The 72089-nt window shown below is 40.4% G+C and overlaps 1 protein-coding gene and 1 long non-coding RNA gene across 2 annotated transcripts; both read right to left on the reverse strand.

The window, feature by feature from the left end:
• Positions 1-9584: 9584 nt before the first annotated feature.
• On the reverse strand, positions 9585-20380 carry LOC123594209. Its single transcript, XR_006710708.1, has 4 exons — positions 20180-20380; positions 14069-14216; positions 11307-11355; positions 9585-10792 (listed from the first exon to the last, which is right to left on the reverse strand). It is a non-coding gene; the product is annotated as an uncharacterized LOC123594209 (long non-coding RNA).
• Positions 20381-30521: 10141 nt separating this feature from the next.
• On the reverse strand, positions 30522-35523 carry ESX1 (ESX homeobox 1). The gene is given in 5 exon segments (XM_045471181.1): positions 30522-30762; positions 30765-31059; positions 33849-33894; positions 34934-35186; positions 35442-35523. Coding segments are annotated over 5 exon segments (726 nt in total). The 3' UTR covers positions 30522-30712.
• Between the last annotated feature and the right edge of the window lie 36566 nt (positions 35524-72089).

Here is a 72089-nt window from a genome sequence, read left to right on the forward strand (position 1 = left end):
ATTCATCTTTTTATCTCCAAACTGAGTACAGCGCCTAGTACCACAGGCATTTAATACATATTTGTTGGAAGAATGAGTTGTAAATATCTTTTTCATTTTACACACATGGAAACCAGTACTCATAAAGGTGAAGTATTCTGCCCAAGGTCACACAGTTACTAGGTTGATGGACTAGGTTTGGACCCAGATCTATCTTATTCTAAAGCTGGTGCTTCTGTTTTCTGCACTGCCAGATCACCTGTGTTAGCTTACTTAATCTTTACCACATCCCCATGACTTCAGTACTAGTATCATCCCCATCTTATATATGAGGCAGCTGAGGCTCAGAGGGGCTCAGTAACCTGTTCAGGATCACACCCTTCAGAAGTAGTCAAGCTGTGATTCAAATTTAGGTGTCCCCAAGTTTCAAAGCCCTTGCTTTTAACACTATATCACAATACATTTGTGATGTACCTCATAATACATTTAGAGTACACAGTACTTCATAACCATGTAGATTACCTCCTGTTAGAGCAGAGTATAAATACAGCATTGTCATTTCAGGGTTTGGTGTCCAAAAACGTCTTATTCTAATATTATTCTGCTTTTTTAAGGGGTTTCTTTTCCCAATAAGTATACACATGGAATTTTTTTATCCTTAAAACCGCTATGTTACAGATGGTGGTTAATAGAACTCTGGAAAAGATCTGAGTTTCAATTTGGGCTAATTATGTAATCTCCTCTCCAAAACTGTATTTATTCATCTCTAAAAGGGGGTATTAATAGTACTTACCTTGGGGCGCCTGGGTGGCTTAGTCGGTTAGGCATCTGACTCTTGATTTTAGCTCAGGTCATGATCTCAAGGTTCATAGGTTTGAGCCCCATGTCGGGCTCTGTACTGACAGCTCAGAGCCTGGAGCCTGCTTCAGATTCTGTCTCTGCCCCTCCCCAATCATTCTCTGTCTCTCTCTCTCTCTCTCACAAGTAAATAGATAAAATTAAAAAAAATACACACCTGGTTTCAAAGAGTTAGCATGAAAGAAGAATATAAAATATCTCAATATTTCTATATTGTTACATGTTGAAATGCTAATATTTTGATATGAATTAAACTATATGATTATAATTAATTTTACTTGTGTTTTTTACTTTTTATTTTTTTAAAATTTTTTTTTCAACGTTTATTTATTTTTGGGACAGAGAGAGACAGAGCATGAACGGGGGAGGGGCAGAGAGAGAGGGAGACACAGAATCGGAAACAGGCTCCAGGCTCTGAGCCATCAGCCCAGAGCCTGACGCGGGGCTCGAACTCACGGACCGCGAGATCGTGACCTGGCTGAAGTCGGACGCTTAACCGACTGCGCCACCCAGGCGCCCCTGTTTTTTACTTTTTAAATATGGCTCTTAGAGAATAAAAATCATACATGTAGTTCACATTGTATTTTCATTGCAAAGACCTGCTCTGGTGGCTGCATGCTTAACCATGTCTTTTGCTTGAACCAGAGATTAAGCTGATGTTTAACACTGGCAAGAAGCTTGCAGTTTGAGTAAGAAGGATGTAAGAATCAAATATTTCTTTCTAAAAGTATATTGTAATTAATTGCTATGAAAGAGAATGGAGTCTTTCTAGTGTGTTCTGTAGCAAGGGGAACATTTAAACTGGTCCTGAGAAGGGTTAGTAGTGAGGTGAGAAAAAGGTAAAACATGGGTACATTTGGAAAAAGGCTAGTTGTCTAGTTTGGGGACTATGATAACAGCAAGGAGAGTAGAAGTGGCTGAATAATTAAGTGAAGACCAATTCTAATAGGCCTTGTCCTGGGCCAAGGAGTTGGGACTCTATGTTGTTAATTCTAGGGAGCCATTGACAGGTTTCAAGCAAAGATGTAATAAGATGACTTGGTTTTAGGAATGTTAGCCTTCCAGCTATATGGAATGGAGTGGAGGTTGGAGAGGGGATGAGGGTGGAGACAGAAAAACTACCAGACTTAGGAGGCTTGTGTCAATAATTCAGGTGACAGGCAATGAGCATCTGAGCTTGATTGGTGGCAGTAGGAATTAGGAAGGCATGTGTTCAGTTTGGGAAATACTGCTGAAGTAGAACTACTAGATTTGTCCGTAGGTTGGTGCAAGTGCTGGAGAATGAGTCAAGTATGATTCAGTGAATGCAAACAAGTGGAGTTCCCCAGTTTTAGGGACTGATAAAGCAGGTCAAATGGGTCGGGGTTTCGAGGTTGTAGACATAACATGACTTAAATGGCTAACCTTAGAGTCCAGGCTGGCCCAGAGGCAAGTGAAATCCAGTGGGAAGAGGAAGAGAAGGAAGAAGAAAGGCAAGGCTTGAATCTTTGGCACCTGGGGAAGCGACTGCCTTTTTGGCTTCAATTTTCCTACCTGAAAAGGGGAGATTGAACCAGATGATCCTTAAGTGTCCTTCCAAGGTCAATATTCATTCTAAGGTCTGTGTTTATAGTAGAGACACAGTATGCTCTACATCAATAGGGCATAATAAAATTACCTTAGGTACCAGTCCTATTTTGTTCTTGATATCTGTTTCTATTAGCTGCCTTTCTCCCCCTTGAACTTGTGATCAACTCTCTACAAAGTTTTCTATCATGATAAATTTATAGATTCTAAATTTGATGAAAGGGAGGGGAAGGAAGGGAGAACTTGCGGACTATTTAAAGATCATTTAAATATTTAGTTGCCTGAAAAGGTACAGTGACTAACATACAAGGGAAAAATATATAACTTAACTATAAGGAATTAATGAACCAAAAGTGGTTAGCATCAGCTTAAAGCTTTGAGGCCTTTCCTTCTTATTGATTCCAAACAGAATAAATCTATAAATGATAATAGTGCCTGATTTATTTTTTTAAACTTTTTAAATGTTTACTTATTTTTTTTAATTTTTTTAAATGTTCATTTATTTTTGAGAGAGACAGAGACAGAGTGTGAGTGGGGGAGGAGCAGAGCGAGAGGGAGACATAGAATCTGAAGCAGGCTCCAGGCTCCGAGCCATCAGCACAGAGCCTGATGCGGGGCTCGAACTCACAGAACTGTGAGACCATGACCTGAGCCTAAGTCAGACGCTCAACCAACTGAGCCACCCAGGTGCCCCTATTTTTTATTTTCTTAAAGATATTTTAAATGTTCATTTATTTTTGAGAGAGAGAGAGAGAGAGAGAGAGAGAGAGCAAGGGAGAGGCAGGGAGAGGGGGAGACACAGAATCCAAAGCAGGCTCCAGTCTCTGAGCTGTCAGCACAAAGCCCGATGCAGGGCTCGAACTCACGAACCGTGAGATCATGACCCGAGCTGAGGTCAGATGCTTAACCAACTGAACCACCCAGGTGCCCCAATAACGCTCAATTTAAATTACTTCCAGCAAGTGCCACTTTTCAGGGCCTGTCAGACATGCTGCTCTGTCAACTGCACTTTGCAGTGTACAGAGCAAATCAATGTGGATAGAAACAATTGCAATTTAGGACAATTTGCCATTGTATCTTTTCACTGCATAGAATTGCTTTTGACTGAAATGATATTAATTACATGTATAACGTGGTCTATGGTTTTCTACACAGATTGCCCTGCTGGAAAAAAAAAAAAAAGAAAGAAAGAAGATGATTCCAACAGTAGGTCCCACTCTGTCAGACTCCTTCAGAAGTTGAGGAGAGGAGGTACAGGCCAAGAAAGTGAAGCAGAAGCAAAAAAGATTTCAGCAGGGAGTGATCCACAAAATGTCTTTTCCTCTGGGAATTTCACAGGTCTCAATAGAGAACAAGTCCTTATCAAAATCATCAAGTGGACAGCCAGATAAAGGGGAGGAAGCATAGAATAGAGTGTTGTCTTTGAGGCGGGGGCAGAGACAGTTTGAACAGTGTGTCTTTGTGGCCCAGGATGTTATAAACAAATGACCCTGAAGCTGAAGCACTAGGAGACAGCATAGTCATCCAATGACCTTACAGCAAAATTAGGTTGCCACACTCATGATGTCTTATAACCCTTACTGCAGTATTTATCCAATGGAATCTAGGAACCACCAGTGTCAGTATCAGAGGTTGGGGAAAATTTTTTTCAAAACATGGATTCTCTGACTCGAAGGCTCCACTCCATATCTACTGAATTAGAATTTTTGGAGATGGGGCCTAAGGATGCACTTTAATAAGCTCCCAGGTGACTTGCATGCATACCAAAGTTTCAGAACCATTGCCTCACGACAGCAAAATCCGTAAGGTACATATCATGTTATGTGTAGTGCCTGGCACAGTGATGCTGAATGAATTATTACAGACTAAGCAATACTAATACGTGATTGGCTTTTACATTACTGGTCCAAAGCCAGGTTTTCTTTTCCTTCTTTTTTAATTCTTCAATATCCCTGAACAATATCAGAGTGATAGGCTGAGAAGACTGGGCATAGGCAGAGAACATTACCTCCTTCACAGAAAAAACTGAGACAATATGTCCAATTCCCTCAACTTCCTTCTTGCCTTGTTCCCATTCTTTTTTTTTATTTATTTAGCTTTTTTTTTTTTATTTTTAACTAATCTCTACACTCAACATGGGGCTTGAACTCACAACCCTAAGATCAAGCGTCACTTGCTTTACCAATTGAGCCAGCCAGGCACCCCACATTGTTCCCATTCTTAAGTGGAAGGCATTCAGTTTATTACCATTGTGATATTAGCTGCAGATTTTTCATGGCTATTCTTTAAAAGATTAATGAAATTTTTTTTAATGTTTATTTTTGAGAGAGAGAGATAGAGCATGAGTAGGAGAGTGGCAGAGAGAGAGGGAGACACAGAATGAGAAGCAAGCTCCAGGCTCTGAGCTGTCAGCTCAGAGTCAGACACAGGGCTCGAACCCATGGACAGCCGACCACAGAATCATGACCTGAGCTGAAGCTGAACACACAGGTGCTCCATAGATTAATTAAATTTCTATTCCTAGATTACTAAGAGTTTTTTTTTTTAATTCAGAAATGGAGGTTGAGTTTTGTCAAATGCTTTTGCTGCATCTATTGAAATGATAGAATGATTTTTCTTTTTTAGTCTGTTAATATGGTAATTACACTGATTTTTGAATGCTTAAACTTTGTGTTTCAGAAACTCTTGAAAGATTCCAAAAGAGACAATGGCCTTGCTCTGGACCTAACTTATTTGCTGAGATCATCTCAAAAGTTACAGGTTTTTTTGTTTGTTCTGTTATTGGTGGTGATTGTTTTTTCTTAAGTTTATTTAGTTTGAGAGAGAGAGAGAACTCACACAAGCAGGGAAGAGAAAGGTGGAGAGGGAGAATCCCGAGCAGACTCCTCACTGTCAGCACAGAGCCCGATGTGAGGCTCCATCCCACGAGCCTTGAGATCATGACCTGGGCTGAAATCAAGTTGGATGCTTAACTGATTGAGCCACCCAGGCACCCCTGTGGTGATTGTTTTTTAAAGAGTAACATTCCTGGTATTAATAGACTGAAAAGCTAACAGGATTTGGGGCAGTATAAAAACATAAGTGTTTTGTGGAACTGTTTATCATATATCTTGTAATGTGTGTTTATTGTACTTCTATTTTGTTAATTCTATTGCAAGAGTGATACTGTCATGCCTGTTTTGTGTTAGTCGCTTTATTTGTCTGCTACAGGAGGCAGGTGATCTTAGGACCAAAAGAAATTATTTTAGTAAATTAATCCACTAGTAAATTCTAAATACCATCTTCATTTACTATCTGAGTATCTAAGGAGATAACATTGCAATTTATTTATTTGCTCTATCCTGTGCTTGTAGGTAACATCCAGTTCTTAGCTGAAGAGGTGACAAAGTGATAGACATGTCAGATTGGCTGCTCTTAGAAAGTTTACTTTATGTAGTAGGTGTCCTGCTGTATAGTAGCTGATGTCAGTTTGCCCACTCTATTTAATGGCTCCCCTTTTTCATAGTTTGTCGGGCCTCAATTTTAGGCTAACAAGTAAAGCTAGCAGTAAAGATGGCTTTAGAGTGGCTCCTTCCACTGAAAAAGATTTCATTGGTGAACTTATTTTTTAAATTTACCTGGCTTGCATCTCTTATTATTCTCCATCCCTCTCCTCAGGTCTCCTGTTTACTCAGTGCATGTTCCAAGGGGAGGATATTTGGCAACGACTTGCTATAAATACCCAGCATTACTGGATATGAAAGTCATATTCAAATTTTTTAACTGTTTGTAGTTTCCTGGATTGGTGAAAACATCCCGGAACACTTAGTAGTAAGGAGCAAAGGAAGAAAAGTGACATTGGTCTCAGCTGGGACAATTTGTTTTTCTTTTTGGTGGAGTAGGAGTGCTCAGTCACAAGGGTGAGTGGGTATAAAGAAGACATAATTAAGTACTAACAGTATTACATGAAGATAGAATACTATTGTATATTCAGATGACTTAAAATTTTCTATGATCGAATTAGTTTTATTCTTCAGGAACTTCTTAAAAGGAAGTAGTAGCAATGTAGTAATAAGTGTGGGGTGAGATAATTTGAAAAGTACCTAGAGAGCTGTCAGAAAATATTCTAAGGGTAGAGGGTATGTACCTGTTTTATTTTTGGAGGCAGAAAGGAGGTAGGAGGTAAAGAAAGATGTTACTAAGTGTAATTAGTAATGTCACCTATTTGCTGAGTAACAATAAGCCCAAAATTTCAGTGGGGCACAATAATAAGTATTTATTTCTTATATGTCAATTAGGGGTTGTCTAATCTGGGCAGATGGGTTAGGAGGCTATGCCTCAAGCCATAGGTCTGACTGGGGTTGGCTCATTGCTGCTGGTTGACTCTTAACTGGTCCAAGTGTTTTCATTCTGGGTGTACTGGATACCCAGGGCAGGCTGTTCTCCTGGCCATGGCAGAGGCACAAGAGGTAAGTGGACAAAGAATCTATATAGACATTTCCCAAAGACGTTATACAAATCATCCATAAGAACGTGAAAAGTTGCTTAACATCATGAGTTATCAGGGAAATGCAAACCAAAACCACAGTGAGATGCCGCCTCACACACAATAGAATGGCCAAAATCAAAAAGATTATAGGAAGTGTTGGTGAAGATATGGAAAAAACAGTACATTGCTGGTGGGAATATAGAATGGTGTAGCCACTTTATAAAGCATTTGACAGCCTCCTGCGTGGCTCAGTTGGTTAAGTGTCTGACTTTGGCTCAGATCATGATCTCATGGTTTGTGAGTTTGAGCTCTGCATTGGGCTCTGTGCTGACAGCTTGGAGCCTGGAGCTTGCTTCAGATTCTGTGTCTCCCTCTTTCCCTGCCCCTACCCTGATCATGCTCTGTCTCTCTGTCTCTCAAAAATAAACATTAAAAAAATAAAGCATTTGAGGAAATTGTTAAATACAGTTACTATATGATCCAGTAATTCCATTCCAAGAATTGATATGGTGATCATTGCACAACTGTGTTTTACCAAACATCATTAAATTAATTAAACTGTATATTTTACATGGGTTAATTGTACACTATGTGAATTATTTCTCAATAAAAAGTGTATACATATACACACACACATGTAAAAACATGCATTGCCTTTTTAAAGTTATTTTTAAGTTTTATTTATTTATTTTGAGAGATACAGAGAGAGAGCAAACGTGTGTGAGCAGGGGAAGGGCAGAAAGAGAGTGAGAGAGAATTCCAAGCAGCCTTGGCACTGTCAGCGCAGAGCCTGGTGTGTGGCTCAAACTCATGAACCGTGAGATCATGACCTGAGTGAAATCAAGAGTGAAATCAACCAACTGAGCCATCCAGGTTCCAACAAGCATTGCCTTTTAAAGTTCAGGCTTTGGGGCGCCTGGGTGGCTCAGTCGGTTGAGCGTCCGACTTCAGCTCAGGTCATGATCTCACAGTTTGTGAGTTCGGTTTGTGAGTTCGAGCCCCGCGTTGGGCTCTGTGCTGACAGCTCAGAACCTGGAATCTGCTTCTGATTCTGCCTCCCTCTCTCTCTGCCCTTCCCCTGCTCATGCTCTGTCTCTCTCTGTCTCTCAAAAATAAATGTAAAAAAAAGCATTTAAAATTTAGGCTTAGAACTGGCACACTATCACTTCTATATATCTTCCATTAGCCAAGGCAAGTCATATGGCTGAGCCCAAATTCAAAGGGTAAGGAAATACACTTGGCCTTAATAGGAGGAACTGCAAATTCAAATGGCAGTGGGTATGGATGCAATGTGGAGTAAAGAATTTGTGTCAATAATTTAATACACTTCTCTGACCTTTCCTCCTTTTCTTATTATTCATATTTATTCATATTCTAGGGCTAATTCAGACTAGAACAACTGGTCATTACCCTATTGTGATATTCAATTCAGATACCTGAAAACAACACTTAGATAACTTTACATGTTTTCCCTTTCCTTTTAAAGATTGCATAAAGATCTATGTTCCTTTAAAATTTTTTAGACATTATTTTCTTATACTTGACTTTTTTCTGCAACATTTTTATTTTATAAAGAATCATGTTCTCAAGACATATCCTCTAGTACAATACCAGTTTTCAGGAAATAAAAACAGGTGGAATCTACCTGTTATACAATACTTAGGACAACTTGATTGACTGTAGTATTTCTCACTGTAATAATTCAACTGAGATTTTTAACTGATACTTCAAATAAAGAATGTAAACATTCTTGTTGGACAGCAAGAGTAGATTTCAGATAAAAGGAGCCTGGGTAGCTTGGCTGGTTAAGTGTCTGACTCTTGATTTCAGTTCAGGTCACGATCTCGTAGTACATGAGTTCAAGGCCCACGTTGGGCTCTGTGCTGGCAACATGGAGCCTGCTTGGGATTCTCTATCTCCTCTCTCTCTGCCCCTCCCACTAGTTCTCTCTCTCTCTCTCACTCTCTCCCTCTCAAAAATAAATAAATTTTAAATAATAAAAAACACCTGCTTAAAAAAGAAGAGTAGATTTCAGGGAAACGCAAACTCTTTGGTTGCAATGAGATTGATTGAAATAAGTGTATGAGACTGAAAAGCATCTCATGAAAGTTTATTTTTACTTAATAAAACATATACACTTTGTTTTTGTCATAGTTAGCTATTGTTAAAACATTAGATGAATCCATTTTATACTAGTTAATTTGTATTTTTCTCTACAATACCATCAAGAGCCTCTCGTGATAACAAAGAAGAGATGCTTCAGAAATAAAAAGTAATAAAGGTTAATTCTGAATCTGGTAATATATTGTAAGCTTTTGAAATGTGCATATCTTCCGATCCTGTAATTCTGCTTCTAGAAATTTATCCAAATGAAATAATCAGAGTTTGGCATAGACCCATTGTGTTGTATGTATTATGTTGACTAATATGAAATTGCCAATATTTGACCATTTGGACCTATAACAACAGAAATTATATATGTTTCAATGTGATATAAAGATGTTCATCACAGTATTAATTATGATGAAGATCACTTGGGGTAATTTAAATGTCCAACAATAAGATACTGGTTAAATAAATTATGGCAACAGATATACTAGAATTCTATGAAGTCTTTAAAATTATAATGATTTAAATGTATTTTTATTGTTACCAAATGAGTATGTTCATGATATATTATTAAGAAAAAAATGATATTACAAAACAGAACTTATAATATGATTCAATGTTATTAAAATTATATATATTTACATATATATCTATATTTAGATGAAGTGACTAGAATAATATACACCAAAATTTTCATAGCTATTCTCTCTAGGATTGTATTTTTAATTTTTACAGTCTTTATTTGGATTATCTGTATTTTTTAACTTTTGATTTTAGAGCATAATTTTAAGTTATGTAAAAATCAATTCTATAAGAAAATCATAAGTTATGATCATTTGTGGTAGGAAAAGACACAATTTTGTAACCTATTTGTTCAAACCCAGCTTGTTTGCTTGCTTGTTGGCTTCCATCCTTCCTTCCTTTCTTTCTTTTTTTTCCCTTCCTTTCTTTCTTTTCTAATTATAGCAACTTGATTTGAGGGTTTTGTTTTATAAAGGTCAACACAGAAGCCAACCTCAGTCACATAGGTGGTAAGGGAGGGATACACTGTGGGTGGCACACAAGACCGACATTCTGTCTTCCTGAAAGCAAATGCCATGAACACCAACTACGGAGGATGTGATGGAGAACAGGCACACCCATGAAATATGACTATGCATCCCAGGACTGGGCTCCTTCAGCCAGCAGTGCACCATGAGCACATGGCACCCTGAATAGGCCCTGGGGACAGGGAGCTGAAACCTTGCATTATTTTAAAGCATCATGTACAATAAAAAACTTGCATTTAGGAATCCCTATTTCCAGCTTGTAACACTCAAAACAAGTGATGGTGCATATACAGATTTTATGAGGTATCCCTGAGCTACTTTGCCTGATAAGGTGAAAATATATTTGCTATTATTTTTACAACTTTTGCATTATAGCATAAAGATTAGACAGCAATTCATTCACAGCATATTCCATTTTGAGGGAAAATATCACATAGATAATCGATCCAATAAATAAACTAAAACTTTCCATTTACTACCCATTATACTCACTCACACCCCTCATAATTAAAGAAAGTAACTTTCTTATCAAGAACTATTATATTTTTAATGTTTAAATTAGTTCATACATTTGGTAAGGTTTTTTTTTAACTGAATTTAATATTATGTTGGATAATGTCACAATAGAAAAAATATTTTAAACATATTAATTAGCGTTTGACTTATACTTCTTCAATTACAAAATAAAAATATTTATTAAGTTAATTGAACATTGATCTTAATACAATTTGAGCTGAATTTGACTTGTGAAATCCAAGAAGACCTGAAAAATACAAAATGGATTCATCATTATCACTAATGACATGTAACAAATTTTTAATCACAGGGGAAAGGTTTGTCAACATAAACAAGATAATAAATGCATTTGCTAATTTTTCCTATACAATCAGCATTCACCACGGTATTGGTTTTAGGTACATATGTCTGTGTGTATATGTGTGTATATAAATCTGTATGTTTATATGTGTGTAAATACCTACATTTAGATCTATCTATCTGCCTATATGTTTGTGTAGGCTGTGTGTGCATGTATACCTATGTATATGATTGCATGTAGATGTGTGTTCAAGCATGTGCATTTAATATAAAATGTCATGTTTATATGTATATGTTGCGTACATATGCATATCAGCCCAAGATGTAGAATGCTTTAGGACCATTCAAAACCAACTTAAATGTCAATATACTCAGAAAGAGTCTTATTAGTAATGGAAACATAAAGTTATTTCTGATTTTTGATAAGCAGGATAAAAAAATAATGAGCCCATTATACTTACAGTATACTTCTGAGGCATTTAAGCTTTTAAACTTGTTTTGATCACCTTGCTAGACAGAGAAAAGTAGAATTAGTTCCTGTTTAAACTGAAGTGTGTTTATTCTTCATATCTTACATTAGAACTACTAGCTCTAATAGATTTGGGGGCCCTAGGTGTTTTTCCATCTTCGTTTGGGCAGAACCAAGCCAGCCATCTACAGATGGACTTGTCAATTACAAATCAACAGGTGGATTTCATGTGTTAAGGCTGCAACATAAACATGAATGAAAATAATAATCTGACACTAAGTGGGTACATGTTGGCTGATTATCTTCCAGTACCAACAACAAATTGCCAAAAAAGAAGACCATAAGTGACCTTCCTGAAGCTTAGGGCTAACAGGAATCTGGGGATATTGTACTGCATGTTCATGGGGCTCTGGTGAGACTATACTACCTTTCAGGTTAATTTCCTCTCCCAGCTTCTTACATTGAAGGTGGTTGGGCAGGGCCCTGGAGGAATGCCCAACCTTTTATCCCAGACATTGACTTACCATAGGAGTCAACAATTACTCCAATGTAGGAAATGTTATTGTCTCTCAAGAAACAGCAAATTGTAAGGGTTTTTCAAACCTAGACTCCCAACCCTTAGGTGAGCTTAATACGTTTAGGCTAAAACTTGGAGAGAGTCAAGTTCTGTACTACAAGATGCCATCTTTGAAAGGAAAGAGAGCCAGTGGTTCTATTGTGCCTGACTGGTCTGGAGAGCTGGGAGAACAGAGTCATGGGTCTGGTGGGAGAAGCCCTCTAGGCCCGCTGGCCACATGTGAACTTGTTGGTTCCTCTCAGGTATGCTGGGTAGGATGCTCCTATCTTTGGTTCCTTTGGGAGTTGGTTTCCTCAATATCAGCTCCCTTCCCTCCTCCAGAATGACTGTGTTGGTTCAGCTGAATTGTTGGAAGAGCCTGGCTTCAGTTCCCCAGTATTTTTCTCAGCATTTGCTATACTCTGATATCATTGTACTCATTGCCCACTTTACATTCCAAGAATCCTAGAATTTGGAGAAGCCCCTCTGAGATTATCTAATCGAATCTCCCAGCCAGGGCAGATGTCCACATGAAAAGTTAGGCAGATTATTCTTTTTTGTGACACAGGGTAAAATAATATTCTCATTCTCTCTCCAGTCTTGCTGTCCTCCCTCCCCCTCCCCAGTACTGTCACTTGTACAGAACAGACTGTGTTCTCCCATTGTATTTCATTATTTGGATATTTATTTATTTTTGAGAGACAGAGCACAAGTAGGGGAGGAGGAGAGAGAGAGACAGAGAGAGAATCTGAAGCAGGCTCCAGGCTCTGAGCTGTTAGCACAGAGCCTGACGTGGGGCTCGAACTCATGAACTGCAAGATCCTGACCCAAGCCAAAGTCAGAAGCTCAACCGACGGAGCCACCCAGGCATCCTGTATTTCATTATTTGGAAACCACCACCCTCCACTTCCCCAAATTGGACCATCGTAAGCAGTCACAAAAAGCATCCTTTTCCCCCAAGGTGCCATTAGATCTAGACCTCTTTTGGGTAAGTTCTATTCCTTATTGCTAGCCAACGAGTCTAGGCACTGTTATATTGCTAGAAAAGCCCTGAGGGTGTGGCCTCCGTCCCTGACCATACTGTTGCCAGAGAGAGTTTCCAAAAACATGGGTCTCTTCTACTCAAAAGCCTTCAATAACTCTCCATTACCAACAGAATGAAGACAACACGTCTTAGCTAGGCACTCAAGGCCTCCCCAAAGTTGTTTTGTATAATAGTGTTATTTCTCAAATACTGTTCCCAACCCCAACTTTGCTCCCCTTTATTCCCACACATAATTTGAACTGACTTGCCTCTTTTTTTTTCAAGCTGCTCCCACTGCTAGAAATTCTCTGCCCACCATCTTTGTCAGTTGAAATCCCATTTATCCTTCAAGGTTCAAGTAATTGTCCCCTCTTCTCTGAAGCATCCCCCAATCTTTCCATTCAAAATAATCACTTCCTCCCCAGGACCTTCCAACAACATTCTTTAGCAACCCTGGTGGCACTTGCCTAATATCTTACTGGCTATTGTCTGCTACTGCAGGGCAAGGACTAAGTCTTCATTGTGTCTGTAGCCTCCATGGTGTCCGTCACGGTGTCATGCAACACTGGGCTCTCCATTTGGGGCTTGACAAGGCTCTACATGATCTGGCTTTTGCCTAATACCTTATCCATATCTCCAGCCACTTTCCTCCTTTCTGCAGCTTCACTGGCCTTATGTCAATGCTTCAAAAATGCTAAGTGCTTTCCTACCTTGGGGCTTTTGCCCACACAGTCCTCCCTGCCTGAAATGCTTTTCCATCTTTTCTTCATCTGGTCAACTCCTGCTCATCCTTCTCACCTCAGCTTAAAACATTAGTTCTCAAGGAAGCCCGCCAGGAACTCTCAGAAAACAAAAACAAAAACAAAAACAAAAACAAAAACAAAACAAAAAACTATACATTTATCACCCCATCAGGCATCTCATAAGCTTGTAGTCATAGAAGAAGAATTGAATGATGGAGAGTGGAAGTCTCAAAACAGACCCACCTTTTCCTTCCACCCCATGACTAGGAAATGCACAGTAACTGCCTGCCCCGTGGGCTGTCAGTCAGAAGTGACTATCTTGGATTTAAAGGATAGACAAGACCTGCTCCTTCACTAGGATGCCCAGCCCTTCCCAGACTAATTCCTTGCCCCTTTGGGCACAAATGTTTCTTAAGACTCTTCCAAGTTACCTGCTTATCATTGGGAAGAGGAGCAAAATGTGTCAGAAAGAAGGGTCTGGCCAGATGGAGCCTAAAGCTTCATTTGTTATTGCAAAGCTTCTTGTCTTGGAACTTCATGATGTCTTAGTCCTCAGTAATCACCAATTTGAGATCATAACTATGCAATAAGAGTAAAAGATAAAGTTAGAGAAACTCAGGTGGGGGCCGGATGGTGGAAAACAAAGCATATATAGGAGCAGTATCTATAATGAGGCAGATCAGGGCAGAGTTATGGCATTCTAATTTTATCGATTCTGGAAGGGCTTTCCATCACTCTCTAGTGCTTCTGAGTTGTGAAAATTGCCTAAAATTAGCCTTCTAGGCAAAGGTTACAAATTGGCAGTTGTAGGCTGAATCTGGTTCTCAGACTTGTTTTAGTTGGCCACCACAGTGTTGATAAAATATATTTGAATTAGTTTCCAACATTTAAGGATTGGAAGATTTCATATACTTTTTTTTTTTTTTTTAGTTTTGGATTCTCTTGAAAAACTGGAGAATCTGGCAGCCCAACCCCACATTTCCATCCAGCAACAGTCAGCTGGAGCTAAGTGTGGCCATCCCCTCTGGATGAGACTTATTCTTCCTTGGTTCTTCACAGTCCCCATCTGGTTTGCTTCCCTAAATTTTACCTGCCTGGCTCAGTAGGCATTTGAGTTTGCAACCCTTGATATTTTTTTAAAGTTTTATTATAGGAGGATATACAAAAGCAGAGAGAATCATATGAGGAACCCCAAGCACTCATCACCCAGTTTGAATAACTGTCATTCATAGCCAATATTACTACATCAATGCCCTCACCCATTATCCGATACTCCTATCCCCCACTGGATTATTTTGAAGCAAATCCAGACATCATATCAGACATCATACCATTTTATCACTAAATATCTCAATATATATCTCTAAAAGACAGACTTTTTTTTATAAACAGAACCATAGTTTCATTATCACAGCCAAAATATTATCAATTCTTTATTATAATCAAATATCCACTGTGCTAACTTTTAAAAACCGTTTATTTATTTGAGAGAGAGAGAGTGCAAGAGTGCGCACACATGTGTGGGGGTGGGAAGGGGCAGAGAAAGAGGGGGACTCTTGGCTTTTCATCCTAAGAGCTAACTTATCATATACTCAAAAACAAGTGCCTAGTGAGGGCAGGAAATATTTTCTGGACTTTAAGGGAGCAGCACATGTTTGAGAGTATCAAAGCAGGCTTTGTGCTGACAGCAGAGAACCCGATGCAGAGCTCAAACTCACAAAACCATGAGCTCATGGCCTGAGCCGAAGTTGGACGCTTAACCTACTGCACCACCCAGGCACCCCCACTCTGTTAACTTTTTAATTATTTTCCATGTTATTCACCTCATCTGATTTCCTTTCTCTTTGGGGAAGAAATAAGAATGGGAAGCGTTGGTCTAGGAAAGGGTGATGGGAATAGAAATATGAATATTATATTCTGATCTCTAGAAAGTAATAGATGGAATGATTCCTTATGACTTCATAACACATTTATCTCTTTATATGGGTTCTGCGGTCATAATTTTGTATGAGACAGATACAGAAGGTTAAGTAGCTTGTTCAATTACAGACATAGTAAAAGAGCTGTGACAAGAACTCAGACCACCTGACTCCCAGGTGGGAGTTGTGCCATATAGGAAAGGTGACATGACAGGTTATATTGTGATGATAGAAGACAGTATGGAGTAATAGCAGTGAAGATTTTCTGAGTGCTTACTCTGTGGCTAGGAGTTGTGCGAGGTACCTAAGTCATATTAGTATTATTTATCCTTCTTATCAGTTCTCTATTCTTCCAGTCTTATAGAGAAAGATGCTAAATACATAGACATTAAGTAACTTTCCCAGGAACAAACACTTAGAACAAACAATTGGCAGAACTAGAATTGGAAGCCAGATCACTCTAACCCTAGCATCCCAGTGCTTTACCACTGTATTAAACTTGACATGGCAAGGGCTTTGGAGTTGGACAAACGTGACTCTGAATCCTAGCTTTTATTCACTTTGTGACTGTGGGTAACAACTTCCTCATCTTCAAGTAAGGATAATAGTACCTAACTCTTAAGGTTAATGTGATGATGAAACAAAATCATCCATTTAAATTATTTAGCACATCACTTTGCACAGAGTAAAGGCTCAATAAATGAAAGCTACCAAGAGGGGGTGGTTTATAGTACTATCTCGACCAATGTGCCCAAGAAAAAAGGAAATTTTATTCCTTCTCTGACCAGCCCCTTAGGCTAGTCCCATTTTATGTAATCCCAGCAATATGTGGTTCATGATTCATGTTTTCATACATTTTTTATATGTGAAATACAATTAAATTATATTTTATACTTCAAAATGAAAGTGCATTCTCATACTAAAGATTTTAATTGTCAGAGACACAATAGGTTTGATGTGGAAATTCCAAATTCAGTCTGCCACAAGCTGGATGGACTCTTGGCTTTTCATCCTAAGAGGTAACCTATCATATGCTCAAAAACTAGTGCCTAGTGCGGCCAGAAAATATTTTCTGGATTTTAAGGGAGCAGTGCATGTTTGAGAAAGTCTTGGGATGGTGTGAAAATTTTACAGATCTGATACACCTGAAGCAAGGCTATAATGGGAGTGTGATTTCAAGCTCCCCTGTCCTCTTTCCCTCATCTCTGAGTACCTACAGGTTCCCCAGTGTTTTAAGGATGAAGGCAGAAGCACAAAAGGTGGGCAAGCAGGAATAAACAAAGTGGTACAGAATATACCAAGCAGAAACAACCCATTTCTAGAAAGATGTCTCCAATGTTCTGGGACACAGAAAAGGCAGGGGCCAAGGCTAGGCCTGCTAATGTTTGCTGGCCTCAGGAAAAGAAGGTTAAGGGCAGAGAGCACCAGGATGAGTGTAAGGGGACTCCCTTGCACAGCTTTCACTTGGCTAATGTTTTAGATTCCTATGGCTGCTGTAATGTATTATCACAAACTGGCTTAGAACACATCTTTATTATCTTATAGCTCTGTAGGTTAGAAGTCCAGTATGAGTCTCCCTAGGCTCAAGTCAAGGTGTCAGCAGAGCTGTGTGTTCCCTTGTGGAGGCTCTGGGAACTAATATGCTTCCTTGTTGTTTCCAGCCTACATTCTTTGATTCATGACCCCTTTCTTCCATCTTCAAAGCCAGTGATGGCCATTTGAGTCCTTTTCACATCTCATAGCTCTGACCTACTCTTCTGTGTTCTTCTTTTACTTTTAAGGATCCCTGTACTTACATTGGGCCCACCCGGATAAACCAGATCATCTTCCTATTTTATTTTATTTAAAATTTTTTTAATGTTTATTTATTTTTTATTTTTGAGAGAGATACAGAGCATGAGTAAGGGAGGGGCAGGGAGAGGGAGACACAGAATCCAAAGCAGGCTCCAGGCTCCAAGCTGCCAGCACAGAGCCCCATGTGGAGCTCGAATTCACCAACCATGAGGTCATGATCTGAGCTGAAGTCAGCTGCTTAACCGACTGAGCCACCCAGGCACCCCAACATCTTCCTATTTTAAAGTCAGCTGATTAACAACCTTAATTATATCTTCTACCTTAATTCTCCATTGCCATATAACATAACATATTCACTATTCTGGGGAATAAGGCATGGACATCCTTGGGAGGAGGTTATTACTCTGCTTACCACAGCTACCAAATGTCACAGAAAGAATTGGCCTCTGTTATTGAAGACAAAATAGATTAGGGGTGCCTGAGTGGCTTAGTAGGTTAAGCACCCGATTCTTGGTGTCAGCTCAGGTCATAATCTCACGGTTTGTGGGTTTGAGCCCCACATAGGGTTCTGCACTGGCAGTGCAGAGCTTGCTTGGGATTCTCTGCCTCTCTCTCTCTTGCTCTCTCTCTCTCTCTCAAAATAAGTAAATAAATGAATTAAAAAAAAACAGAATACATTAGGAGCAGGTGTGAGTTTTCAGCAATACTGACAAAATATTTAAGATTCAGGTGTTATTTATAAAATGGCCCACTATGGATCTGTTCTTAAATGGAAAGACAGCATATTTGTAAATATGACAATTTGCTCCCAATGATTTTCTAAATTTAACACAATTTCAGTTAAAAAGGAAAAATATGGGGGCGCCTGGGTGGCTCAGTCAGTCGAGCATCCGACTCTTGATTTGGGCTCAGGTCATGATCTCGCGGTTTGTGAGTTCGAGCCCCATGTTAGACTCTGTGCTGAACTTGAAGCCTGCTTAAGATTCTTTCTCTCCCTCCCACTGTCCCTCTCCCTTGCTCTCACATGCACACTCACTCTCTCTCTAAAAAAAGGAAAAATATGCAAGAAAACAAAAAGACTAGTCTAAAGAGTAAGAAATGAAGATTCATCTCATCACACATTAGAACAAGCTATAAAGCAGTAATCTTTAAGACTGTGATGTTGGCTCATAAGTGAAATATTTATCAGTGGAACAGAGGAGAGAGGTTGGAAATAGCTTTTACCATACATAACATGAACAGATGTCAAATATGCACCATAAAACAATGAGCAAAATATTGTATATTTATTTATTTATTTATTTTTTTTCAACGTTTATTTATTTTTGGGACAGAGAGAGACAGAGCATGAACGGGGGAGGGGCAGAGAGAGAGGGAGACACAGAATCGGAAACAGGCTCCAGGCTCTGAGCCATCAGCCCAGAGCCCGACGCGGGGCTCGAACTCCCGGACCGCGAGATCGTGACCTGGCTGAAGTCGGACGCTTAACCGACTGCGCCACCCAGGCGCCCCAAAATATTGTATATTTAATAAGTGCTTTGAAACAACTGGATAGTGATGGGAAAAGCTAATTTAGAATTATGCATCTTCCACTATCTGGCACAAATGATCTCATCTGGGATTTTAACTGAGGTAAAATCAGGTAAAATCATATCTAAAGAATAGAATAGACTATCCTTCATGAGCACAACTATTTGATAAAACAGAATCTTGACTATGTGGAAGAAAACAATTTGCAGAACAAAAGGCACACAGAATAAGTCAACACTTGTAAAAAATGTAAACCTCATTATGCGACAAGGAAGTATAAATACAACAAAGTACCATTTTATACACATTTAATCCACCAAAACATCGTTTTGAAAGATAAAATCCCAATATTCGTGAGGCTGTGGGTAAATACATGTGTTGGCACTGGTGATCATAGTAACACAGTAGGCAACATTTATTGTGCCCATCTTCCCCATAATATTGCTGTGCAGAAGTAATATTATTTTCCACATCTCATAATTGAGGCAACTGTGATTTAGGGAGGTGGAGTAACTAGTCTATCCCCACATAGCCAGTATAGGCAGAACCAGCCTAACAACGTTTTGTTGAAGTCCAAACCCTGTGTTCTTAACTAAAAGCCTGTGTACACTGCCTTCCATAGCAATATGTAGCTAGAGCAATGAAGAAATCCTTACCCTCTGACTATTGTATTCCCGACCCCAGAACTTTGGCCTGAGAAAAAAATTTCAAAGAAAAAAAGATTATATATGTATATATATATATATATATATATATGTATATATATATATATATATATATATATATATATATATCTGTCTCTGCCCACAAAGATGTTTAGTAATTCAACAAGTAGCTACTGATTGATCATCATCAGAAAAAAAAAAACATAAATGAATGATAGTATATGAATGCAAACATGAAAATGATCAATGTGAAGACTATGATAAAATGTGGAAAATATTTATGAAATACTGTTAAGTAAAAAATGGAGCACACAATTGGCTATCCTCCACATAGAAACAAACGGTCATAGGGTGAGATTAAGAGGTAAATTTTGTCAGATTATGAGATTTGGGATGGGAACTGGGGGGAAACTTTCAGTAGGAACGTTTGCAGTGGGGACACCTACTGCTTGACTTTTGCGAAACCAGACTGCACATTTTTGTATTGATTCTCTATAGAAGCCAACTTTGCAAAAATGGTCTGTGTGCCCCAAGGTTGGTGGGTAAACGCTTTAATCTCTGAGAGAACACCCCCTTACCGCCCCCCCCCGCTCGCCCTCCGCCCTAGAGTGGCCTTGGCCAATGCTGCTCTTACCCGGTTTCCAGGGAGCAGCCTGTGCTTCTCAATGGGAAGTTAGGAGACGAAGGGACGCGCAGGCAAGTAGGTGTTCGGGCGGTCAGTGGCTGTGCGCTTGCAAGGGCAGCTCCTGTGATCGCTCAGCTCAGCCCAACCCAGAGGAAGGAATAATTTTCAGTTTCACGTCACTACACTGATCCTTTTTATGACGGAGTTAAATCCTGTGTCATGGGCTACGGGGGCATTCATACTACATTCACTATCCACTTTTTGCAAGCAGCAACCCTCTAGTGGCCAAAGCCGGCAGGCAGAGCAGAACAGGAGTCAGGGTTCTGGAAAGGTGGGGGGGGGGGTGGGACTGGAAGAGGAGGGGGTTGGAGCGGCTGGGGTGGGGACCTTTTTTATAGTTTGTGTCCATTTGAATTTGTAGGTCCTTGCCAGTTATATCATTAATTGTTTAAGAGATTGAAAAGACTAAAATGATTTTTTAATCACTAATTTGTTTTTGAAAAGATTTAAAAAAATTAATTTCTTCCTGAATATTTCTTAGTCAATACAGAGTTGGGTCCTGACACATTCCTGGGGCACTGGCTTTGTTGGTGTAACACCTGGATCACCAGGCTTTCTTCTCTGATGATGAATTGCTCTTGCTTTTTATAGGAAGGAGTTTCATGAAACTATTAGGCCGCTAGATTAATCAAATATTTTCCTAACCCCTCAGCCAATTTTAATTCCACATTGAAAAAATTCTGCCATAAGTGGACAATTGACCTCACTGGGAGCGACTCAACAGCTGGTGGAGATGTTCTTTTTTTTCTTCCAAGATTTTATTTAAATTCAAGTTAGTTAACATATACTGTGGTATTGGTCCCAGGAGTAGAATTTAGTGATTCATCACTTACATACAACACCCAATGCTCATCACAAGTGCCTTCCTTAATGCACAATAAGCTATTTAGCGCATCTTCCCACTCCCCTCCCCTCCAACACCCCTCAATTCATTCTTTATCATTAAGAGTCCCTTATGGTTTACTTCCTTCTCTGTTTTTATCTCATTTTATTTTTCATTCCCTTCCCCTATGCTCATCTGTTTTGTTTGTTAAATTCAACATATGAGTGAAATCATATGGTATTTGTCTTTCTCTGACTTATGTCGCTTAGCACAATACGTTCTAGTTCCATCCATGTTGTTACGAATGGCAAGATTTCACTCTTCTTGATGGCTGGGTAATATTTCATTGTATAGATACACATTTCCTTGTTCATTCATCAATGGACATTTATACAATTCATAATTTGGCTATTGTTTATAGTAACATTGCCAACTGTAAACATTGGGGTGCATGTGCCCCTTCCAATAGTATTTTTTTTTCTCTTTTGGATAAATACCTAGTAGTGCAATTGCTGGATCCTAAGGTAGTTCTGTTTTTCACTTTTTGAGGAACCTCCATACTGTTTTCAGAGTGGCTGCACCAGTTTGCATTCTGGTGGGGACATTCTAATGTCCAAAAGAAGCACCCAATGAAATGGACTGATGTGACCATTTCAGGATATTTTCAATCTAAAGATCTCATGTGCACATGTGTGCAAGAGAGAAAGAGAGAGAGAGAGAAGAGCCAGTGAATGACCTGGATAAAGCATTCTGTGAGTGCTCTGCTGCATACCAGGCCCCTAATGGAAGAGGTTATTTAGGTTTTTTATCCATTCTGACATATTTTTGCATATTGTGTAAGGTGACGGTACCTTTCATTCTTTTGCATGTGGATATACAGTTTAACCAGCACCATTTGTTGAAAAGACTGCCCTTTTCTTATTGATTGGTCTTGGAACCCCCGTTGAAAACAATTTGACTATGTAGTATATGTGATGCATGGACTACTTTTATAACTATTATCAGATAAACTACACTAATAAACTTTTTTTTTTCAACGTTTATTTATTTTTGGGACAGAGACAGAGCATGAACGGGGGGAGGGGCAGAGAGAGAGGGAGACACAGAATCGGAAACAGGCTCCAGGCTCTGAGCCATCAGCCCAGAGCCCGACGCGGGGCTCGAACTCACGGACCGCGAGATCGTGACCTGGCTGAAGTCGGACGCTTAACCGACTGCGCCACCCAGGCGCCCCATACACTAATAAACTTTTAAAAACACACTAAAATAAGCACAATTTGAAAACATTGGATTGAAAGGAGGAGTTAGCCACATTCATGCTCTGATCTTGCCTTGCTTATTTAAAGTATGACACTTCCAGATTCCAATGATATTGTGTGTTCACAGACTGCTTATCATTCACCCAGAGAAAGGGAAATTCCCTTTCTCTTTTTTTTGAAGTTTATTTATTTTGAGAGAGAAAGAGAAAGAGAGAACTCAAAGGAGGCTCCGAAAGGCCACTGTGAGCCCGATGCAGGGCTTGAACTCACAAACTGTGAAATCATGACCTGAGCCAAAGTTGGACACTTAACCAACTGAGCCACCCAGGCGCTCCCCTTTCTCTTTTAAAAAGGAGAGCTTAAAACAGAGAAAAGGGAACACATTTAAATGATGAGTTGGAGAGCAAATTAAAAAAAAAACAGGTTGATACCTAATAAATTTGTCTGGTTAATATTTGTCCAGAAATATTGCATGATGATATATTGAAGTAAATCCTTAAAGCATCAGAATGCTCAAGAAATGAGATTCTTCTTCTTCTTTTTTAAAAAATTTTAATGTTTATTTTGAGAGACAGAGAGAGAGAAAGAGAGAGAGTGCAAGAGGGGGAGGGGCAGAGAGAGAGGGAAACACAGAATCCAAAGCAGGCTGTCAGCTCAGAGCCGGAGGTGGGGCTCGAACCCACAAACCCCATAAACTGTGAGATCATGACCTGAGCCGAAGTCAGACACTTAACCACTTGAGCCACCCAGGTGACCCATGGGGTTATTCTTCTTAATGGAACTTACTGATGAATTGAAATTTAATAGGAGATTCATGTTTTTTGTGTATTTCTGTTGAACAAAATGTGAAACCATTAGTTAGTCTGTTTTCCTCTCAAATTTGAACAGGAATTCAATGAATTCAATGTTCGATTCAATGATTATGTATACATCAAAATGACAAAAGACTTTTGGTTTGAAGTCTATCATAGTCACTTTTCAGCTGTGTCATTTTGGGCAGGTTATTTATTTAAAAATTTTTTAAGTTTTTTTTTTTTTTTAATTCCAGTTTGTAAACATACAGTGTAATGTCAGTTTCAGCTGTACAATATAGTGATTCAACCCTTCCATACATCACCCAGTGATCATCATAAGTGCACTCCTTAATCCCCATCACCTTTTTCACCCATTCCCCCACCCACTTGCCCTCTGGTAACCAACAGTTTGTTCTCTAGAGTTAAGAGTCTGTCTCTTGGTTTGGGGTAGGTTATTTAAACTCTTTGTGTCTTAGTTTCCTCATCTGCAGAATGCAATAGTTGTCATTCATGCATATTGCTCAACACAGTATTTGGCACATTGTAAACCCTCAGAAAATTTTAGCTGTTACCATTATCACCGTTTATTATTGTTTAAATGTAAAGCACTAGAGTGGGTGCAATGAGGCATCCAGAAAATAGAGGAGACCCAGCTGGAAGCTTCAGGCACTAGTGTGCAGGTAAAGGAATCAAGAATTGCATCCACCAATGGTTAAGTTTCAGCGGAATGCCATAAGTTATGAAGGCTCTGGTCAAATGAGTGATCCATGCCTCAGGCCTATAGAGATTCAGGGAGAGGATGTAATAGCTAGGTAGGCAGGATTGAGAAAGAGGGGAATGAAGAAAGGAGGAGTAAAAGGCAACAGAGAAGTGGTCAAGCACTGAATGACCCAGCTAGATGAGGAAGGGGCACACAGGCGTGGCACAAGCAGAGGTGTAGGGTCAGAAATGAGCATGGCATGGGGCAGTTGGTTGATTCAGTCAGTTAAACATCTGACTCTTGATTTTGCTTCAGGTTATGATCTCATGGCTCCTGGGATCGAGCCCTATGTTGGACTGACAGCACAAAGCCTGCTTGGGATTCTCTCTCTCCCTCTCTCTCTCTGCCCCTCCCCCGCTTGTGCTCCCCCCCGCAAAGTAAATAAACTTAAAAAAAGAGAAATGAGCATGACAGTTTCTGTGTTTCTGCTGTGTGAGGTTGTAGTGTCTCAGAGTTATCATTCCGGAGATCAAAATTCCTTACTTGGATGTGAGTAGGCAATTATACTGAGTGTGTGCCGATCCCTGGGACTTTCTTTAAATGGTTATACAAAGTACAACACAATGAAAACAACAGGAAAAAAAAAACCCAAAATAAAAAAAAAAAAAGACTTTAAAAATGGGAAAGAGGAGGGGCTGCTGGGTGCCTCAGTCGGTTAAGTGTCTGACTTCGGCTCAGGTCATGATCTCACAGTTCGTGGGTTTGACCCACGCCTCAGGTTCTGTGCTGACAGCTCAGAGCCTGGATCCTACTTCAGATTCTGTGTCTCCCTCTCTCTCTGTCCTTCCCTTGCTTGCGCTCTGTCTCTCTGAAAAATAAACATTTTTTAAAAATTTAAAAGAAGGGAAAGAGGAAAAAAAGACTTTCCTAGCAACCTGCTTTTTCCTGCAATAAATATACAATCCTGATAAACTGAAACTCCCTGCAGGCATGGTTTTATTTAATTGAGATATGGGTGTATAACATTATGAAACTTATCAGTTATGTGGGAGGACGAGCTACACTTATGCAGCAGTCCCTGAAGTGTTGTGGGGAAGTTATTAATAGTTATTAAAAATATCATTTGAATTTTGCCTGTGGATTGAAGCTTTCTCATGGTTCCCAGTGGAGGGGATGATAAGGAGGAGTAGGGTGAGGTAAGGGGACCTTGATTTCTGGCCTTGGCTTTGCTTGTCACTCTTGGGCAGTGACCTCATAACTTGTAAAGATGACTTCCTCATCTTCATCCCACATGTTTACTAGGATCTTGTATCCAGTCTCCTTACTTTCTGTTTGGAGTGAATGGATTAACCACTCTCTAAAACAGAGTATTAAGCAGAGTCATGAAGCTATAGAATATGTTCATCTGTGGAAGAACAGACTTGGCCATGGGATGTCTGAAGTCTAAACCTCTGTGTTAAATAAATAGAGGAATCAGTTTAGCACACTGCAGTATCTTTCTGACTCCCTGCTGGAGTTGAGGTTTTGAAATGGTATGTGAGCCCATGGAATTCCCTGGACATCCTTGAAAATTCCTTCTGGTTAAAATGAAGAAATAGAATCCTTAGTGTTTTTTGAGGTGTTGGGGCTGGGGACCTGGGTCAGAGGAAATCACATAGTAGAACCCCGTCTCTGTCCTGACATTCCCTCATGCCTCATGAATATTTCAATCCTGGTGATACCCCTTAAGGTGATCATTTAAGGGGAAGTAGAGATGAAAAGAAAAGAGAGAGAGCAGTCCCATTGCTTTACCTTGAGATGGGGACTATGGAAGGGGATTTATTTGCATATTAACCTGAGATCTGTTTTCCTTTCTTCTTTTTTGTAAAGCCCAGCTGGCCAGGGCCACCACCTTGTGCCCCACTGGCTACCTCCCAGGGACACTACCCAGTTGCCACTCACTACCTAGCTTCCTACCTCACAGCGACATCTTGGGGCCCAGCCATGGACATGAGTCTCTTTCTCCCCTGGGTACCCACAGCCTGCTTTTCCACTCCTGACTTTACAACATTTTTTGCTTCCTCTTTTTGTCTCCCTTGTTCATGGAGAACTGGTCAGAGACTATTCTTTGGTCCCTACCCCACCTCTTGTTTTTTTTTTTTTTTCCCTAAACCAAGAATCTTGGGCCAAAAATAGAAAAACTGTGCTCCAACTCTGTAGTTCTCAGAGGCCCTACTTTTGTCTGGGAGCTGTGCTTCAGAAGGATCCAGGTGTATCAATTATGCTGCCCATGCCTGTATGCCGCCTCTTCCCTCACTTGTGTCCCCTTGTTTGTGAAACACAACAGAGTGTGCTTTCAGAAGGAGTCTTTTGTATTCCTAGAGTCTAAAAATATTTGCATGTAAATGTTGGGAATCCAGACAGTCTCCTTAAGATCTACACTTTGCATGGGGAGGCATACAGACCATTGGGGTGCATTCGAAAACTAAATTTACACCATTGCACCTTGTGTCCCTGCCTCATAGCATTGTGGTGACATCTGAGAAGGAGAGAGTGTGACATTGATCAAGCCAAAGCATAAATAACCACATTTCAAAATGAATACTAATTGCATAATGACAGTTTCTAAACTATTAGCCTACTTTACAAAAAAAGTTAATTCAACACAAGCCCAGAGCTGGCTGTTTCTTATGTGTTATGCTGCCAGTTGGCAGGCACAGCTTTGCAAGGGGATTGGGGGAAATGAGGGTTATTGTAGTGGAAGCACACTCGGTCTTTTGTGAGGAGGGTACAAACTGCATCACTCTCTCAAGCCCCTGCTGTTCAGCGTTCAAGAGTGGACACCAGGATATTGCATGCCTTCAGGGGAAGTTGCTTACTTTTCCTAGAGGTAAAATGGCCCAGTGCCAAGACTTGGGAAGGGGCTTTGAGTTTGTAGCCCCTTGAAGGAAAGAGTTCTGGGGAGACGGAGGTGAACAGCATTGAGGAGCAGCCCTTAGCTGGGAAATCCTAGGCCTAGGGGAGGGCATGGCCATACAGAGCCTGGCCTTCTCCAGGATGAGCTGTGCACACTACCTCAGGCATGCCATTCCACCTCTTATGAGGGCCTGTGTTCCCTCATCTGTAGGATAAAGGGGATGGGCTGGATTACTGTGAAAGCCTCCTCCAGTTCCAGTAGAATACCAGGGTCTCTTCCTTTAAGCTGAGTGTCCCTCAGAAGAAAGGCACTTTGCTTGGAAAAGTGGCATGAAGTGATGGGACTGGTCCCCTGTCCCATCCTTTTACTGCAAGAATTAAGAATGTCTGTGTCATTTGCCAAATTGACGTGAATCTTGTGTGAAAATACTTTGAAGGAAAATGAAAAAGTGCCTGCTAAGACAGCTAAGGAGCTGTCTGAGGCAAGGGCTCATTCTCTTTGGGACATCCTATCACCTTGACTAAGTGGGAGGGAACATCAGAAAAGTTACCAATAAGAATAATTTTGATCAGCATTCTTAGAAAGAAGAGTGTGTGATAAGAGTTGTTTTATGATATCATCTGCCTCTAGCAGGTGTCCATTCAAGGTCTGAGAACCCCAGTTTATGAGCTATGGGATTCCAATTAGACAAAGTTGAATTTACCAAACAAAAGATTCAGGGAATAACTCTATTATTGTACACGATTATTTTATTTTCATATTTTCACCAATTCCTAGAGTCACACCAGCACCGAACTGGGTGGGAAAACACGTATATCCATATATTCTCAGAGCATGTCCAATTTTAGGTATAAAACCCCATGATCTGAATTCAGGCAAATGATTATTCTTTTGAAAACAACTTTGATCAAACTCTATTCCTTTATTTTTTTACTTTTTTAAAAAAAATTTTTTTTAACAATGTTTATTTATTATTGAGAGACAGAGCATGAGCATGGGAGGGGCACAGAGAGGAGGAGAGGTGGAATCTGAAGCAGGCTCCAGGCTCCTCAGCACAGAGCCCGATGCAGGGCTCGTACTCACAAATGGCGAGATCATGACCTGAGCCAAAGTCGGATGCTTAACGGACTGAGCCACCCAGGCTGCCCTATTTTTTTATGTTTTTATAGTAGTTCTTCTCTTTGTTTAAAAAGTCACTTCTCACACCCATTTCAAGGGAGAATCCTTGTATGCTCAGCTAAAGAATTATTTCTAGTCCTTTCCTTCCTTGCCTTTTTCCCCTACTTGTCTTACCAGTGATGGCTGGGATTTTGATTCTCAGGCACCTCCCAGTTAGATCTCCAAGGTTCTGACTATATTTGTTTGAAACAAGATCCAGGTTACATAAATTTAGTTTTAGTCAAAAAGGCTTTATTGCCAGGGAGCTTGGGTGGCTCAGTTGGTTGAGCAATCAACTCTTGATTTCAGCTCATGTTATGATCCTGGGGTTGTGAGATACAGCTCTGCCTCAAGCATGGAGCCTGTTTGGGATTCTCTCTCTCCCTCTGCCCCTCCCCTCCATTCATGTGCATGCTCTCTCTCAAATTAAAAAAAAAAGACTTTATTTTACCCCCAAATATTTCATATCTTGTTCTATTTGACCATGAAAGTTACTCTTGTGAAAGCTCCCTGTCATGTAGTCTTCAATACGAAACAACTTTAGAAAAAGCATATCCATAATTATTACTGTAAAATGCTGAACCTCCTGTACTCCTCCTGAAATTGTTATTTTTACAGTTCAGCCCAAATTGCAATCTATAAAGACCATCTATCTCAGATAAACCTATTTGCTAATGGCCATTTTCTAAAGATTTTTTACCAAAATAATTTCCTTATATTAGAATAAATTAATTTATCTATGCTTTAGGGATATTTGAAATGCACTTTCAAAGAGTAATGTTCTTTGTGGGATTATTTTAAAAGGCTTCTCCCTTTTAAAGCCTAGACCAGGGGAACCTATTATCTGCAGAAATGTTTTGTCTATTTCCTCTGTTCACATCCCACCTTCCTTCCTTAAACCATCTGGCATTTGAAAGAAGTAGATATAATTTTAAAAATAGTATATATTACTCTTGAATATCCCACCTACTTATGGGAAAAGATGTTCACCTTCTCAGGCAACCTGAGTCAAAAAAAAAAAAAAAAAAAAAAAAAAAAAAAAAAAAAAAAAACAGGGGCGCCTGGGTGGCGCAGTCGGTTAAGCGTCCGACTTCAGCCAGGTCACGATCTCGCGGTCCGTGAGTTCGAGCCCCGCGTCAGGCTCTGGGCTGATGGCTCAGAGCCTGGAGCCTGTTTCCGATTCTGTGTCTCCCTCTCTCTCTGCCCCTCCCCCGTTCATGCTCTGTCTCTCTCTGTCCCCAAAATAAATTAAAAAAAAAGTTGAAAAAACAAACAAACAAACAAAAAAACATTCTATGTTTGTGTGGGTCAGACTGCATATGAGAATTAACTGCAGGATTTGTGTTCTGGGTAGTGTTTGACTTTGAATCTTAGGATGGCAGGGCTGGATGGGGTCCTTGAACTTTTATTTGTATAGACCCTGTATTTCCAAGACTTACAACATTCAGGGACCTGATGTTTTAACAAGAAGGAAAGTGGTCAATGATGGGAGATAAGAATGGTTGTGTTTCAAAATTACCTGGTAAAGCATGCAGATGCATTCCTGGATGTTCTTCCTTCCTAATCACCTCCTCCTCACTGCTGAAGTCCTATATTAGATACAACTGCTTTGCTGACCTTTGCCATCTGTACGTGTGAAGGGAGGGAAGGAATGAACACTGGACAGGACAACACATGAAAATAAAGTCTCACCTCAAGCTAGGAATGTGGAACTGCTGCAAAACCTGTCTTTGGGACCTCCTCTCTCCCCACTCCACCTCCCATGAAATTCTGGTGTCACTGTGATACCCTTATCTGAAGTCACTAGAATCATTTCATGACTGGTCGTAAAATGACCATATACTGATAGGGATTGATGAAAAGCAAAAGTTCTACTGAAAAGAAAGTGATATTTTAGGAATAGTGGGCCTAGCCTCCTCCTCCCTTCCATTTTGGTTTTTATTTTCTCCCCTGGCAGTTTTGCATGAAGTAAGCATGAACAAAGCAAAGGTGTGCTTCTTTTCAGTGAGTGCTAATTCCAGAGCATTGTTCAGGGGTCCATTTCTTGGATGTTGAAGGTGACAAAATATAGTTCAAGGTGTGACTGCTTCTGAGCTGGGGAAACTATAATAGGCTCTCTTAGGCTGGGGATGGGGATAAGAAAACAGAGAACAGCCCCTTTCTGACCTTAGCCGAACTCCTTCTTGTGTCTGTGAACCAGAATGATTCATATTTCCCTATGACTTCCACAAAATGGAGAGCAGTGAACAGAATTTGGAGTTTGGCTGCCACAGTCCCTTACAGCCCTGAGTAGCCTCTTAGGAAGATTCCCTTAGAGTCCATGGCTGTTGAATTCCCTGACATGAATGGAACATGGCCCTGCCTGGAAACACACTGTTCTCTCACTAAAGACGCACCCCTTCTCATCTTGCACAGGGATGTGCTCCAAACAGGGCAGAGTGGGGCTGAGGATTGTTGGGGAGGGGACAGATGTGGAAGGAGAACATGTGGTCAGTGTAAACCAGCATGGGCACTTGGAAAATTGTGATGTGCATGGCCTATTGATGGTAACTCAGGGCTATTATGTTATGAAGGAGACCTATTTGACATTCTGTTTGAATGCTATTTCCTTATAATTTGCATGAATACCCTACTTATCTCATTTGGCACTCAAAACCAATATATTGCTTATTTGAAACTTTATTGAAAATGCTTTATTGAAAAGGTACTCTACAAGAACAACAGGCACTAACTTTGTTCAGTTATTCAATTCATTTAACATGTATTTGAAGAATTACTCAATATTGCGCTACGCATGATTTATATCTGGCAGAAAAAAAACACTTTGGAAAAATTGTCACAAAGACCATACTTTAGAAAATGGGACCTGTGAAATAACCATTGATGACATGGGCCCATGCCACCCAACGGGGGCCAGTGCAAAGGGAGGCACAGGTGGCGGGGGTGGCATAGGTATCATGGGTGGCCCGGGTGGCAGAGGTGGCCCAGGAGGCCCAGGGTGTAAGGGTGGCCCAGGAGGCATAAGGCCCCGAGGCACTAGAGGAACATATCTCCATGCCGGGTCCAGAACAGGGATTGCATGATAGGGCCCATCAAAGATTACTCCCACAGGAGGGCCCAAGGCAACAGGGGCCATATTTCTGAGCATCATTGCCCTCTGGTGTCTTCTCCACTTGGCCCTTCTGTTTTGAAACCAAACCTTCAATCAGAGGGAAAAAAAGGGATTGGTTTAGTACACTGAACAGTTAATGTCATAATAGAAAACACGACAACATGCAATGCTGCCACTGAACTTGTAAACTGCAGTGGGAGAAGCCATTTCCTTATTGCTAAAGTATCTTGGGAAAGTAAACTGCATACCTCCTCTCAGCTAACCCCATGGCTAGTCCAGACTTGGGCACCTTGATTTGTCTCTCTTCTAATTTTTAGTATTCTTTCATGTTTTCCCCCCAGGTCTCAGATGCAGATCTAACTGATAAATTGCACTGGTTCTCCAACATTAGTGCACATGCCTGGCAATGGGGTAAAGGGACATTCGACCGTCAGCTGTCTGGTTGCTTCACTCCCTCCTCACCAGGGGTAGTGTCACCCTGGTTATGGGGGAAGCTGAGCATGGTATAAAGGAGGACCTGATTAAAATTATATGGACAGGAATGACCCCCTTTTCAAAAAAACCCATCTGCAGTCTAAAGTAACTAATCCACTAGGAGGACATTGCAGTTTTAGCCAGAAAAGTTTCCTGTAGTGATATTTAAGGGATCATTCTCCTAAACCTCCTAAGAATTAAACATGTGGTATGTCAAAAGAGGCCTGATCATGGGGTCTCAGGGACTGCTGGGATAGGAGAGTTGCTGAAGCCCCGGACACTGCCTTGGTAGTTTAGCTTTTAGTGTTAAGGAAAGTTTAGCCTAATTGAATCCAAATTCACTAAACTCAAAATCCTTTTCCCCAGATAAGAGATTGGGCACCCCATTGTCACTACTGTCAACTTTGCACGCTCCCATCTGCCTTACCCTCCAGACCTTCCTGGGCTCAGGAGAAAGTTAGGTCATTCAGCCCTAGCTACAGTTTTAGGATCCTGGACAGAAGCTGCTGTTTCTCAGAGGGGTGAGGCACGTTTGGCCCTGCCAGCTCCATTCCTTAAGTAGGAGACTCCAATCCCATCACTCATTCCTAAGGCAGGAAGGTCCAATTATGCATTTTAGGAAAATGTTCAACAGCAATGTGGGGGTAGGGGCCACAAAAGAGGCTCCTCCCTGAGTGTTTGCCAAATATTAACAAACCAACAGACAAAAAAAGCTGTCACTTAGACTTTACTGTTCTCTTGGTATACTAGTTAATAGGGTTTTTATTGTATTTAATCCTTTCGGAAGTTCCCAAACTGCAATATTATTTAATTGAGACAAAGGGCCTTTTCTCTCTGTCTGCTGTCACCTTTTCTCTTTCCCATCTTAGGATTTGGGGTCCTTTTGCTGCATGAATATATAGTCTGAAGAAGGCCAGTATAGTAGAGTTCATTTTGGAGGGATTCAAATATATCAGTGGTCAAATCTCCCTAAATGTAACCAAAATCTGGCAAATTTTGGTATGGGCCAATATTAGATCCATATTCCCAATACTGGTTTCATAAAGAGGTCTACTATATTTGCAAAAGGTGAGGGGAAGCATCTATTAAGTTTCTTGGGGGAAATTCATGCTGCAGAGCTTGAAAATATATGAGAACATAGTGTTTTTCCTTTTTTGGGTTTTCTGGCTCATTTCCCCTTCAGAAATCCAAAAAGAAGGCAACCAGGGAGGGGGAAAAGCTACTTAGCAAACTTTGTTTTTCTTTTCCTCTGAGATTACCTTGAGGGGGCACATACTTCTTTGATGTAACTATGATTTTCTATGACCTCAAACAGTCACCATTTGATCCCGTGACCAACAAATTAATAATAATTTCCTGAAAAGTATTTAAATTTACACATGTAAGAATCTGGTCTGAAGTGAGAGCACCCTGAAAATCAAATTCCAGAAAACCCCACCTTTTCAAAATAATGTCACCAAAAGGAAAGAAAAATTAGCAGATGTTAAAAGTTCCTCAAGAGAATATTCATTTACACATTTGGTAGTTTCATATAGTTGAATTTGTGAGGCATCTGCAATGCATATATTTGAGTGTATACAATACTCCCCTAAACTTTCACCCCTTCTTAGGTCAGTGGAACTTTATTAAAAATTGTTGTCTTTTTTGGTTCAATTCTTTAAGACAATTTTCCAAAGTTTGCAAACCTTTCCTCATTACTAACAAAATCCCAACATTTTAGCCATGTTTTGGGGCTGATATCAAAGTCTTCCAAAAAAATTAAAATTTAAGGCTTTCATTTTCTATGCTGCTTTACAAAACACTTAAAAATGGCAGAAGGACCAGGCACTTGGAATTTTAAGCTACCCTCCCACTCCAGTTTCAGTTTAACTAAACATGCTACTCATGCACTGTGTTCTGTCTGTGAATTACTCCTTCACCCCAATGTCTGAATACTTATAAATTCACTCATTTAGCCAAGAGCTTATGCCTGGTTTTAAATATTTCAAATAATTTAGTACTGTTGAACCTTCTTATAATCTAGCTCTTCAGTGCATTAATTTGTATACTTCCCAGGTAGGATTAAGCCCCAACATGATTATACATAGAAATATTCCTTTAGGGAAGACTAACATTCTTCCTGAAAGATACCAGTGTAAAAGGAGGTGAACTTTATTGGGAAAAAAAAGTGTGTGTGGGGAGAAGTGTGCTCTTTTTTTTCCTTTAGGAAATCATATTTCCTCTGGTAATGGGCAATTTCCAGAAGCTTATCCCATTTCCCACCTCCAAGGCACTCAATGTTCAAAACTTATTTATTAAACATGGAAAGACAACTAACACACCAACTTCAGAATATCCAGGACAAAATCTCAACTATGTTTTAAATGGCTGCCCTGCCATGTGCTCTTTTAAGATTTACTGACCTGCACTTTGGCTTCAGTCAAATTCAGACGTCCTGCGATCTCTTCTCTGAGGGAGGAAAATTGCAAATGTTCAGTATTTAAAATAAATATATCACACACATTATTTCTATCTCCCCTCCCAGTGAAGTTTTCCATAACACAGCTTGAGGCTTGCTTTAGGGAGTTTTCCCACGGACAACTTACCTGTACTAAATAAGATAGAAAAAGGGAATATATATGAAAGTCCCTGGTAGTGTGTCTGTTAGTTAAATATGTCTCCACCGATTTTTCTGTTTGTGGAACAGCAGAGAATAATCCTGGAAATCTTTCCTTGGGAAAGGAATCTTTCCCTCCGTGAAAATACATAAACGCCAAAGCCTTTAAAGCGGAGTTTTGAACCAGAGTATTTCCACAGTTTATTGTAAACGCAGAGGGGAACTCTCAAGGAGGAACTCCAAACCATCGGCTCAAGGGAAATTCTTTCTGTGCTCTTTGGCGGGAGAAGGCTGAATGCAGCAGAACCAGAAGGAAGGCCCCTAAACCGCACACCGACTCATCCTGGTCCCCCATTCCTGCCGGCCCCGAATAGGCCTGCCCCTTCATACACTACCGGGATCGGGACCCACTACAAGGGCTCCCCGGAAGGCAAGTTGACGGGAAAACCTCGCTGGCTTTTAAACGCTCGAAACTGTGAAGCCTTAGCACAGCGCTCCACGTGGCAGGACCGAGACTAGGGTGAGGAAAGCGATGTGCTCGCCTGGTGCGCAAAACTTAAAGTGCTTGAAAAAAACTGAGCAATCACGATAAATATTTTAATGCAACATTTAAAATATAAAAATTAATGCAAAAGACTCATGAACAAATTATCCAAATTTTAAATAAAAGCACGATCAATCCAACCCTCTCTTACTCGCTTCACCCTAGCAAGCTCTCTGGAAGCACTGACCCAACCCCTGAGATCAAGGACGGACCCTGGCGTCCTCAACCCCCCTAAGCGGCTTTTGGCTTGGGAGAGTTAGAATAGGGTCCTGGGAAAGAGCCTAACACTCCCCGGGATGGGCCCGAGCCCCCTGGAGAACTGCGCGCTAGCGTAACAAACTACTTACCGCGTGAACACGTCGGGGTATTGAACGCGATGGAAAATGTCCTCCAGTTCCTGCAGCTGCAACTGGGTGAACGCGGTGCGGTAGCGGCGCTGCTTCCTCTCAGCGATCAGTGGCCCCACCGCAGCCGGGGGGGAGGCGGCTCCTCCAGCTGCTGCGGGGGCGCCAAGCTGCCGCCAAAGCCGCCCTCCAGGTTTTCGTCGTCGAAGGGGTTCGGCTCTCTCATGCCAACGTAGTTTACTGCAGCCGCTCCGCACTTAGGTTCGGACGCTGTATTCTCCTCTCTTCCACTTAAAAGCAACGAGGCCAAGGTAGGCTTCATCTCTGGGAAAGGACGAAAGCAAAAGAGAGACCGTAGGGTACGGGCCCACCGTACGTGAGCTGGAGGGGCCGTGGGGTCACGATGAAAGATAGTGGCGACAGCCTCGCAGCGTCCCGCGCACCCACCCCTCCCAGGGCAAGTTCCTCCCCTGGAGTTTGCCAAAGCACCTGTCCCCGTCTAGGCACTGACCATTCTGTTCTTCCTCCTCCCTACCGCCCCCCAGGCTGCGGAAGCCCACGTCGTAGTGGCTGCACCCGAAATTACTCTCCATGTCCAAAGTACTGTCGATGAAGCCCAGCGCATACATAGACTTTTTCCTGGGGTCCGCGGCGAACCCTGGGTGGCGTCAGGAGCTAGGACCAACTGCCCGGTGGGGTGTACTTCTGGCTCCCGGACCTCTTCAGGCGCCGAGTCTGAGGCTGGCGCGCCTTATATAGGGGGTTTGTTGCCCCCAGCAGGTTCAAAGTGTATACGCTCGAGTCAGTTAGAGGTCCTCTATTAGCGTTCACGTTACCTCTAGTAGCTGTCAGTGGGACCTGAAGGGGGCGCGCTCGCTGCCAGGGCGTGTTAGTAAATTAGGGCGAGTGTTTGTCAGAGTGGTGCTGGTAGTGGGCATGCTTGTGTGGGGAGCCTGACTCCAACTTGCAGTTTAACTGACTACTCCCAACTCGGACGAAATATCTGATTGGAGGATGGGGCTGTGCTGTATCGAGAACGCAGTTTTTGGTGGCGAGAGGCAAAACTTCACTCTCGGTCCAGGAGTTCGCGGCGAAATGTTTGTAACATATTCCTCCGCTCAACCTTAGATGTTCCCCAGACTGCAGAGGACGCAGTGTGCCTTGCTTCCTCAGGGGAAAAGACAGAGAGATAGGGGTGGTTGGGGAAAGCGCGGAGCCCTCAGCAGCCCAAGCACACTGAAGCGAAGTTGTTAGTCTTTCCTGCGTTGGGCTCTGAGAGCGGCATACCCCTCCTAGAACTTGGTGAATGATGGATAGGACTGTCTGGTTCCGTTCCATTCACACTCAAAGCCTGCGTATCTGGCTAGTGATTAAGACGAAACGATTAGCTTGGAGGTTGCTTGCACTGGGTTTTTGCGATCAGATCCCACCGTGTATTCTGGAGGGAGCAGTAGTTAGGTTTGCAGAGCAGTCCGGGTGCTCAGATGCACATTGTAAGAAATCCAACCTGCCTCTTGAAAAATCTCCAAGGACTTCAGATATTTAGTAATGAACCCACGTCAGAGTGCAAGTGTATAAACCTGCCAAGTGCTTAGTGCATCCAAGAATGCTTAGGCTGCACGGGCTCCTTCCTTCGGTTCTTGGCACACGCATTTGCTTTGCTTCTTATAGCACCCCGCTCTGCAAGGCGCTGAGAGCGTGCCTTATTCCAGGACCAGTATTGCAGGCCTTGGAAGAGTTCCCACCTTCCTCACTACTTCTCCACCCCTTTCCTTTAATACAATTATCTTTCTGAGCTGGTTTTCTCTACTAATGTGCCAAATAAAAAAGGATCAGGCCATAACTGAAGGCTCGTGGTTCTTCCTCCAAACAGTGTTTGCAGGTGCTCCAGGATCTGTTAATGTCCTTAATATCTAAGAATAACTTTTAATAATGGGCCCTCTGGGGCGCCTGGGTGGCGCAGTCGGTTAAGCGTCCGACTTCAGCCAGGTCATGATCTCGCGGTCCGTGAGTTCGAGTCCCGCGTCAGGCTCTGGGCTGATGGCTCAGAGCCTGGAGCCTGTTTCCGATTCTGTGTCTCCCTCTCTCTCTGCCCCTCCCCCGTTCATGCTCTGTCTCTCTCTGTCCCAAAAATAAATAAAACGTTGAAAAAAAAATTAAAAAAAAAAATAAAAAAATAATGGGCCCTCTGCTTGGCACTGTACACAATTTATCCTACTTTTACCTTTACAACCACCATTTTTACCATCTCCATTTTTTACACGGAAAACTGAGCCCTAGGGCAGCCAGGCAATGCACCCAAACATGGTCATACCAGAAAGCTTGACTACAAATTCTGTGTACTTTTCACCATATTACTGCCATGTTATTTCAAAAGAGTAAATAATGGTGAGGTTCCAAGGCAGCAGTGAAGGAGGGGGGAGGAGAACATTGGGCAGAGTCTTAAAAAAAATCGGAGTGCCTGGGATCTCCTCCTCCTTCCCATCTCTTCACTTCTGTTCAACACTGAGGGGACACTAACAGGACCAGGGTACTACATGCATTGGCTGCTGAGCTGGTTCCTTTTTTTAAAGTTTATTTATCTTGAGAGAGAGTGAGAGACAGAGAGAGAGAGAGAGAGAGAGAGAGAGATAGTGAGTGCAGAGGAGGGGCAGGGAGAGAGAGAGAGAGAGAGAGAGAGAGAGAGAGAGAGAGAGAGAAAGAGAGAATCCCAAGCAGGCTACCTGCTGTCAGCATGGAGCCCAATGCAGGCTAGAACTTATGAACCTAGAGGTCATGACCTGAGCTGAAATCAAGAGTTGGATGCTTAACCGACTGAGCTGGTTCTTTGAAGACACAGGAGGTAGAGGTGAGATGATCTGCCCTCATGTCAGGGCTACATTAGGACTTTTGTGGACCCTAGGCATTTTTGCCTTCTTTGGCACCTTCCTCCATAATTTTTTTTAAATGTTTATTTATTTATTTTGTGAGGGGAGGAGGGACAGAAAAAGAGAGAGAGAGAGAGAGAGAGAGAGAGAGAGAGAGAGAATCCCAAGCAGGCTCTGCATTGTCATCTCTGATCCCTACAGGGGTGTGTGTGTGTGGGGGGGGGGTTGATCTCAGGAGCAGTGAGATAATGACCTGAGTGGAAATCAAGAGTCCAAAGCTTAACCTCAGGCACCCCTTCTCCATAAAATTTTTTAAGATGATACTTTACAACTATATTGGTATAAAGATAAATATAATTTGGCTTGGGTTACATTAATTTTTTTCTTTTGATTTCAAAAGAAGTTTAAACATTTTCCTAGGTTCCTAAAAGGGTGGTGGGCCGTGGATATCATGATTACTGTGACTAATGGAGAAATTCCCCTGCCTCACATTCCCAGAGATGGCAGGTGGGAAACCAGCTGATAAGATGGTTGACTGACCAATTCATTTTCCAAAAGAGGTCAAGGGATGACAACTCCACAGCCCCTCTCTGACTTTAATCAAGATATTTCGATATTTCTTCCTCAGGCTTGCTCTTGCTGAGTTCTGCTGGCCTCCCTCTCTTTGGGCTAGATACCTGGTGAATAATTTTGGCCTGGGATGAGTTATTATACAAGAGATCCATATATGTTTTAATTATGGTGTGCAGTAGCTTACCTAGTATATTGGTAACAGCTCAGGTGTGTTTTCTCGCATGGTAGATTTCCATGGTTTACTCCAGTGTTTTCTAAACCTCATTCATGTGCCCCTTACTCATTTTGCCAGACCTGGGTACCAGCCATGGTAGTATTTAATTAATGTATTTACCTAAATTGATTCACATTTTGAAAACCTTAAATACCCAATTGAACCCCATGCTAAGCAAAAATAGCTATGACTTCAAGGGTTTGATATGCCAGATTTATGGGAGGTAGAATCTGACAGTAGTTGAGAGCAAGGACCCTGAAGCCAGAACGCTGGTGTCAGAATCCTAGTTTTGATCGCTACTTGCTAGCTGGATAACCTAGTGAGTTGCTTATTCCTGTGCCTTCATTTTTCTCATCTGTAAAATGGGAATCATTAATACCTACTTCAGGGGGTTGTTGTGAGGATTAGTTGAAGTGATTACAATAGCTAACGCTTAGCTAATTCTTGTTGTATAGCAAGCACTATTTGAATTGCTTTCTATATATTAACATATTTAATTCTCAAAGCAACCCTATCGAGGTTGAACTGCTATTATCCTCATTTCACAGATAATATTATTGAGGCACAGAGAGGTTAATTAACTTGTCTAAGGGCATCCAGCTGGTAAGTGTTGGACCTTGGATTTGAACTTTCTTAAAATGATGCTTTATAGAAAGAACATATTCAATAATGGTACTATTATGATTTAAAAAAATTTTTTTAATGTTTATTTATTTTTGAGACAGAGAGAGACACAGCATGAGCAGGGAAGGGGCAGAGAGAGAGGGAGACACAGAATGTGAAGCAGGCTCCAGGCTCTGAGCTGTCAGCACAGAGCCCGACGCGGGGCTCGAACTCATGAACTGTGAGATCATGACTTGAGCCAAAGTCGGACGCTTAATCGACTGAGCCACCCAGGCGCCCCAATTTTTAAAAAATAAATATAATAGTCATTTCTAGCATTTTGGTGTTGTACAACTGTTACCATTATCTAATTATAGAACATTTTCATCACTCTATAAAGAAAGTTGGTACTGATTAGCAGTCATTTCCCAGTCCTTACCTCCCTGCAGCCACTGGTGAACAATAATGTACCTTCTATCCCAGTGAATTTTCCTATTCTGGATATTTTGTACAAATGGAATCACGCATAGGTGACAATTTGTGTCTACCTTCTTTCATTTGGCATCATGTTTTTGAGGTTCATGCATTTGTAGCATATATCAGCACCTCATTCCTTTTTATGGCTGAGTAATATTCCATTGTATAGATATACTACATTTTGTTTATCCATTCATCAGTTGATAGACATTTTCACCTTTTGGTGATTATGAATAGTGCCACTACGATTTTTGTGAACATTTGTGTACAAGTTTTGTTTGAATATGAGTTTTTAGGGTTTTTTGGATATATATTTAGGAGTGGAGTTACTGGGTAATATGGTAATTCTATGTTTAACTTTTTGAGGAGCCACCAAAGTGTTTTCTGCAGCAGCTGCAACCATATTACATTCCCACCAGTAGTGTAGGAGGGTTCTAATTTATCTACATTCTTGCCAATTCTTGTCATGTTCTGCTTTTTTTCAATACCCAAGCAGAGATCAAGAGTTGGATGCTTAACCAAGTGAGCCTCCTGGGTGCCTCTGCTTTATTATTATTATTATTATTATTATTATTATTATTATAGCCATCCTTGTAGGTGTGCAGTGGTATTATTGTGGCTTTGATGTGCATTTTTACTTTTTAAAATTTTTATTTATTTTGAGAGAGAGAGAGAGGGAAGGAGAGACAGAGCATCAGCAAGGGAGGGGCAGAGAGAGGCAGAGAGAGAGGGAGGGGGGGAGAATCCCAAGCAGGGTCCACACTGTCAGTGCAGATCCCGATGTGAGGCTTGAACTCCAGAACTGTGAGATCATGACCTGAGCCAAAATCAGGAGTCAGGTACTTAACCGACTGAGCCACCCAGGCACCTCTGATTTGCATTTTTCTAATGAATACTGATGTTGAGCATCTTTTCTTGTGCTTGTTAGCCATTCATATATCTTCTTCAGAGAAATGTCAGTTCAAATCTTTTGCCCCTTTATTTGAGCATTTATCTTTTTTGTTGTAGAGTTGTAAGAGTCTTTATATATTCTGAACACTAGACTCTTACGATATGATTCTTTAAGTTTCCTTTTCAGTTTCTTGATAGTGTCCCTTGATGTTTCCAGTCACAAGCCTGCCCTCATGTGACTTTGGAGTTTAAATGAACACTATGAGCACAGTCTAATTCACTCCTGGTAGCAAATCCAGACATGTGTGTGGCAAAAGCAAATCTGATTTTTTTTTTTTTTCTGGAGGAGTCTACCCTTAACTGAAGCTTTAACAAGATTCTCACAGACAAAAACCAAACACATATTCTTTTTTTCAAAAGCCACCACTGGGGCACCTGGGTGGCTCAGTTGGTTAAGCAGCTGACTTTGGCTCGGGTCATGATCACGGTTTGTGAGTTTGAGCCCCGCGTCTGGCTCTCTGCTGTCAGCTTGGAGCCCACTCCAGATCCTCTGTCTCCTTATCTCTATGCCCATTCCCTGCCTGATCTCTCTCTCTCTCTCTCTCTCTCTCTCTCCCCACTTCTCTCTTAAAAAAAAACGTTAAAAAAATTAAAAAGCCACCATTAGCACAAATAAACCGAAGATGTAGATTGCCAAAGACTTATTATCAGGTGCAAACTATTTAAAAACATAATTATCATGTTTAAATAAATGAGAGGATATATAAACACAAGGGAGAGATAACCAAATATAAAAAAGAAACAAAAAGAATTTCTCTAAAAGTAACTAAAAGATTAATATTTTTCTTTTTTATTGTGGTAAAATACACATAATGTAAAATTTACCATCTTAACCATTTTGAAGTGTACAGTTCAGTGGCTTTTAGTACATTCACAACACTGTGAAGTCATCACCACTATCTAGTTCCAGAACATTTTCATCACTCCAAAAGGTAACTTGTACCCGTATATACTCACTCCCCATTCCCACCTCCCCCAGTTCTTGGCAATCATAAATCTACTTTCTGTCTCTATAGATTTGCCAATTTGGACATTTTATATAAAGGGAATCATACAATACGTAGCTTTTTGTGTCTGACTTCTTTCACTTCCCATAAGGTTGCCTGAGTTCATCCACATGGTGGCATGAATCAGTACTTCATTTTTCTTACTTGGAGGCATCAGATACTAGCCTCCAGAAGCTAAGTGCCAGGATTATCTGGAGCTGATGTCCCATTCAGAGGCTTGGGGTGCCCGAGTTGTGCCTAGCCACACCAAGATGTCACACTTATCTGCCTTCCCCTTGCTGAAGGGTGGCTGGCTGATGCAAGCTTATACTCCCATGAGGAGTCCTTCTGCTAGGCAATAATCCCTTTGTGAAGGAGCTAATGATCCTTAAATAAAGACTAGAGATCTTTATTCTGGTCTGTAAACCAGATAGTTCTTAAAGACCTTTGCAGTCTGCATAGCTGTAATATTATGGAAGTTTCATGTTCATAGATTATGTTTCTGCTGCAGGTGAGGTCATCTGCCCAAGGTGTGGCTAGAGGCGAGGGTGGGATGGATAAGCTTTCTGTTTGTTAAGGCCTACAGGAGCCCATTCATAGCACTGTGTGGTTTCTAATTCTTACTTCTCCCTAAGAGGGGACTCTGTAGATAGGGATTTAAAATTTTTTCAGTCTTTGACCAAAAGGCCTACTGTCCACTCCTGATAATCTACCACAGAAAGACTTGGTAGGAAGAATGGGGTGGCTTTGACGAACACTCATGAAGTAATGTCTGTTTTTATTAAATATACATAAATTATTCATTCATGTCAGAAGCCAAAAGTTTGGATTTTTTTAAAAGGCATTATTTCTTAAAGATGTAAGGGTCATATGGAGGCTTCTCATATGTACCTTTGGTAGAACCACAGTTCTCTGTAATTTCTTCAGACTACTGAGACAGTCTATACTCACAAAACAAGAGGAAAACTCACTGAGGCTATTTGCATATAGTCTTAGCCCTTAGAGAGGACAGGAGAGAAGGAAAAGGCAGCCTAGAGATATCTGTTACTGCTGGTGATTTTATGTGACAGTAAAATTGACTGAGTTTTGCATTTCCTATCCTGTCTTGGAACATCTGGGCCCTTCAGATTTCATTCATGAAACTGAATCATTTACACAAAAAATCCCAGTCCAGAGGCTGGGCTTTTTTGCTGTAACTAGGAGTCAAAGATGAGATTCCATGATTTTGCTTTAAATTCTGCCTAATTTCTTTGGCCATTGTGACCAGAAAGCTTGTAGAAATGACTGGCTACAAGCATTGATGCATGAATCGGACACCGTGCCTAAGGATTTCTTTACCTAGGGCACCCTGGGCTCAAGCCTCAAAAGGTCTGCTCCCAGAGCATTTGGGTGGCTCCGTCGGTTAAGCATCTGTCTGACTCTTGATTTTGGCTCAGGTCACGATCTCACAGTTCGTGGGATGTTGGCTCCGTGCTGAGCGGGGAGCCTGCTTGGGATTCTCTCTCTGTATCTTTCTCTCTCTGCCCCTCCTCCTCTTTCTCTCTCTCAAAAATAAATAAATAAACTAAAAACAAAAAACATAAAAACCCTGCTCCCTACCACTGCATTCTTTATAGGGATCCTTCAGAGGGAAGCCTTTCATGACATTCTTGATCCTTGCTGTGATCTGGGAATGTAATTTGTGTTCAGTCTGCCTTATGGTGAAAAAAAAAATACAGTGTGCTAATTACCATTGACTTTTAGCTCTTTGCATTTCTGGCTCAATTCCTATCTGTTGCGGAATGTCTTCCCATTCCACCCAGCCAACAGTGCCCTTGTCTTATGAGCTCTCACAGTCGTTGCAGTTTGAACTCTTACTTTTTAATTTTTTTTAATGTTTATTTTTGAGACAGAGAGAAAGAGAGAGAGAGAGAGAGAAAACAAGTGGTGGGGGAGGGGTAGAGAGAGAGAGATACAGAATCCGAAGCAGACTCCACGCTCTGAGCTGTCAGCACAGAGCCTCATGCGGTGCTTGAATCTACATGAACCATGAGATCATGACCTGACCTGAAGTTGGACACTTAACCTACTGACCCACCCAGGCGTCCCCAGTATGAACTCTGTATTTGAGTCTTATTACACACCACCTGGGTGTGAGTTACCTCTAAATGTATGCAGACATGAATGCAAGAATGTGTGGGTAAGTATGTATATTGATGTATGTTTCGATTTTTTGAACAACTTGTAAACTCTTTACACTTCATACATTTCTCAGTGCTCCCCAAGCAGTGCTGAGTACACAGCAGGCATTCAGGAAGGATTTGTTGATTGGTTGGCAAATAAGGAGAATATGAGCAGGGGTGGCTAGTCTTATCCAAGGTCAAGACTGCAGAATTTTTCTAGCTGAGCTTGTCCAGCATTGCCTCCAGCCTCTCATTTTCCTCCTAGCTTAGCTGGCATTCTGAAGAGACAAACCTTGTGATGACAAAGTTCTTCCTAGGAGGGGTCTGGGATTTACACGATGCTTTTTAGATGTAGTTTGAGAGACTAGGTAGCATTACATTCTCCTCTCTGTATGAGGAAGCCTTTGGAACTCCTGTCTGCTTTGAGAATGCTCTTATGTCCTGTCCCTTTATCCTTCTTCACTGTTATCCTCCTTTTCCTGCCTACAGTGCACACATGCACGTGTGTGTGTGAGTCTTTGTATCCCAGCTCAGTGTCAAGTGCTGTGTACAAGGGCCACAGAAGTGAGCAAAACATGGAAAGAAAGACATGAGATTTTAAGATAAAGTGGAACAAGACAAATTCCAGAAGAGAGGAGCAAAACAATCTTATGGCATTTCAAAGGAGAGAGAGGTTGACATTCAGTAGAAATCTGAAAATATATAGAAGAGGTGGAATCTAAGATGAATCTTGAAGTATGGTTGGGACGGTTTTTTAAAAAAAAAATTTTAAGTTTATTTATTTTTGAGAGAGACATCATGAGTGGGAAAAGGCATAGAGAGAGGGGGAGACACAATATCTGAAGCAGGCTCCAGGCTCTGAGCTGTCAGCACAGAGCCCGACACAGGGCTTGAACTTGCGAACCATGAGATCATGACCTTATGATCATGAGTTGGATGCTTATCCGACTGAGCCATCCAGGTGCCCCTGGAGGTTTTTTTTTTTTTTAACTTGTAAAAAATAATCTTTTTCCTTCTAATTACAAAAGTAATGAATTATTGCTATGATAAATTTGGAAAATATAAAGAAACCAAAAATAATATAAAATAAAACAAGTTCATCCATAACCTTGTCATCATTCAGAGGTGATAATTAAAATTCAATTTTTTCTACACTTTTTTACAAGTTTTCTTTTCCATTTAACTACCTGATATTAGATTTGAGTTGTCTAACATTATATCAGAAGTATTTTCTGGGGTGCCTGGATGGCTCAGTCGGTTAAGTATGACTTTGGCTCAGGTCATGATCTCACAGTTTGTGAGTTCAAGCCCTGCATGAGCCCTGCATTAGGCTCTGTGCTGACAGCCCAGAGCCTGGAGCCTGCTTCAGAGTCTGTGTCTCCCTCTCTTTCTGCCCCTCTCCCTGTTTGTGTTCTGTCTCTTTCTCAAAATTAAACATTAAAAAAATAAAAAAAGAGAAGTATTTCCTACACCTTAAAAATGTTTAGGGGCGTCTGTGTGGCTCAGTCAGTTGTGTGTCCTACTTCAGCTCAGGTCATGATCTCGCGGTTCGTGGGTTCGAGCCCCGCACCCGGCCTTGTGCTGACAGCTCAGAGCCTGGAGCCTACTTCGGATTCTGGGTCTCTCTCTCTCTTTGCTTGTCCCCCACTTGTGCTCTGTGTGTGTGTGTGTCTCTCTGTCTCAAAAATAAATAAACATTAATTTTTTTTAAATGTTTAAAGCTTTGAATAAATGATTGCATAGTAATCTGTTATTCATTCATCCATTTTTCTCATTCAGTCATTCTATCAATATTTATTGCCAGCCATGAACACTATTGTATTTCAGTGTCAAGGTGCCTGACACATATTGGATGCTCATTAAATATTTGTTGAATCAATGAATGAATGGTTTTCAGCAGGATGCTAGATCTGTAACAACTTTTTTAATTTTTTTGGCTTAGAAGTTTTTATTTGAATTCCAGTTAGTTAACATGCAGTTTTCTATTAGTTTCATGTGTACAAAATAGTGATTCAACAGTTCTATACATTACTCAGTGCTCATCATAAGAGGGCTCTTTAATCTCCATCACCTATTTCACTCATCCCCCACTTGCCTCCCTTTTAATAACCATCAGTTTGTTCTCTATAGTTAAGAGTCTGTTTCTTGAGCTGTCTCTCTTTTTTTCTCCTTTCTTTGTTTTGTAACAACTTTCTTAACCATTTCCTTTCATGTTAAACATTTAAGATCCTCCTTTCCCCACCTGTTATCTAACCAGTGCATTTTTTTTCATATTTTAAAACATATATTTTGTTGTATTGATTGATCTGTAATTATACATCATACCATAGTTGTTTCAATCACTATACTTTTCTAATATATAAATTTTGCTTTTTAAAAAATTTATTTATTTAAATTCAAGTTAGTTGACATACAGTGTAGTATTGGTTTGAGGAGTAGAACCCAGTGATTCATCACTTACATATAACCCAGTGCTCATCCCAACAAGTGCCCTCCTTAATGCCCATTACCGATTTAGCCTATCCCCTAACACCTCCTCTCCAGCAACCCTCAGTTTTTTCTCTGTATTTAAGAGTCTTTTATGGTTTGCCTCCCTCTCTGTTTTTATATTGTTTAATTTTCCTTCCTTTACCCTATGTTCATCTGTTGTGTTTCTTAAATTCCACACATGAGTGAAATCGTATATTTATCTTTCTCTGAGTGGCTTATTTCGCTTAGCATAATACACTCTAGTTCTATCCACTTTGTTGCAAATGGCAAGATTTCTCTTTTTTTTTTATTGCCAAGTAGTATTCCATTGTGTGTGTGTGTGTGTGTGTGTGTGTGTGTGTGTGTATATATACAGTCAGTGCATTTTTGTGCATGAATTATTTGTGGGGGAGAATTTCAATGGGTAAAATTCAGAGAGATGGGGGAGAGAGTCTAGGCAGATAGCTCAAAATGAAGATGACACAGAAACAGTGTATTCATGGGCCAGCTAATAGTTCAATTCGGCTGGAGATGAGCTGTGGGGGGGACATGGGAGGCCGGGCTTAAAAGTGATAATCATTCTAAACATTTGTATAGCAATTTCTAATATAAAGAGTGCTTTTGTGAGCATTAGTTTAATAATCCTTATGGAATTATTATTTCCACTATAAAGGAGAAATCTGGGATTTAGTTAGTTGCCTAAGTTTTCACAGCTAGTAAATGGTGGAGATAGAATTGGGTTTTGAAATATATGTTAGGAGTTTGGGTTTTATCTTGAGAACAATGAGGAGTCATTGGAGGGTTTTATTATTATTATTATTATTAGTAGTAGTAGTAGTAGTAGTAATAGTAGTGTAGTAGTAGTAGTAGTAATTAGTCTAACTTTTTGTTTTGAAATAGTTTGACTCACAGAATTTGCAAAAATAGTAGTACAGAGAATTCCTGTGTACCTTTTATCTAGTTTTCCCAATGATAATAACTTCTTAACTATAATACTTTGTCAAAATCAGAAAATTGATATAGGTACAATGCTATTAACTCAGGGTTTGTTCACCTTGGCATTATTGTCATTCTGAATTGAAAAATTCTTTATTGTGGGGGGCTGTCCTGTGATGGTAGGGTGTTTAGCAGCATCCCTGATCTCAACCCACTAGGTGGTAATAGCAACACACCCTTCCCCCATGTCAGTTTTCACAACCACAAATATCTCCGGACATTGCCAAATGTCCCTTAGGGATGGGGAGCACCATTGCCTATGGTTGAGAACCACTGCATTAACTCAAGTACAGGACTTAATCCAATTTGGTGTGTTTGTGTGTGTGTGTGTGTGTGTGTGTGTGTGTGTGCGCGCGCGCCCGCGCGTGCGCGCGTGTGTAGCGTTCTATGACATCTTATTGCTTATATAGATCCGTGTAACCATCATGACAATCAGGATACAGAACTGTTCTATCAACCCCAAAGAAACTTCCTGATATTGTACCTTCATAGTGCCCTAACTGTGGGCACCCACTGATCTATTATCATTCTCTATAATTTTGTCCTTTCAAAATGTTATGTGAGTGAAATCATACGTATATAACATTTGATACTGTCTTTTTTTTTTTCTATACTCAGTATAATTCCCTTGAGATCTATTTTAGGTTGTTCCTTGTATCAATAGTTCCTTTTTATTCCTTAGTAGTGCTGCTTAACCATTCACTGGTAACAGACATTTGAGTTGTTTCTGGTTTGTTGTTGTTGTTGTTATCAATAAAGCTGCTGTGAACATTCATGTTCAAGTTTTTGTGTGAACATCAGTTTAATTTATTTGCTATAAATCCCAAGTATGAGACTTCTGGCTCTCATGGTACTTATATGTTTAGTTTTAAAATAAACTGCCAAACAATTTTTTTCAGGGTGGCTGTACAATTGTACATTTATACCAATACCATTAATAGAGTTTCCTTGCATCTTCACCAACATTTGATACTGTCACTTTTTTTTCTTAGCCATTCTTACAAGTGTGCAGTGATCTCTTATTGTGGATATTACATTAAGAAAATTTGCATTTTTGTAATGGCTAATGACGCTTTTCACGTGCTTCTTTGCCATCTGTATATCCTCTTTGGTGCATATCTATGCATGTTTTTTGCCCTTATTGTTAATGGATTGCTTGTTTTTACTGTTGAGTTTTGAGAGCTCTTTATATATTCTACATTCTTTGTCAGTTATGTGGTTTGCAGTTATTTTCTCCTAGTCTGTAGTTTGTCTTTTAATCCTCATAGCACGGTCTTTGTCAGGTCAAACATTGTTTTAAAATTTTATTTTATTTTTCCAGTTTTGTTGAGATATAATTGACATACAACCCTGTATAAGTGCGAGGTGTACTGCATAAATACTTGGCATACATATATTGCATAATGATTACCACAATATTAACATCTTCATATAGTTACATTTTTTTTCCTTTGGAGAACTTTTAGGATCTACTTTCTTAGCAATTTTCAAATATGTCACACAGCAGTGTTAATAATAGTAATTATGTGTAAATTACATTACCAGTACTTACATATCTTAGTTTGAAATTTGTACTTTTGACCGCCTTCATCCAATTAAAAGCTTTTAGTTTTGATGACGCCCAGTTCATCAATTTTTCCCTTTATGGATCATGTCATATGTAAGAATTCTGCTTAGCTCCAGGTCCTGAAGACTTTCTTCTGTTTTTTTCTTTCTAAAAGTTTTATAGTTTTAGGATATACATTTAAGTCTGTGATCCATTTTGGGTTAATTTTTACATGAACTGTGAAGTTTAAGTCGAGGCTTATCATCTTGCCTATGAATGCCCAGTTGCTCCAGCACCATTTGAATTCTTTTGCACTTTTGTCAAAAATGACGTGGGCATACTTGTGTGAGTCTATTCCTGGGATTTTTAAATTCTGTTTCTCTTATCCATACATTTGTTCCTCTGCTAATACCACATAGTCTTGATTACTGTAGTTATGTCTGGAATTCAAGTAGATTGATTCCTCTCACTGTATTCTTCCTTTGCAAATTTGTTTAACCTATTATAGTTCCTTTGCATTTCCGTATAAATTTTTAAATAATCTTGTCTTTATTTACAAAAAGTCTTGTGTGGATCTTGATAGGAATTTTATTAAACCTCTACATCCATCTGGGAAGAATTGGCATCTTCACTGTGTTGAATCTTCCAACTTATGAATACTATATGTCTCTGTCATTGGAGGGTTTGAAGTAGAGTTGTAACATGGTTTGATATGCATTTTCTGCTGACTGATATATGGAGAAAGAATTCTTGAAGGTGGAACCTGTAGAGGCACGGAGATCAGCTTGGAGGTTGTCGCACTCAATTAGGTGAGAGATGATGATAGCTTGGAACAGGTGATGGAGGTGGAGAGAAGAAACTAGCTTTGTGTTTATTTTTGAAGTGGAAGTAATAGAATTTACTGACAGACTGAATGTAGAGATTGAGGAAAGGAAAGTGTCAAGGATACTTCTGGGGTTTCTGGCTTCAGTCACAAGATGACACCCCTTATTAAGAGGAATAGGGGAAGGATCAAATTTCAGATAAAGAGGATGAATTCAGTTGTGGATGTTGTGAGTTTGAGGTGTTGGTGGGCCTTCCAGGTCTTTATTATATCTAATAGGCAGCTGAATATAGAATCAGAAGTTAAGAGCAAATTACCACTTTAGATATTGATATCTTTGCTCAAACTTGCCTTTTTTATCATTTGAATGAAAGCTGACTAACCTTGGCACTCAAGGATAGAAACTTAACTTCCAGGGCCCCAAGAATCTGCAGAGTTTCCTGTCCTCATTGCTTAGCTCATAGGTGGGGGTCGAAGAGGAAAGGGATTTGTAACCTGGTTTCTTGGGGTTTGGGCAGTAATTATATGAATGCCAGTGCAGATGAACATGAAAGAGGCATACAGAAGATGAACTCAAAATGTATGTGTACCCGTTTTAAAATCTATCACTGAAGTATTTACATTGCATGTGCTTAATGAATAGAGCTAGTATTTATTTCTGGTGAGAATGACAAGAAATGCCTGAACTAGAGATCTGTTTACACTTTTGGCAATGATGGTGTTTTGAGGAATACAGGGTGGGAATGAGAACTGTAGCTCATTTTAGCTCTGCTCTTATTTACCCCAAAGGGAAAGATATGGGAACTATACTTCTATTCCAATGAGTTGGGTACAGGGTTCTGTTAAGGAGGAGCCAGAGCCATGAGCTGGGATCTATGGATGGTTTGTCACAGACAGGATGAATTACAGGTTTGGGACTTCTAAAATATGTTCTCTGGTATATTCCAAGTGCACATTTGTTCAGCTGGAACCATCTTAGAATGCTGCCAACTCTTGGGAACTTCTCTCTAGTGGTGGGAGGCAACCTGTCTGGCATACAAGGATCAGATGGAAGCTTCATGCATTCTGGCAGTGTTCCCTGGAGTGTGTTCATCATACCTGTTGGCACTAATGGGAGGGCTTAGCCTCCATTTTGGGGCTGTAATTCCTCTTATTACTGTCTCCTTTTACCACTTCAAGCCTATTAAGTATGGTAGTCTTAGTGGGAGGTTAGCAAGAAGCATCTCTTCCCATTCACTAGTGTTTTACCCATACTATTAAAGAAAGCATTTCTTTTTTTTAATTTTTTTTTCAACGTTTATTTATTTTTGGGACAGAGAGAGACAGAGCATGAACGGGGGAGGGGCAGAGAGAGACGGAGACACAGAATCGGAAAAGGCTCCAGGCTCTGAGCCATCAGCCCAGAGCCCGACGCGGGGCTCGAACTCACGGACCGCGAGATCGTGACCTGGCTGAAGTCGGACGCTTAACCGACTGCGCCACCCAGGCGCCCCAAAGAAAGCATTTCTTAAGTTAACTAGGCAATTCATTTATTTTAAGCATTTGTGTTGTGTGATCTAGGAATCCCCTAGTGTTAATTCAGATACATTATCTGGTTAGCTTTGCAAGGCTGAAGATTTTATAGGAGGAATAAAATGGGGGAAAATAGAAAGGAAAAAAAAATAAAGGTTTGTTTCAGTGTTTTAATGAAACCCATCATCCTATCTCTGGACTGGTGGGACACCCAGCCCCAAAGCCCTGCTCAGGTTTCTATGGGGCAGGGAGAATTTGGCCCTAGTCCCCCCAGTAAGTGTGAGCCACCTTTCCCCTCTTCCTGGCTTCAGAGTATGTGTATACTGTCGTCCTTCATTACAGGCAGGCTAGGCTAATGAAGGGTGCTAGAATAACAGTCTGCCCTAAGGTCCTCCCCTGTACAGCAGGCTTGCCCCAGGGGCTAGAATTTCCACCATAGTAGTACTCCTTTGGAAGTGTGGGGTCCCCAAATATGAGTCATTTGAGGGCCTCTTTCACTGTCTCTTGTCATTTCAAATACCACCAGTACCATCGTTTTCTTTTTCCTTTTTATTTTTTTAATGTTTATTTCTGAGGGGCAGAGAGGCAGAGAGAAAGGGAGACACAGAATCTGAAGCAGGCTCCAGGCTCTGAGCTGTCAGCACAGAGCCCGAAGTGGGGCTCGAACCCACTAACTGCGAGATCATGACCTGAGCTGAAGTCAGGCGCTTAACTGACTGAGCCACCCAGGTGCCCTAGTACCATTGTTTTCTAAATGTTGTCCTTTAAACTGATTTTAAACAGAGCCATCTTTTAACTGCTGCCTTGTACTAACCCATAATAACCATGCGATCATGGGTTTGATGTATAGTTATTCTCTTGCCAAGGCAGGCCTTTGAGGCAGCAGCACTGAGCTTGGCCTGAGGGTCCAAAAGTCAAGCTCCCTCCTTTTTCACAGTGATGGACACAGGAGCCCCTGGAGTATGTGTTCCTAGACAAAGTTTGCTATGGAGACTTTATCTCAGGCTCCACTCAGGAAGAGTGTATTTGTCAGGAATTTGTGCTTCTGTGACATATCTTCCAGTCACTCTGAGACAGAAGGTTATACCATCCATATAAACATTTGTAACCCCAGCTAGGTTGGCAAATGTCTCCACTGGCAACTTTCCATTCTGCTGGGTTGCCACATGTCTGCTGGAGTGGGCGTTCAGAGCTCACAAGTCACCTCCACAGGGGCTGTACTTGGGCACATATGGGGTCCTCCTTGTTGGCTTTTTCCTCCATAAGGGATTTATTGTGAATGGAAACCAGATATCCTTGGAGTGACACATACAGAAATACATATAACTATCCTTAGAGACCAGCCAGATGACCAGTTCATAAGGCACTAGTTCACTCAGGGCTCTTTTTCTGCATGGTATCTTATATTTTTTATGTTTATTTTTGAGAGAGAGTGAGCAAGAGCAGGGGAGGGGCAGAGAGAGAGTGGGGGATAAGATCCAAAGTGGGCTCTGTGCTGACAGCAGAGAGCCCAATGCAAGGCTCAAACTCACAAACCGTAAGATCATGATCTGAGCTGAAGTTGGATGCTTAACCAACTGAGCTACCCAGGCACCCCTCCAGCATGATATCTTAAAGACCTCCCTTGGCCTTTGATACTTGTCCTGTGTCCTGTCCTCTCAGAGCTCCAATTATGAAAGCCCATTAGTTCAATAAATACTCAGCTCTGTCATAATTAAAGGTGCTAAGTTTATATATTTGCAAATATTTACAATGGAACCAGGGGCCTTCTGGAGATAATGCCTTTTTTTTAAACCTCAGTGTTTCCTAAAGAGTGGTATGAGAGAGAATGTTGGGTGCAGTATTGAATCCCTTTAAAAAAAATCAACTGTACAGTGAACAACCCATGTTCTTGTTTCTAATTTGAGCACATTTACTGGTCTCAGTTTCTTCCCTGATTTATGGCTTTTTGGTATCTCCCTATAGAAGGAAGTATAGTGCACTAGATATGTGTGGGTACTTTGTAGTAAACAAAGTGGATTTTGAATTCTGGCTCCACCACTTGCTATTGAGATGAAGAGGAAAGTTCCATTAACCTCTTTCAGCCTTAGGTTCTTTATCTGTGAGGTAGAGGTGATAATGGTCTCTATCTCATAGAGTTATTTTGAAGATTAAATTGTAGGCAAAGCACTTAGCATAGTGCTTGGCACATAGCACTCACATCATGTTATCTAAAGCAACAACAAAAACAATAATTTTTATTCTTGGGATTTTTGTGCCTTGTTGAGTGCTCGTTGCTGACACTGCTATTCACCTGCTGTTTCATCTTAAATTACAAACTGAACACATCTTTTGTTGGAAAGACCCTGTGGCTGGCCCTGTGCTTCCAGCTTCCACCTATGTCCAGACATTGAGTTGTGCTAGGCTTGATAATGTACAAATTTCCTGTGCAGGGAGAAGGGGTCATTGGAAAAGGTTGGTGCCAAGGCTGCAGTTTGAAGAAGTGATCTGCCAGGCCACCCCAGAACTGATCAGGGCTTTGGGTCTCCCTCTGCTGAACAATCAAGCTTCTGTCCTGAGTTTGCTCATGTGTAGTTTTCTCTAACTGTAGAATCAATTACAAGGCTAGAATAAAAAGAGCTGACAAGTGGAAGTATATAATGCACAATTATGAAAACATACAAATATATGGACACATACTGAGGGCTTATGGAATTCCAGGTGCTGAGAGAGGAAGAGAGGCCACAAATACAAATACAACCTGGGTTTTGGCAAAGGAGACAGATGTGTGAGAAGACAAATATGAATGGGGTTCTAAGGGCTTGCCCTGAAGCCAATAGCGGCACAGCAGGGGATGGGCGGAGGGAACTACTAGACAAATCTACTGGCAGAGGGGAAGGTCTATACAAAGGAAAACTTCACAGAGGACAAGGACCCTTAAGCTCAGTCCTGAAAGATAAGCAGTGTCCTCCTGGCAGAGAGGAGGAGAGGACAACAAAAAGTACAGGGACCTCACAGCTTGGCTTAGACATAAACACTGTGATAATTTACATCCAGTTCTGAGGCACGCTGTGGGTGTTTTTGTTTGTTAACATCACACCACTTTCAGGCATAAAAGAATATTCACGCTATGAATCTTATGGGCATAAGTGTTTCAAGTTAATTGTAAGTTAAATGGAAGGTATGAGATGTATAATGTGGAAGATTTTATTATGGAAGCAAGTACATTCCCAAACGTTGACTTTGGCAGTATTTTAGCTATTTGCCTTCCTGTATTTTTAGAAAAGTGATTTGGACTGGAACTTCAATAAGAAAATGATGTTACAGAGTTGAGTGTGTGATAGGCATTTGCCAGCTTCAGGTGGTGTGTTACTTCATAACTCCTTTAAAAAACATCACAAACTTTAGGGCATCTGGGTGGCTCAGTTGGTTAAGCATCCAACTTCAGCTCACATCATGATCTCATGATCTCATGATCTCATGGTTTGTGAGTTCAAGCCCAGCATCTGGCTCTGTGCTGGCAGAGATTTCCCAGATTTCCTCTCTGCTTTCAAATAAAGGAGATTTCTGCTTTTAGAGGTTAGAAGAAGGGCAACTACAAAAGAGTCAGCAATCTTTGCTTTACAGTTGTATTACACATTTTTTTTAAGGTTGTGATAACCCTGGAGATTTGCCAAGTCTCCTAGTGGTAACTGTTCTTCACTCCAACTGCTTTTCTGCCTTCCAGACAGCACCTTTCTAGAATTCAGTTTTCAGTCTGGAAACTCAGATATTCCCCACCAAGTCCCACGAGTCCCAGACACTCTGTTCCCTTGCTTAGCTGGATGATAACCTAGCTCCCTTTTTGCCACTCAAAGTATGATTTTTCGAGGGTAATAAAAGCTCCTGTGGTCCCTCAAATTCTTTTCCATCAGCTTTGAGGCTTGAATTTCTTTTTTTTTTTTTTAATTTTTTTTTCAACGTTTATTTTTGGGACAGAGACAGAGCATGAACGGGGGAGGGGCAGAGAGAGAGGGAGACACAGAATCAGAAACAGGCTCCAGGCTCTGAGCCATCAGCCCAGAGCCTGACGCGGGGCTCGAACTCACGGACCGTGAGATCGTGACCTGGCTGAAGTCGGACGCTTAACCGACTGCGCCACCCAGGCGCCCCAAGGCTTGAATTTCTAATCTGAGCCTAATCCTATAGTTTAAGACATGGATTCCTGCAAACATTCAAATCTCTCTTGAGAGGGGCACATTCTGCTATCATGATTATCACCATTATCAGTTTCTTATGTTGTGACATTCTGCTATGGTGATTACCATCATTATCAGTCTTACACTGAGTAGGATTGAGTGCTTTGGGTAAAACTGTGGAATAAGGTGAAAGGGACCAAGAGGGTTCTGGATAGCTGGAGAAGAGAAAGGGGTGTAGGGGTGTAGAAAGCACTCTGACAGTAAGGCAAAAGGGGGCAGGTAATGCAGGTAGAAGACAACGAAGCTGAACTCTGAGGACAACACGGTTTTATAAAGGTCAGAGCTACCACTTCTTCTCTTTTCTACCCCATCAAGAGTCTGCAAAGGGGCCTGAAGACACCTGGGACTCCTACCTCCTATACACTTCCCTCCTCAGTGCCTGGAAATCCCACGGTTAGAAAAAGTAATTTTAGCGCGCCCTCAGGTGGCCAAATGAAATACTGCGGCAATGGCTTTTGATGGAAGTTGGCGCTGTGGACAAACATCTCAGAATTGGCACTGGTACTTGGCAAGTTGGTAGGCACCCGGCAGGGCAACCTGTGCGGAGATGGTACTATTCCCTCTAAGGTGCCAATTCTCAAGCTGATTGATGTAGCAGCTTCGTAATAATCTTGCCAGGTTTATTTTGGACTGCCTGCATTGCCTCCTCCTCACGTGCTGCGGTGGGGTAGGTCTATTTTTGAAATTAAAGTGAACTTAAATTATTTCTTAGATTTAAATATTATTATGTGTTCCTTAAATTAGCTGGAGCTACCTATAGAGGCACAGAAGATGTTTTGTGTATGGGTTTTCCATCTAAAACATCCTGGAGCGACAAGGATGAATAACCACAGATATTATAAACATTTTTTTTATTTTGGAATAATTTCAGATTTATGGAAAAGTTGCAAAGATAGTACAAATAATTCCCATATACCCTTCATCCACATTATCCCAAAGTTAGCATTTTAGCCCATTTGTTCTATCATTCTCTAATTATAAATATGTATATTTTTTCTGATCTGAGAATGTTACAGACATGAGGCTCCTTTATCCTTAAATACTTCCATGTGTATTTTCTCAAAACAAGAAAATTTGCTTATATAACCACAATACAATGATTAAAACCAGGAAATTAACATTCATACAGTACTATTTTCCAGTCTTCAGACTTGATTCAACTTTGCAAATTGTGCTACTAACATCCATTATAGACAATATATAGGGTGGCTCAGTCAGTTGGGCACCCAACTCTTGACTTTGGTTAGGGTCATGATTCGTGAGCCCGGCAATGGGCTCTGTGCTGACGGTGCAGAGTCTGCATGGGATTCTCTCTCTAGTCTCTCTGTCTCTCAAAAGAAATAAACATAAAACAAAAGGAAATATACATAGAAAATACACGGTATCCAGTATCACTCATGGCATTGCATTTACTTGTGTCTGTTTAGTCTTCTTTAATCTAAAATAGTTCCTTAGTCTTCTTTGTCTTTCGTGACCTTTGCATTTTTAGAGTATAGGCCGGGGCGCCTGGGTGGCGCAGTCGGTTGAGCGTCCGACTTCAGCCAGGTCACGATCTCGCGGTCCGTGAGTTCGAGCCCCGCGTCAGGCTCTGGGCTGATGGCTCAGAGCCTGGAGCCTGTTTCTGATTCTGTGTCTCCCTCTCTCTCTGCCCCTCCCCCGTTCATGCTCTGTCTCTCTCTGTCCCAAAAATAAATAAACGTTGAAAAAAAAATTTAGAGTATAGGCCAAGTATTTAATAGAATGTCCCTGAATTTGAATTTGTCTGATGTTTCTTCATAATGAGGATCAGGTTATGCATTTGGGGCAGGAATATCATAGAAATCATGTTACATCATTCTCAATGCACATGATGTTTCTTTGTTTTGGCCATGGGTTTTGACACACAGATATGAGAATAACTAATGTTGAAAATTCTACATGAAAATAAGGTCAGTTTTCTTATAGGCTTATGGGAACTTCATTTATGGGGTGAGAAAAAAGCAAGGAACCTGGAAAAACCATCCCCTCTCTTCTGATCAATCTAGGAATGTTTTATGGAGGGGCTGGGATTTCAGAAACTTTGGGCGAGACAAGGTAGAATTTTTTCCAGAGGAATGTTTTGATTCATGAGAATCTTGATTATTGAGCCCCCAGGTTAGTTTTTTAAATTTTCTGTTCTTGTTGTTTTATTTTTCTTTTCTTTTTTCTTTTCTTTTCTTTTTTTTTCTTTTCTTTTCTTTTCTTTTATGTATATTTTTAATTTACATCCAAGTTAGTTAGCATATAGTGCAATCATGATTTCAGGAGTAGATTCCTTAATACCCCTTACCCATTTAGCCCATCCCCCTTCCACAACCTTTCCAGTAACCCTCTGTTTGTTCTCCATATTTAAGAGTCTCTAATGTTCTGTCCTCCTCTATGTTTTTATATTATTTTTGCTTCCCTTCCCTCATATTCATCTGTTTTGTATTTTAAAGTCCTCATATGAGTGAAGTCATATGATATTTGTCTTTCTCTGACTAATTTCTCATAACATAATACCATCTAGATCCATCCAAGATTTCATTCTTTTTGATTGCCAAGTAATACTCCATTGTATATATATACCACATCTTCGTTATCCATTCATCCATTGGTGGACATTTGCATTCTTTTCATACTTTGGCTATTGTTGATAGTGCAGCTATAAACATTGGGGTGCATGTACCCCTTGGAAACAGCACACCTGTATACCTTGGATAAATACCTAGTAGTGCAATTGCTGGGTCGTAGAGTAGTTCTATTTTTAATTTTTTGAGGAAACCCCCATGCTGTTTTCCAGAGTGGCTGCACCAGCTTGCATTCCCACCAACAGTGCAAAAGAGATCCTCTTTCTCTGCATCCTTGCCAACATCTGTTGTTGCCTGAGTTGTTAATGTTAGCCATTCTGACTGTTGTGAGGCGATATCTCATTATGGTTTTGATTTGTATTTCCCTGATGATGAGTGATATTAAGTATCTTTTCATGTGTCAGTTGGCCTTCTGGAGGTCTTCTTTGGAGAAGTGTCTATTCATGCCTTTTGCCCATTTCTTCACTGGATTATTTGTTTTCTGGGTGTTGAGTTGATAAGTTCTTTTTAGATTTGGATACTAACCCTTTATCTGATATGTCATTTGCAAATATCTTTTCCCATTCCATCGGTTGCCTTTTAGTTTTGCCAATTGTTTCCTTCGCTGTGCAGAAGCTTTATTTTGATGAGGTCCCACAGTAGTTCATTTTTGCTTTTGTTTCCCTTGCCTCCAGAGATGTGTTGAGTAAGAAGTTGCTGTGGGCAAGATCAAAGAGGTTTTTGCCTGTTTTCTCCTCTAGGATTTTGATGGCTTCCTGTCTTACATTGAGGTCTTTCATCCATTTTGAGTTTATTTTTGTGTATGGTGTAAGAAAGTGGTCCAGGTTCATTTTTCTGCATGTTGCTGTCCAGTTTTCCCAGCACCACTTTCTTAAGAGACTGTCTTTATTCCATTGGATATTCTTTCCTGCTTTGTCAAAGATTAGTTGGCCATATGTTTGTGGGTCCATTTCTGGGTTCTTTATTGTGTTCCATTGATCTGAGTGTCTGTTCTTGTGCCAGTAGCATACTGTCTTGATGATTACAGCTTTGTAATACAACTTGAAGTCTGGGATTGTGATGCCTCCTGCTTTGGTTTTCTTTTTCAAGATTGCTTTGGCTATTCGGGGTCTTTTCTGGTTCCATACAAATTTTAGATTCTTTGTTCTAGCTCTGTGATTCTTCACAGATGCTGATATTATTTTGATAGAGATTGCATTGAATATGTAGATTGCTTTGGGTAGTATTGACATTTTAACAATATTTGTTCTTCTTATCCAGGAGCATGGAATCTTTTTCCATTTTTTGGGGTCTTCTTCAGTTTCTTTCATACGCTTTCCATAGTTTTCAGTCATAAGCTTTCTATAGTTTTCAGTGTATAGAGTTTTCACCTCTTTGGTTAGATTTATTCCTATCTGTTTTATGGCATTTGGTGCAATTGTAAATTGAATCGATTCATTGATTTCTCTTTTGTTGCTGCATTATTGGTGTATAGGAATGCAACAAATTTTTGTGCATTGATTTAATATCTTGTGACATTGCTGAATTCATGGATCAGTTCTAGCAGTTTTTTGGTGGAATCTTTTGGGTTTTTCATATAGAGTATCATGTTATCTGCGAAGAGCGAAAGTTTAACCTCCTCCTGGCTGATTTGAATGCCTTTTATTTCTTTGTGTTGTCTTATTGCTGAGGCTGAGACTTCCAATACTATGTTGAATAACAGTGGTGAGAGCGGACATCCCTGTCTTGTTCCTGACCTTAGGGGGAAAACTCTCAGTTTTTCCCCATTGAGGATGATATTTGCATTGGGTCTTTCATATATGGCTTTTATGATCTTGAGGTATGATCCTTCTATCCCTACTTTCTTGAGGGTTTTTATTAAGAAATGATGCTGTATTTTGTCAAATGCTTCTCTGCATCTATTGAGAGGATCATGTGGTTCTTCTTTCTTTTATTGATGCGGTGAATCACATTGATTACTTTGTGGATATTGAACCAACACTGCATCCCAGGTTTAAATCCCACTTGGTCCTGGTGAATATTTCTTTTAATGTATTGTTGGATCTGGTTGGCTAGTATTTTGTTGAAGACTTTTGCATCCATGTTCATCAGGGAGATTGGTCTATAGTTCTCCTTTTTAGTGGGGTCTTTGGTTTTGGAATAAAGGTAATGCTGGCTTCATAGAAAGAATTTGGAAGTTTTCCTTCTGTTTCTATTTTTTGGAACAACTTGAAGAGAATAGGTGTTAACTCTTCCTTAAATGTTTGGGAGAATTCCCCTGGAAAGCCATCTGGTCCTGGACTCTTGGTTTTGGGAGATTTTTGAATACTAATTCAATTTCTTTACTGGTTATGGGTCTGTTCAAATTTTCTATTTCTTCCTGTTTCAGTTTTGGTAGTTTATATGTTTCTAGGGATTTGTCCATTGTTTCCAGATTGCACATTTTATTGACGTATAATTGCTCATAATATTCTCTTTTTATTGTTTGTATTTATGCTCTGTTGGTTGTGATGTTTCATCTTTCATTCTTGATTTTATTTATTTGGGTCCTTTCCTTTTTCTTTTTGATCAAACTGGCTAGTGGTTTATCAATTTTTTTTTTTTAATTCTTTCAAAGAACCAGCTTCTGGTTTCATTGACCTGTTTTACTGGTTTTTTTTTCTTGGTTTCAATAGCATTGATTTCTGCTCTAATCTTTATTATTTCATGTCTTCTGCTGGTTTGCGGTTTTATTTGCTGTTCTTTTTCCAGCTCTTTAAGGTGTAAGGTTAGGTTGTGTATCTAAGACCTTTCTTCCTTCTTTAGGAATGCCTGGATTACTATATACTTTCCTCTTATGACCACCTTTGCTGCATCCCAGAGGTTTTGGGCTGTGGTGTTATCATTTTCTTTGCCTTCCATGTACTTTTTAATTTCCTCTTTAACTTCTTGGTTAGCCCATTCATTCTTTAATCTCCAAGTATTTGTTACCTTTCCAAATTTTTTCTTGTGGTTGATTTCGAGTTTCATAGCATTGTGGTCTGAAAATATGCACAGTATGATCTCGATCTTTTTGTACTTGTTGAGGGCTGATTTGTGACCCAGTATGAGATCTATTCTGGAGAACATTCCATGTGCACTGGAGAAGAATGTACATCCTGCTGTTTTAAGATGAAATGTTCTGAATATATCTGTTAAGTCCATCTGGTCCAGTGTGTCATTCAAAGCCATTGTTTCCTTGTTGATTTTCTGTTTAGATGATCTGTCCATTGCTGTAAGTGGGGTGTTGAAGTCCCCTACTATTATGGTATTATTATCAATAATATTATCAATATTGATGTTTGATATATTTGAGTTCTCCCACTTTTGGAGCATATGTGTTTACAATGTTAGGTGTTTTTGGTGGGTAGACTCCTAATAATGATATAATGCTCTCTTCATCTCTTGTTACAGTCTTTTTTTAAAGTCTAGATTGTCTTATATAAGTATGGCTACTCTGGCTTTCTTTTGTTGACCATTAGCATGATAGATGGTTTTCCATCCCTTTACTTTCAATCTGAAGGTGTCTTTAGGTCTAAAACGGGTCTCTTGTAAACAGCATATAGATGGATCTTGTTTTCTTATCCATTCTGTTACCCTATGTCTTTTGATAGGAGCATTTAGTCCTTTTATGTTTAGAATGAGTATTGAAAGATATGAATTTATTGCCATTATGTTTCTTGTAGATTTGGAGTTTCTGGTGGTGTTCTCTGGTCCTTTCTAGTGTTTGCTGCTTTTGGTCTTTTTTTTCTGTCTTTTCTCCCTTCAGAGAATCTCCCTTAAAATTTCTTGCAGGGCTGGTTTAGTGGTCAAGAACTCCTTTAATTTTTGTTTGTCTGGGAAACTTTTAACCTCTCCTTCTATTTTGAATGACAGCCTTACTGAATAAGGAATTCTTGGGTGCATATTTTCAAGTTCAGCACATTGAATATATCCTGCCACTCCTTTCTGGCCTGCCAAGTTTCTGTGGATAGGTCTGTTACAAACCTGATCTTTCTTCCCTTGTTCATTAAGGACTTTTTTCCCTGCTCTTTTCATGATTCTTTCCTCGCCTGAATATTTTGTGAATTTGACTATGATATGCCTTGTTGATGGTCGGTTTTTGTTGAATCTAATGGGAGTCTTCTGTTCTTCCTGGATTTTGATGTCTGTGTCTTTCCCCAGGTTAGGAAAATTTTCTGCTATGATTTGCTCACATAACCCTTCTACCCCTTTTTCTCTCTCTTCATCTTCTGGGACCCTTATGATTCTGATGTTGCTCCTTTTTAATGAGTTACTAATTTCTCTAATTCTTAAATCATGCTCTTTTGCCTTAGTCTCCCTCTTTTTTTCTGCTTCATTATTCTCGTGTTTGTCCTCTATATTTCTGATTCACTGCTCTGCCTCATCCATCCTTGCCACCATGGCATCCATTTGAGATTGCAGCTCAGGTATAGCATTTTTTATTTCATCCTGACTAGCTTTTACTTCTTTTATCTCTGCAAAGAGGGTTTCTTATCTATTTTCGACCCCAGCTAGTATTCTTATTATTATGATTCTAAATTCTGGTCAGACATCTTGCTCTATCTGTGTTGATTAAATCCCTGGCTGTCATTTCTTCCTGTTCTTTCTTTTGGAGTGAACTTCTTCATTTTGTCATTTTGAATAAAGAAAAAGAATTAATAAGGTAAAAAAAAATTAAAATTAAAAAATTAAAAAGAACAACAGCAACACACACACAAATAAAATAAATGATGGTATATCCTAGGTATGCTTTGTTCTGTTTGTTGAAAGGAGCTGGATAGATTAGAGAAAAAAGGGAAGAAAAAAAGGACAACACTTGAAAATTTGAAAAAATGAATACAGTGAAATAGAATGAAATGGCGGAAGTAAAATAGAATGAAAAATTTCCAAAAGGTCAAAAAATATAGTACGAAAAATTAAATAAAATATTAATTAAAAATTGGAAGTAAAAATGTGTTTTCTCCTCTATATTTAAGAAAAAGAATAAAAAAAAGAAAAAAAGGAAAATTGAATAGATGTACCAGCAAACAGACTGAAAAATGATTGAAATTATATCCTTTTCCCCTAGAAGTCAAACAAGAAGTGCTTTATAGTCCATACACTAAGCAGGCGGAGAGACTTGTGGTGTTCCTGAGGAGCATGATTGGCCCACTTGGGTGGGGCTTAGTGTAACATCTCTGTTCTCCACTAGATGGTGCTCCTTAGCTTATTGGTGGATTCTTGTGGTGCTTGTAGGTGTGTATGTGCCATTGTGGGAGGGGTGAAAATGGTGGCCTCCTGCTACCCAGACTCTAGTATCGGAACTCTGCTCTCCCCATCAGCAATAGTGCACCTGTCCTTTGTCTCTGGCTTCCATCCACTCCTTGCTTTTACACTGTCCGTGACCAAGCCGTCACGTTGCCAGGTGGCACCTCCCTCCTGAGTTTTATCCTAGATTTGGCTGTGTTTCCCAATCTCTCACTTCTGAGGGACTGCGACTTTGACCCACTCAGACCTTCTGTGGCAGGGTCTCACCAAGCAATAGCCAGGTGATGGTCGCTCCCAGGAACATTCACAGGACCATGCTGCTGCTGATGCCTAGAGACTGTGGCTGGGTGTCAACCCACCCCAGAAAAAGTTCACGCAATCATGTAGTTGCAGCATTTCAGGGATTGTGGAAAATCACAACACACATCTGGCATCCGGCTTCACCCTTAACGACCTTGTTCTAGCACAACGAATGTGGTTGTTCTCTGGGGTCTGCTGGGATCTTTGCCTATGGGGTGGGCACACAGCCTCTACCAAATGTCCTCCCAGCAGAGGAAACACCTCTCCCTGTGTGGACTGAGGACCGCCCAGACCTCACTCTGCTCCTGGGGATTCACTCTTCCCACCAGAGCACCACCAGGTATTGAGCTGCAGAGTTTCAGACTCTGTGATACCCCTGTTTACAGAGTATTAATGGAATTTAAACCCTCTTCTTTTCCTTTCTCCTTTCTTTAGTTCAGTCCCTGCAGATGTTTCCACTTTTCCATTTTCTCTCCAGCTGCTTTTGGGGGGGGGGTGCTTTTCCTATACTCTCCCCCCATCTCCATTCTCTCTCCACAAGCAAAAACAGCTCCCTGCACTCCACGGCTTCTCTCTTCCCCAGATAACCTCTCCATGCCATGTACCTGCTGAGTTCTGTGGTTCAGATTGTGCAGATTTTTGTGATAATCCTCAAATAAGTTTTCTAGGTGTGCAGGATGGTTTAGTGTTGATCTGGCTGTATTTCATGTATGCGAGATACAAAAAAAACATGCTGTTCTTCCATCTTGGCTCTTCCTCTCTGTTGTTTTCTAATCTTCCTTTGAGAACCAGAAGCCAAAGTTTCTGAGTTTTAGTCTCAACTGTAGTTTAGTTACTGTGTGACCCTAGGGAACAGCCAAATGACCCCTTTTTGGGTTACATAACCTGTGAAATGACAGTTATTCATATGGAAGGAGAGTGCTTTGGAAGCTTTGGCTAGAGAAAGGGGTAGTGGACAGGAGTTCATGAGACAAATTCACGTGGCACCTAACTAAGCTCCTTGTTTCTCTAGAATATTTTTGGCTGCTATAATCAGATTTAATATGTTTTCATATAGATCATTACTCTGGGTAGGGGATGCACAAATACTGGACAGAAAAAAACCCCTCATTTATATTATAATCATTTATAATGGAAATGCAGATTGAAACCAATCACTGGATATCAGCCACTGAAAAGCAAGCTTCAACCTTCCACTGGGTAACTGGATGAGTTCTATAGTACAAGATATTTATAGTTAGAAATATTGAGGGATGTGATTTATTTATTTACTTACTTATTTACTTATTTGTCCCAATAGTTCATTTTTGCTTTTAATTCCCTTGCCTTTGGGGATGTGTCAAGTAAGAAATTGCTACAGCTAAGGTCAGAGAGATTTTTTCCTGCTTTCTCCTCTAGGGTTTTGATGGTTTCCTGTCTCATATTCAGGTCCTTTATCCATTTTGAGTTTATTTTTGTGAATGGTGTGAGAAAGTGGTCTAGTTTCAACCTTCTGCATGTTGCTGTCCAGTTCTCCCAGCACCATTTGTTAAAGAAACTTTTTCCATTCGATATTCTTTCCTGCTTTGTCAAAGATTAGTTGGCCATACTTTTGTGGGTCCAAATCTGGAGTCTCTATTCTATTCGATTGGTCTATGTGTCTGTTTTTGTGCCAATACCATGCTGTGTTGATGATTACAGCTTTGTAGTAGAGGCTAAAGTCTGGGATTGTGATGCCTCCCACTTTGGTCTTCTTCTTCAATATTTCTTTGGCTATTCAGGGTCTTTTGTGGTTCCATACAAATTTTAGGATTGTTTGTTCTAGCTTCAAGAAGAATTCTGGTGCAATGTTGATTGGGATTGCACTGAATGTGTAGATAGCTTTGAGTAGTATTGACATTTTAACAATATTTATTCCTCCAATCGATGAGCATGGAATGTTTTTCAATTTCTTTATATCTTCTTCAATTTTCTTCGTAGGCTTTCTATAGTTCTCAGGATACAGATCTTTTTTTTTTTTAATTTTTTTTCAACGTTTATTTATTTTTGGGACAGAGAGAGACAGAGCATGAACGGGGGAGGGGCAGAGAGAGAGGGAGACACAGAATCGGAAACAGGCTCCAGGTTCTGAGCCATCAGCCCAGAGCCCGACGCGGGGCTCGAACTCACGGACCGCGAGATCGTGACCTGGCTGAAGTGGGACGCTTAACCGACTGCGCCACCCAGGCGCCCTGAGGATACAGATCTTTTTACATCTTTGGTTAGGTTTATTCCTAGGTATTTTATGCTTCTTGGTGCAATTGTGAATGGGATCAGTTTCTTTATTTGTTTTTCTGTTGCTTCATTATTAGTGTATAAGAATGCAACTGATTTCTGTACATTGATTTTGTGTCCTGCGACTTTGCTGAATTCATGTATCAGTTCTAGAAGACTTTTAGTGGCGTCTATAGGGTTTTCCATGTAGAGTATCATGCCATCTGAAAAAGTGAAAGCTTGACTTCATATATGCCAATTTTGATGCCTTTGATTTCCTTTTGTTGTCTGATTCCTGATGCTAGAACTTCCAACACTATGTTAAACAACATGGTGAAAGTGGACATCCCTGTCTTGTTCTTGATCCCAGGGGGAAAGCTCTCAGTTTTTCCCCATTGAGGATGATATTAGCTGTGGGCTTTTCATCAATCGCTTTTATGATGTTTAAGTATGTTCCTTCTATCCTGAATTTCTTGAGGGTTTTTATTAAGAAAGAATGATGAATTTTGTCAAATGCTTTTTCTGCATTGATTGACAGGATCATATCGTTCTTATCTTTTCTTTTATTAATGTGATGTATCACATTGATTGATTTGTGAGTGCAGAACCAGCCCTGCATCCCAGGAATGAATCCCACTTGATCATGGAGAATAACTCTTTTTTTATGCTGTTGAATTTGATTTGCTAGTATTTTATTGAGAATTTTTGCATCCATATTCATCAGGGATATTGGCCTGTAGTTCTCTTGTTTTGCTAGGTGTCTGTCTGGTTTAGGAAGCAAAGTAATGCTGGCTTCATAGAATGAGTTTGGAAGTTTTCCTTCCCTTTCTATTTTCTGGAACAGCTTGAGAAGGATAGGTATTATCTCTGCTTTAAATCTGGTAGAATTTCCCAGGGAAGCTGTCTGGTCCTGGACACTTATTTCTTGGGAGATTTTTGATAACTGATTCAATTTCTTCTCTGGTTATGGGTCTGTTCAAGTTTTCTATTTCTTCCTGTCTGAGGTCTGGAAGTGTGTGGGTGCTTAGGAATTTGTCCATTTCTTCCAGGTTGTCCAGTTTGTTGGCATTTAATTTTTCTTAGTATTCCATGATAATTGCTTGTATTTCTGAGGGATTGGTTGTCATAAGTCCATTTTCATTCATGATTTTATCTATTTGGGTCATCTCCCTTTCCTTTTTGAGAATCCTGGCTAGACGTTTATCAACTTTATTTTTTCAAAAAACAACTCTTGGTTTCATTGATCTGCTCTACAGTTTTTTTAGATTCTGTATTGTTTATTTCTGCTCTGATCTTTATTAATTCTCTTCTTCTGCTGGGTTCAGGGTATCTTTGCTGTTCTGCTTCTAGTTCCTTTAGGTATGCTGTTAGATTGTGTATTTGGGATTTTTCTTGTCTCTTGAGATTGGCTTGGATATCAATGTATTTTCCTTTCAGTACTGCTTTTGCTCGATCCCAAAGCTTTATTATTGTTGTCTTTTCATTTTCACTTTGTTCCATATATTTTTAAATTTCTTCTCTAATTGCCTGGTTGACCCATTCATTCGTTAGTAGGGTGTTCTTTAACCTCCATGCTTTTGGAGGTTTTCCAGACTTTTTCCTGTGGTTGATTTCAAGTTTCATAGCATTGTGGCCTGAAAGTGTGCATGGTATGATCTAAATTCTTTTATACTTATGATGGGTTGTTTTGTGACCCACTATGTGATCTATCTTGGAGAATGTTCCATGTGCACTCGAGAAGAAAGTATATTCTGTCACTTGGGATGCAGAATTCTAAATATATCTGTCAAGTCCATCTGATCCAATGTGTCATTCAGGGCCCCTGTTTCTTTATTGATCCTGTGTCTAGATGATTATTCATTGTTGTAAGTAGAGTATTAAAGTCCCCTGCAATTACTATATTCTTACCAATAAGGTTGATTACGTTTGTGATTAATTTTTTTATATATTTGGGGGCTCCCATATTCAGCGCATAGACATTTATAATTGTTAGCTCTTCCTGATGGATAGTCCCTGTAATTATTATATAATGCCCTTCTTCATCTCTTGTTACAGCCTTTAATTTAAAGTCTAGTTTGTCTGATATAAGTATGGCTACTCCATCTTTCTTTTGACTTCCAATAGCATGATAGATAGTTCTCCATCCCCTCACTTTCAATCTGAAGGTGGCCTAGGTCTGAAATGAGTCTCTTGTAGACAGCAAATAGATGGGTATTGTTTTTTTTTTTTTTTTATCCATTCTGATACTCTATGTCTTTTGGTTGGAGCATTTAGTCCATTTAAATTCAGTGTTATTATTGAAAGATGTGGGTTTAAAGTCATTGTGATGTCTGTAGGTTTCATGCTTGTAGTGATATCTCTGGTATTTTGTGGTTCTTGCAACATTTCACTCACAGAATCACCCTTAGGATCCCTTGTAGGGCTGGTTTAGTGGTGATGAATTCCTTCAGTTTTTGTTTGTTTGGGAAAACTTTATCTCTCCTTCTATTCTGAATGACAGACTTGCTGGATAAAGGATTCTCAGCTGCGTATTTTTTCTGTTCATCACATTGAACATTTCCTGCCATTCTTTTCTGGCCTGCCAAGTTTCAGTAAATAGGTCTGCCACTAGTCTTATGGGTTTCCCTTTGTAGGTTAGAGCCTGTTTATCCCTGGCTGCTTTCAGAATTTTCTCTTTATCCTTGTATTTTGCCAGTTTCACTATGATATGTCCTGCAGAAGATCGGTTCAAGTTACGTCTGAAGGGAGTTCTCTGTGCCTCTTGGATTTCAATGCCTGTTTCCTTCCCCAGATCAGGGAAATTCTCAGCTATGATATGTTCAAGTACACCTTCAGCCCCTTTCTCTCTCTCTTCTGCTTCTGGAATTCCTATGATATGGATATTGTTCTGTTTGATTGCATCACTTTGTTCTCTCATTCTCCTCTCATACTCTTGGATTTTTTTTATCTCTGTTTTTCTCAGCTTCCCCTTTTTCCATAATTTTATCTTCTAATTCACCTATTCTCTCCTCTGCCTCTTCAATGCATGTTATGACTGCCTCCATTTTATTTTGCACCTCATTTATAGCATTTTTTTTAGCTCCTCGTGACTATTTCTTAGTCCCTTGATCTCTGTAGCAATAAATTCTCTGCTGTCCTCTATGCTTTTTTCAAGCCCATCGATTAATTTTAAGACTATTATTCTAAATTCTTGGTCTGTTATAATGCTCAAATCATTTTTGATCAATTTGTTAGCTGTCACTACTACCTGAAGTTTCTTTTGAGGATAATTCTTTCATTTCATCATTTTGGGTGGTCCCTGCAGTAGCTCCAAACTGCAGGGCACATCCCCTGTGCTGTTGTGAGAAACTTGTGTTGGTGGGCCGGGCCACAGTCAGACTTGATGTCTGCCCTCAGCCCACCGCTGGGGCCAAGTCAGACTGGTGGGTACCTTATCTTCCCCTCTCCTAGGGGCAGGACTCACTGTGGAGTGGTGTTGCTCCTGTCTGGGCTACTTGCACACTGCCAAGCTTGCGGTGCTGCTTTTATGGGATCTGGCCAGGGGCCTACTAGCCAGGGTGGATCCGCATGGTGCACAGGGGCAAGAGAGGCAGGCATAGCTAGGTTTGCCCTCAGGGGTCCACTTCAGGAGGGGCCCTGTGGCACCGGGAGGGAGGCAGGCCCATTGGAGAGATGAATCCACAGAAACAGCATTGGGCATTTACGCAGTGCAAGCAAGTTCAGTGATGGAATTGGTTTCCTTTGGAATTTTGGATGGGAGAGGGAAATGGCGCTTGTCAGTGCCTTTGTTCCCCCTTTGAGCTGAGCTCTGTCTTCCTGGGGCTCAACAACTCTCCCTCCCTCGCTGAGAGCAGACCTGTTCACTTTTAACATTCCAGATTTTAAGTCATGCTGGCTGTTAGAACTCATGTAGTCTGGCCCCTTCCCTTTGGAAAGCCAGACTCGGGGGCTCTGCCTTGCCAGGCAGGCTGCCCCTCCACTGCCCTGGCTCCCTCCTGCCAGTCCATGCAGCATGCACCGCCTCTCAGCCCTTCCTACCCTCTTCTCTGGGCCTCTTGTCTATGCTTGGCTCCGGAGAGTCCATTCTGCTAGTCTTCTGGTGGTTTTCTGGGTTATTTAGGCAGATGTGGGTGGAATCTAAGTGATCAGCAGGATGCAGTGAGCCCAGAGTCCTCCTGTGCCACCATCTTCTGAGTTTTGAGGGATGTGTTTAAAAATAACAGCAACAGTCCTTACCTTCTAGGCTTTCGTGTATAGCTGTATGCCATATTTTTTGCCTTTCTTGTTGAATTTTTTTTGCTGTTTGGGATCCTGTAAATTTGAGTTCCATTAAAATTTATTTTAAAGTATTTTCTGAGCTGTGACTGGTGCTATAGAACTGCATTGACCATTACCTAAAGATGTGGACTGCTTTTGGCCATTGACCTTTTAAATGTCATAATAGCTTGATTGAATATTTGATTTCTTATAAATGTGCTCTCTGACACTATATTTATAATCTTGAACTTTTAATTTTCTGACATTGTGCAATGTTCAATCAGGTGCAATTGTCATAATGAGATGATGTCATTTCCAGTCTTAGCACAAAGTTTTTCATAGTTTAAATGGAAGTTCTTATCAGATATCAATCTAGAAAGGAAATTTTTGTATCAAAGACCAGAATAAAACAACAGCAGATTAAAAGAGATTTTTTTTGCTGGATGGGCAGTGAATACTACCCTGATAAAAGACTTGGTTTATATATTTAGTAAATTTATTTGATAATGATAAATATTAGCATGAAATAAGTTTATTTCATTAATAAATTTATTGAATACCTATTCTGTGCCAAACATTGTGCCGTGGGTTCTGATGTAATGTCATAAGATACAGGTAAGACAGACTAGTGTACAAGTATTTGTAATACAGGGTGTGTAGCAAAAGAATAAACATGGAGAGCTGTGATTCCTGATCTAATATTGGGGAATCCCAGGGAAGACCTTGTGGAGGAAGTGATGTCCAATCTAGACTATTCATCATCAAGGTCTACCAACTCTACCTCCCCTTAAAACACATCCTAAATTCAACCACTTCTCCCTATCTCCACTGTCTCACCCTTAGTACCAGTCATCATCACCTGCAGTAGTTATAAAGCTTGTCCCACTAAGTCACAAGCTCCAAGAGGATAAAAACTTTAGTCTGTTTCATTTGTTGAGAAATCCCGAACAGTGCCTGACATGTAGTGGGTGGTCAATACATAATCTTGAATGAATAAATGGTCTGTATTCTTACACTGTTGGTCCACTACAATTCAGCAGCCAATGTGGTATTTTTAAAAGTGCAGGTGTGGGGCACCTGGGTGGCTCAGTCAGTTGAGCACCTGACTTCGGCTCAGGTCATCATGTCACAGTTCCATGAGTTCAAGCCCTACATGGGCTCACTGCTGTCAGTGAAGAGCCCACTTCAGATCCTCTGTCTCTGTTTCTTTGCCCCTCCCCTGCTTGTGCTTTCTCAAAAATAAATAAAACATTTAAAAAAGCACAATTGCTTTATCCCCCATTACTTCTCATTTCTCTCACCTTACCCTCTTTCTATATATTACAACAGTTCTGAAGTGGTTAGTTTTTCAGTCCTGGGAACATTCCCCTTTCTCATGTTTCTTTTAGGCACACTCATTTTAATCCTAAAAGTACAGTTCAAATACTCTTGCCTCCATAGAGCTTGCAATCACATGAGGAAGATAGACATCAAACAAGTAAACAGATTCATAAAATAATCTCAAAAGTGATGAGTGACATGAAGTAATGACACAGGTTAATTGAAAGCATAATTGGCTCTTAAGTAGACTTCTCTAAGAGGTGACATGTGAGCTTACCCCTCAGTCATTTGAAGGAGCCATACAAGCATAGTTCTGGGGAAAGAACATTCCAGGACAGAGGAAACAGAAAATGTGAAGACTCTGAAGGAAGGAATAGTTTTGCTTATTGAAAAAATTATGTGAGAATGGAACAAAATAAGTGAGAAGGATAGAGGTTGGCATAGGCCAAATCTTGGAGGGTCTTTTAATTATAGTAAGGAATTTGGGTTTAATTCTATGTGTGATTGAATGCTTTCAAGCTTTTCATCACATGTAGAATAAAACCCACATTCCTTACTATGGCCTACAAACCCTGCAAGATCTTCTTTTGTATCAACTTCTCTTCCTCCACCCTTCTCTGTTCAGCCATCTGGTGTTATTTCTGTTACTTAAACATGTCAAGCTTGTCCCTGCCTCAGGACCTTTGCACTTACTTTTCTCTATGTGGAGTGTACTTTCCCCAGATTTTCCCATGGCTGGCTACTTCTCATCACTCCAGATTCAGCCTAAAAGTTATGTCCTTAGGGAAACTTTCCCTGGCTGTGTTAGTCTCCTAGGGC

Source organism: Leopardus geoffroyi, chromosome X (assembly GCF_018350155.1).
Source record: "Leopardus geoffroyi isolate Oge1 chromosome X, O.geoffroyi_Oge1_pat1.0, whole genome shotgun sequence".
NCBI lineage: Eukaryota > Metazoa > Chordata > Mammalia > Carnivora > Felidae > Leopardus > Leopardus geoffroyi.